General features: G+C 36.2%; 2 protein-coding genes across 2 annotated transcripts; both read right to left on the reverse strand.

The window, feature by feature from the left end:
* Positions 1 to 25882: 25882 nt before the first annotated feature.
* On the reverse strand, positions 25883 to 29579 carry LOC126773207 (putative uncharacterized protein DDB_G0282133). The gene is made up of 3 exons (XM_050493946.1): positions 29415 to 29579; positions 28853 to 28957; positions 25883 to 28660 (listed from the first exon to the last, which is right to left on the reverse strand). The coding sequence occupies exons 2-3, from the start codon at positions 28947 to 28949 to the stop codon at positions 26193 to 26195; spliced, it is 2565 nt and encodes an 854-aa protein (XP_050349903.1). The 5' UTR covers positions 28950 to 28957; positions 29415 to 29579; the 3' UTR covers positions 25883 to 26192.
* Positions 29580 to 36443: 6864 nt separating this feature from the next.
* On the reverse strand, positions 36444 to 56901 carry LOC126773258 (probable cytochrome P450 6a14). Its single transcript, XM_050494075.1, has 9 exons — positions 56833 to 56901; positions 56539 to 56737; positions 55704 to 56018; positions 54550 to 54668; positions 47955 to 48056; positions 43647 to 43862; positions 41947 to 42086; positions 40882 to 41008; positions 36444 to 36672 (listed from the first exon to the last, which is right to left on the reverse strand). The coding sequence occupies exons 2-9, from the start codon at positions 56658 to 56660 to the stop codon at positions 36476 to 36478; spliced, it is 1338 nt and encodes a 445-aa protein (XP_050350032.1). The 5' UTR covers positions 56661 to 56737; positions 56833 to 56901; the 3' UTR covers positions 36444 to 36475.
* Between the last annotated feature and the right edge of the window lie 4047 nt (positions 56902 to 60948).

The following is a 60948-nucleotide window of genomic DNA, read 5'->3' on the forward strand; positions in this document are numbered from 1 at the left end:
ATTCAAATGAATTGCTAGTTTAAGGGTTTTAATTGTAATTCGAAATTTAAAATTCATTCGAATTTCTATTTAAAGTCACTTACGCTTGTAACCGTAACCGTAACAGCCTATGAATGTCCCACTGCTGGACTAAAAGCCTCCTCTCCCTTTTATGAGGAGAAGGTTTGAGCTTATTCCACCACGCTGCTCCAGCGTGGGTTGGTGGAATACACATGTGGCAGAATTTCAGTGAAATGCAGGTTTCCTCGCGATGTTTTCCTTCACCGTAAAGCACGAGATGAATTATAATCACAAATTAAGCACATGAAAATTCAGTGGTGCTTGCCCGGGTTTGAACCCACGATCATCGGTTAAGATTGACGCGTTCTTACCACTGGGCTTTCTCGGCTTACGCTTACGCTTGTAATCATAACTTATAAATGCGTTTGAGTTTGTTCATTTATTTATCAACTACGCTTTTGTGTCTCAACTACTCGACCATAAAAGTTTGCTACACGATGTCTGGCATACAGAAAAGGACATAGGTCTATGTCCCCCCCCCCCTCGAATACACACAGGCGAAAACTACTTTATAATATTAATCATTATTATAGGGAAGATTCGTTTGAATATGAATGTTCATATGTAAACGGAAGGTAAACGAGCAAACAGGCCATGTGATTGTAGCCATTAAGTTAATCACCTTTTCCTAGACGCTTTATATGGTGGCCCTTCTTATACCGTCAATGGCCTCCTCTCCCTTTTTGAGGAGAAGGTTTGGAGCTTATTCCACCACGCTGCTCCAATGCGGGTTAGTGGAATACAGATGTGGCAGAATTTCGATGAAATTAGGCACATACAGGTTTCCTCACGATGTTTTCCTTCACCGAAAAGCACGAGATGAATTATAAACAGAAATTAAGCACATGAAAATTCAGAGGTGCTTGCCCGAGTTTGAACCCACGTTCATCGGTTAGGATTCACGCGTTCTTACCACTGGGCCATCTCGACTCAGATAATGATAAATTTGCCAACAAAAACAGGATATAAAATGTATCTTGACTATAATTACTATGGCACACTCACCATTCAAATTTGCACAGCGATTGATTTAACCATTATTACCATTATTCTACTACTGGGCCTCAAAAAGAGCTCTGGGCTGGCCTTTAGCCCAGCAGTGGGACATTCACAGGCTGTTACGGTTACGGTTTACGGTTACGGTTACTACTGGGCAAATGTATCCTGTCTTATTTGTAATGATAATTCGGTATCCAATTTTTATCGCAATAACCTATCGCATTACGAGTATAAATCAGTATATATAAATAAGTAAATATAAGAGGATATTTCGTGATATTTTGCTATCGATAACATTTAATGTATTTATGTTTTTGAATCTTGAACTATATTTACTCGTACAAAATCAAATAAAAGATTAGAAATTTTGCTTTATACCAGCCCCCCCCCCCCTTCTTAAGAGATAAGCATTTAAAAGGAATGCTATGTACGCTATTGACACTTCTTTTGTATCTGTTTTATTTCTGATGCATCAAATAATGTGTCAAATAAGTAAATAAATTAATAAGATCTCTATTTTTTTTTTAAATACAACTACACATTTTTACGCTAGCAATGAAATATCACATCATTTTTTTAATATTAAATATACAGACACTGTACAATTAAAAGTAACAGCCTGTGAATCCACCACGCTGCTCCAATGCGGGTCGATGGAATAGACATGTGTCAGAATTTCATTAAAATGACACACATGCAGGTTTCTTCACGATGTTTTTCTTCACCGTCAAGCACGAGATGAATTATAAACACAAATCAACTGTACAAAGTATGTACGTAGTTTGAATATATATTAATAATAAGTTGAAATGTGTTAGTGTTTCCCTACTCATAATACTGAGAACTAAATTAAATGACATCGACAGAAACTTGTAAAATCCAATGAAATACATGGATCGTATTTTCAAAGGAACTAAAACCGCTCTCATCCAGTCCGAACTAGTTTCAACCGGGTAAGTACCGTATCACATTTCCCTCGTATTTCTGTAGTGGATTAAACTTGTTATATTCAGTGGAATTTGAAATAACAACGGAAGGAATGATTTTTATTTTTAATGCTCTTCAGTATTGTAATAATTACTCATCCTGTGAAATACGATATATTTTGTTTCAAGTTTAAATAAATATAATTAAAAAGTAGCCGTCATGGGGCAGATGTTAAATATTAAATAAAAAAATTGATATTTAACATCTGCTCATGACGTTGCTTGACGACTGTTTAGTTAAATGTCACTCTTTCTGTCATTATTGATTTGACATTCAAAAGAAGAGGACACAGTATTATTTAAGTAACTAATTACTTTCTAAACAACAATTATAAGTGAATCCGGTAGTAGTTACTTAGTAAATATAGTTTATTATTGTTTTAATAATGTATCGTATTCGCAGTGTATGTACTTATAGGCACCACGTACAAACAAAACAGCAGCAGCGAAGAGAGAGCACGACGGTATAAGTGAGTCATTCCGTTGCCCGTCACGGCATACGTTTTACCCTAAAGGCGCTCAATACATGTTTTATGTCGAAAATATCTTTTGGTTAGCACATAAAAATAATGTAAACTCAACCTAGATCCAAAAGATATTTGTTCAAGTATCAATTTTCGCTTACTTGTGCAAACCAGTTTGCGCAGTTAAGTGCTATCGAGTTGACTTTAAAATGATGGCTCGTTTACTCGAGAGTTTACTTTATGCAATCATTGCTAACGAAAAAGTTCATCTAACAAACCAACTCACTTTCACATTTAGAGTATTAGTTAGGCTTACACTAAAGTTACACTTTACTGGTGGTAGGGCTTTGTGCAAGCTCGTCTGGGTAGGTACCACCCACTCATCAGATATTCTACCGCAAAACAGCAGTACTTGATATTGTTGTGTTCCGGTTTGAAGGGTGAGTGAGCCAGTGTAATTACAGGCACAAGGGACATAAAATCTTAGTTCCCAAGGTTGGTGGCGCATTGGCTATAAGTGATGGTTGACATTTCTTACAATGCCAATGTCTAAGGGCGTTTGGTGACCACTTACCATCAGGTGGCCCATATGCTCGTCCACCTTCCTATTCTATAAAAAAAAAAAAAAAAATAAAGGTCAAAATTACTGAGTCTAGAAGCTGAAATTTGAAACAAATATTTATTTTATAACGTAAATCTCTGGTAAGAGAAGATTCGTAAAAATAACAAAAATATTTAAAAAAAACAGAAATACCGTCGAAATACATCAAAAAACACAGAAACAGCGTGTGCGCCGCCAGGAATTTGAATAATCATATAATTATAGTAAATGCTTGGAATATACAGATTGATACTTTTTCAAACAGCAGTAAGAAAAGAAATATCATTTCGCTTCGATTACTTATCTATGAATTAAAAAAAAAGATAAACGTTACAATATCATAAATAAATGTACAAATCTATATATGGAAGAGCTAATTTAAATAAATTATGGGTGAAAACGTCATTGTTTAAACATGTGTACAAATGTTATTGACATCAGAATATAAACATTATAAATCTAGTTGAACGAACTCCCAAACGGTACATAAAAACTGAATTTTGATTACTTATCAGAATAAAGTATTGAAATAAAGTCTATGCAGAGGTCACGTCTTTACGTTCATTAACATAAGAAGCATTTTTCATTACAATAATGTACCTAATTTTATTTTTAAATCGTAGTCATTTCTATCAAGTCATTACGAATGTGGCGATTAATAAATAGAAAGAAAAACTGTTAAGCTAGACCCTAGATGCCTTAATTAATTCACCACACGATATATATACTTCGAACTAGCTTTAACAAATGAACCTATTTTCCCTTCCAATTTAGTGTAAAATATGAGCCAAGAGTAGCTACGAAAATAGTCAGGGGACAGACTCGAACTTTCTTATCGCATGTCAGTTCTTAAGAATCAATAATTTAGATTCGAAATTCAAAATACAGTAATGTACTTTAAGACGTTATTAATCTACTTTTAGCTAAATATCTACAATATTCTTATACTAACAATTAGTCATGTGTTAAAGAGTTTTAGTCAATTTTTTTTATGTAACCTGCATTCTGACTGGCATTGATATATATTAATTAAGACATATATTTATATATGCATCGAATCATTTATAACAAAAAAAAAATATGGTCTTAATTACGTAATAACACACGCTTAGTTTTGACTTTGTTCCATATATTATAGTCCAGGAGGCGAAGCAAAAAATATTAGAAATCTCGGTTTAGAGAATTTAAGAATTTTTCTCCCAAGTCTAGGATACTCACTGAACAAATAGTGTAATAGTGTAATTTACGTGAACTCAATTCAAATATACATAATACACGTAGATTCGGTGAAGCGTATTAATCGTACATCACTAAGTAGCGGCATAGTACCGGCTTTAATTAGCTGATTACGACTAATGATCATCAAGTGTGGAGCCATTCGATGTGTCAGGCCATGCGTTAAGGAGCATGCAGTTGACAACCGCTCAAATGAAACTGTATAACTCAATGTTTGACAAATTCATTATTATACATAATACTTAATCTTGTACTATGATGTTGTTTTTTTTGTATATTTTTAGTATACATTCTGATCCGAGACGGATCATTGTTAGAACCCGTGAAATTTACCAGATGATCGCGGATTCAACCCAGGTAAGGTAATTTAATCCCCAGTGATCGCGGCGAACCTGGGCAAGCATCGCTGATATTTAATGTGAAAATATCGCAAGGAAACCCGTGGGCATCGGAGGATATTTTGCCGCACCCACCAAACCAATTTCTAGAAGAGTGGTGACATAAGGCCAAAGCCAGTCAAGTGGAGAGAGGAACTTTGCTCAGAACATTTAAAATCAGTTGTTTTATATCATAAGAGATATAACGGATGAAAATCAAAATTCATAACTACAATAACTCGACACTGATCAACTTTTTTTGCAATTGGAATTTTAAAAACAATTTATAATTTGAATAATATTCGCAATCTACTCCAACAAAAACTGTTTTATTCAAATGTATTCAGTAACTACACTCTTTCTGGACATGTTGAATGTATATACTGTAAATAGAATTGTATTCAATGTTCTTTCTGTCCATGTAACTCAACTTAAGTAACGCAGTAGTGTATTTCTGTAGAGCTATTCCGTATGAACAAATTCGAAATATATCGGTGAATTCGAAATCGAAATGTCAGAATTCGACTTACGTTCGTACGCTTTATCGATGTTTGCAATCGTTGCTTTCATTTTGCGTTCGAAACGACCTTCAAATTTAAAAAAAAAGTTAAGACATTTTTATATGGTCTATAATAAATAAGTTTAAAAAAGGTATTAATGCGTACATCCCAGACGAATAGGTAAAATAAATAATACGACCTATTTCTTAGATGCATAACAAGTTATATAAGTTTTGGCAGCATCGATATATTTATGTATCAGTGCTTGGCAACCATTAAATCAAAGAGAGAGATTCATCGGCCATTTCGAACTTTTAGCGGGAAATTCGTATCTTCAAAGCCTCCGGCGAATTGGAGATTGTCCAAATAGTTTTTAAAAGTTTACTAAGTAATACGGATGATTTTTTATTACATAATATATAATAGTAAGTAATTGTTTTACTAAATGCTATATACAAAACACAACACAGCAACAAATACTTTATGCCAGCCCTAAATTACTTTTACTGGTGGTAGAACTTTGCGTAAGCTCGCCTGGGAGGTACTACCCACTCATCAGATATTCTACCGCAAAACAGCAGTACTTGGTATTTTGGTGTTCCGGTTTGAAGGGTGAGTGAGCCAGTGTAATTGCAGGCACAAGGGACATAACATCTTAGTTCCAAAGGTTGGTGGGGCATTGGTGTTGTAAGCGATGGTTAACATTTCTTACAATGCCAATGTCTATGGCCGTTGGTAATCGAATCACATAAAACATAAAATATATTTATTATATCTTCAGTATATGATATATAATCATGCAGTTTGACAGACTATAATGAACTTCTAATATGTTGTAATTTTGTAATCATTTAATTTTAATTCTATCGTAATTTTTTTATTTTTTTATTTTTATTTTTGTGCACCTCAAATATTTTACAAACTAGAGATTCGTCGCTTTGTTGGCGGGCGTTGATAACTGCATCACAGTTTTACACTATAGCAGTTATTATCGTTCACATTTTGTTTTTGATTTAATATGATAGTATAAATAAATAAAACATTTCCAAACTATTTCCATTTCAATAATTCATAAGCTGTTCATGTAGTATAATAGTCTGTGGCGAAAAAATTAACATTTTAATTCGAGTCGGAGCAAAAGTGCCACCAATCTTGGGAACTAAATATGTAAATAAATGAATAAACTAAGTTGAACACTCTTCAAACCGGAACAAAACAATTTTATTGCTGTTTAGCGTTAGAATATCTTATGAGTGGTTGGTACCTACCCAGACGGGCTGGCATAAAGCCCTACTACCAAATTATTTAGTCTAATATCTTTTGAGCCATGCACTTTTAAATTATTTAAAAAAAATATTCTTTCTTTTTTATATTCGCCGGGAGGGCAAATGATTCTACTCCACCTGATGGTAAGTGGAAGTAGTAGAAGTAGTAGAGTCCAAACGCAACGACGGCCAGTACAGACGGGAAAAACTTTCTGCACTAGCCGCCTTCGCCTTGCCGGCCCGCAAGATGCCTGTTTACGCCTCGTTTGAAGGAACCCGGATTGTAAGAGGAGGGGAACACGTGAGCTGGTAAGGAATTCCATTCATTGGAAGTGCGACAAAGAAAGGAGTTGCCAAATTTCTTTTTTCGCGATGGAATTGATGTCACAGTTAGGCGGTGACATCGAGAACCAGCTCGCGTGGACTTAAGAAGCAAGGGGGAAGCAGGAATTAGAGAGAATAATTCCTCAGAGCACTCGCCGTGATACAGTCGGTAGAAAGCGCTCAGTGCTGCTATCTCATCTTATGTGGGATTCTAAGGTTCATTTGATCACAGTAATGATCTTTTTTGATTCTGTTTTATAGTTTTTACGGAACCCAAAATTAAAGAATAAAGTTATACATTAATCAAGCAAGACAATAAGACAAACGAATAGTTATACAACGAAATTTAACTACGTTTCTTGTCGTTTTCTTGGATACAATTTTTTTTACATTCCGCTAAATTAGTTCGATGTAAGAACAGAATGGCACAGTGGCTGCAATATGTAAATCTTAACTTAAGATTGTTGGTTCGAACCCAAACGAGCACCTCTGAATTTTCATGCGCTTAATTCTGAAAACATTGTTAAAAACCTGAACGTGTAAGATGAAAAGCTGAAAAAAGCGTAGTGGGTAAAAGCTTACTCAAAAGGATAGGAGGCCATTGCCCAATTTGACAGCGCTTTGTATAAATTATCATAGTATAGTTAAAAACACTAGATGGCTCAGATAGATAAAACTTAAATACATCTACACTGTATTTACACTGACTGACAATATCGTACCTTGACCAGCAATATTACCATAATCTGTAATTTGAAAAATATGTGCAACATGAAAAAAAAATTAATAGATTACAAAAACATATAAATAAGATCGCGTATCGAGAGGTAGGTGTAAAGGACGCGCGGGAGAAGTTTGAAATTTCGCTGGCTTTAGGCGCGTTTTTAAAGAAATCAGGCAGGATATCATTAAGTATCAGTTTTGACAGACCTTATATTAAATCTTCAAATATTGTCAAAATTAAAGCTTGAGTTATCGCTTATAAATTAACAGTAACTTAATAATATTTATTTATTTATTTTTATCGAAATTACAACTTGGCTTATTTCTAATACAAATTATACAAGATTAAGGGTATAATTAATTATGCTGTAAAAACGTAACTAATTGTAAGTTAATTGTAGTGTGTCAAAAATAATAATAATATTATTATTATTATGATATATTATGTCCTCCAGACCGATTTCGGCCACGGCGGCCAATCTCAAGAGAGATTAGCCGACTCTGCAGGATATATTATAGTGCACAAGTGTGTGCGCAAACACAGGTGCACTCTCTATTCCCTAACTCTCATAATCCGATGGGACGGCAATCCGACACGACCGGAAACAGTTCAGGCGCAGGACCAACGGTTCTTCGTGCTTTTCGAGGCACGGGAGTGTATACAATTCCAACTTTCAGACTCCGGGCTTCTACTGAGAATTTTCGGACAGAAAAACCCAATAACCTTTACTGGCCTGACCTGGGAAGTGAACCCAGGACCTCCGGGTCTGCGGCCTTACATCAAGCCACTTTTTTTTCTTTTTCTTTTTTTTTCTCGCAGTGGAAACTTTCAGAAAGGTACCCGGGTCCCATGGGGGTGGAACCGTGTTATGTGGGATTCTTATCCACTAAAGCCACTGCGACGGCCGTCCTCAGCACGGATCGGAGAGGCTGCGGGATCGTGTTAATGTAACGCATCCGCGGCCTCTCCCGTGCTTTATTTCACTCGTGTCTCGGCGGAGCTCTCCTCAGGGAGTGAAGGTAATATGCCCCCCCCCCGCACTCCTCGCTAGAGCGTACGGCAGCGAGGCCATCCCGGCTACCGTCCTCCTCAGGGCTACATCAAGCCACTAAACCAACGAGACAGTGTTCCGCACTAAATTATAATATGTAATAATGTAAAGCTGAGATGGCCTAGTGATTAGATCGCGTGAATCTTAACCGATGATCGTAAGTTCAAGCCCTGGCAAGTACCACTGAATTACCATGTGCTTAATTTGTGTTTATAATTCATCTCGTGTTTGACGGTGAAGGAAAACATCGTGAGGAAACCTGCATGTCTAATTTCACTGAAATTCTACAACATATGTATTCCTCCAAATAGCGCGATGAAACAAGCTCCAAACCTTCATATTACCCTCCAAAATATCCAAACAAATTGTCAACTGTTTAGTGCTACCAAACGTTTTTCATCAGAACGTAATTGAAGTTAGACTTATCGATCGTAAACTCGATATTTAATTAAATTAATCGTCGCGGTTATTGGCGAGTCTGATCGATTTTGGAAGTTTGTTTAGTTTCAAACTTCGACCTACTTCGATTATTTGATGGCGAGAGCGAACTTGAATTCGATTATCACTGTTTCATTAGTTGATGGCCCCTTGAGCGTCAACAACGAAGTATATTAAAGACAAGCTATCCTCGCGACCTCGGTTGCTTTGAATTTATTTATTACATATATAGACAATATTTTTAAATAAATACTACAATATAATATAGAACAGATTCGATCTTTATCTGACAAATGTCACACATACATTATTAAGGGAAAATAATTATATCATTTATTTTATTATGTTTATAACATATATATAAAAGGACTTGCGAATAGGCCACGCGTCTGTAGTTGTACCTTTTGCCTGTAGTTACACTGGCTCACTCGACCTTCAAACCGGAACACAACAAGATGAAGTATTGCTGTTTGGCGGTAGAATACGAGATGAGTAGGTTGTGTCTACCTAGACGGCTTTACTCAAAGCCTTATTACCCAGTGTATAATAAAATAAATATCGTACATAAGATTTTAAGTACGCAAAAATAGTGAACAGGATTACACACTATTACAAAATTACAAGAAGAGAACGTTGCTTAATTTTTTTTAAATGACTTATGAAATCATTTAAAGAAAATTAAGCAACGTTTTCTTCTTGTAATTTTGTATTTAATTTAAAATTAATTAATTTTTTTAAATTAAATCTATTGATTTAATTTAAAAGATTATAATTAGATTCTTTATATAAAAATATGATAATCAATAGCCAGCCTTAAGTTTCATAAACACATAAATAAACCGCTAACTTTCTGTTGCCGGTTCTTTACAGCTCTTATGTAATTATTTCTGAGGTTATAGATTAACTAAGTTACCTTTATATATATCGATCTATTTAAGGGCACGCCAAGGACGATAAATAAATATGTACTTAGTATTTATATAAGTCATCTACACTGTGCTGTTTCAATGAAATATTCCTTTTTTTTCAATGAATACGATCTGTTTTACGGTATAAAATTTTTATTCCGACACTTTTAAGCTTTTATAAAAATTTATGCACGATAAACAGTGTGTTTTACTAGCTAGCAAAATTCCATGTTTAAGTAGACATTTCCACGTCATCCATACAGCAGATAAGTGGGTACTTATTTTTTATGTTAATTGTTTCCATAAAAGTTACAATGTTTAATATAAAGTCACTAAAGTCGCTAAATAAACGGATCAAAATTAAAAACGGCTACTTCACAAATCACGTGTTTGGAATGGAATTGTAACAAGAATGCTAGCAGCTTTTCCACACTGAAGTGCAATTTACGTCACAAGTGAAAACAATGCAACCGAAAGCATATGGGCCACCTGATGGTAAGATGGCAACCATCCTAAACATCGCCAACGCACCTCTTACTCTGGACTAAGATGTTATGTCCCTGGTGCCTGTAGTAACACTAATGTGGAAGAATATATGATGAATGGGTGCTACCCAAACGGAATTGCACGAAGCCCTACCACCAAGCAAACGTGTTCAACTGCAAACAGTTATATGTACATCATCAAATAGATTGTTACTTTTTCTAAATAATATCTGAACATTTTGGTTCATATTAATTTTTTTGAACACGAAGTATTCAATCATAATTGGATCATTTTGTAATTTTCTCTTCAGAGTATCAATTCTTAATCAGATTAATAATTTCACGAGATTAGGTCGAAACTGAGACGGACAATCCTTAATAAGGCCGAAAATGAGAAAAATTATAAATGTGGCTTAATTTTATTACCGTTTTTGTAATCTGAATTCGAGTACCAGATAATATTTCATTTAATAATTAAGAAAAAATTAATTTAAATTAACAGTTCCAAGTGCTGAGGTGCCTTAGTGGATAGAATAGTTGAATCCTGTTGTGTTTTCAATTCAATTTTTTGGTTTACAATTCAGCTCGTACTTGTTCTTTAAAGAGACTATATTTATGAGTCTTACAAGTATAGGTTGACATATTACCATCAACCCTCATTGGAGCAATGTAATGTAGTAAACTCCTTGCCTCCTACTGAAAAGCAGAGGGACAGACTTTGCGATGAAAAAATTACGCAACTTTACTTTTTTCTAAATAATAAACTTTCACATTTTACGTATCATTAAAATATATTTGAAGTCCAACTTAATGTCAGTTCAGCTTTCAGTTTAGACCTCAGTATTTAGAGACGCTTGAATGCGGTGCTAACAAAGTCACATATAATAAACAACAGCCGAAAGGGTTTACTTAACACAATATCGCGAGCTGAAGAAAGTCATGTTTAAAAATTACGTTTAACATGTATTAAGTAACTACTTATAAGAAATGGTGTGAGTGCCAAGATATTCACGGGAACTGATGAGTAAATAACAAATCTTACACTGACGTCACCCGACGCTCGAAATCTTATGCCTACTCATCTGACACTCAAAGACTCAGTTAGCGCCATGTATCGATAAGATGTTTACACATCAAAAATAAAAATTATTTATTTATCTGCTACAAACGCATAAACATTTCTAAGGTGATGTGAAGAAGCTACCCATCTTCTTAAGAATAGCTTTATTCAATCATTTAATACCGTAACCGTACCGTAACAGCCTGTGAATGTCCCACTGCTGGGCTAAAGGCCTCCTCTCCTCTTTTTGAGGAGAAGGTTTGGAGCTTATTCCACCACGCTGCTCCAATGCGGGTTGGTAGAATTCACATATGGCAGAACTTCAGTGAAATTAGACACATGCAGGTTTCCTCACGATGTTTTCCTTCACCGTAAAGCACGAGATGAATTATAATCACAAATTAAGCACATGAAAATTCAGTGGTGCTTGCCCGGGTTTGAATCCACGATCATCGGTTAAGATTCACGCGTTCTCACCACAGGGCCATCTCGGCTTTTTATGATTTAATAGTTCTTATAAAATAAATTTGAGTGACGTAAAAGAAATTGGGTCTAACAGAAAATCATTAAAAATATTTAATCCGATCGAATACAATAAAAAAATATAATTTGCTACAGATGACTAAAATATTAAAACATTTTAAATCTCTCAATAATTATTCCTTTCATGTCTTGATGTCGTTAAACTCGTTATTTTGTGATTAATTATTCTTTTTAATTGATATTTCACTTCTGTCCTAAAATATATACCATGTAGATTGTATAATGGTTATAGTAAAAATGTAGTGGAAATTCTTATTATGAATTAAAATAATTATATATGTATAAGTATATACAAAAACTAAAATCAAAAGGCATTGATGCAAAAGTATACGGGTATATAAATAAATATAAATTAAAAATACTTTTTGTAAACATTTAATTATTTAAAAGATAGCAGCCCTAAATTTCGGGTATTCGAAGTGAGTCGTTAAAAGAAAATACTTCAATAAATTGACCTACATTGGGGGGAATTGAAGGTATAGTTGTTCGAACATATTAATATTATAGTTCGTATCGAAAGCGCTTTAGGAATGGCTATTGATAAAAGTATTTGAGCGATGTGAATTAAATTGTATATTTTTTTTTAAATATTCTTTTTTTTAATTTGTTTTATTTATTTTTTACGAAAGCTTATTGAGAACGAATTCTATTATAGATAAAGAAAACTTTTTCCATTAGGAAAAGATACTTTTACCCACTTGGGACATTTAGTGACACTAAACGAGATGGCCCAGCGGTTAGAACGAGCGAGTCTTAGTCGATGATCGCGCGTTCAAATCGAGACAAATACCACTAAATATTCTTGTGCTTAATTTGTGTTTATAATTTATCTTGTGTTCGACAGTGACGGAAAACATCGTGAGAAAACATGCATGTGCCTAGTTTCACAGAAATTCTGCCACCATGGACCAGCGTGGTGGAATAAACTCCTAAATGGCCTTTGCCAAGCTGTGGGTTATCCACAGGCTGTTACTTACGACTTCTTACATGGCCAATTCGCCACCAACTTTGGGAATTTGTCCCTTCTCCCTTGAGCCATTAGAAACACTGGCTCACTCACATTGGCAGTAGAACATAGTGGGTGGAAGCAAAACTTTCACAAAACTCTACCACTAACTGGTTGATCAGCCCACCAGGATCCCAGACATTGATGGGCAAGCACCTTCTCTACTGGACCTTCTGCTGACTTCTCACCCGGTGGAATATCAGGTTGTGGTTCAGGCTCCTCTTGGCTCTTCGGATCACAGCCTTATTTCTACCAGAGTGCCACAGGCCAAGCTGCCGCCAGTAGCGGTATGCAAACGTCGCGTTTGGCACTATAAGTCGGCGGATTGGGACGGTATGCGCGATTACTATGCGTCGGTCCCTTGGAAGGAACGTTGCTTCAGTGGGAATGACCCGACAGCTAGTGCCGCTGCTGTTGCTGGCGAGATCATGCTGGGAATGGAATACTACATTCCTAGCTCAGATCTCGTCAGTAGGAGTTCGCGTAACCGTTGGTTCACTCGTGAATGTGCCGATGCTGTATCAGCTAAGCAGGCGGCATATCGCAAGTGGATCAACGGCTGCATTAGCGGGGCATCTAACATTGACTCACTGAAAGCAAACTATAATAAAAATTCCAAGTCCTGTAGAAAGGCATACACGAGAGCGGATGCACAGCGCATTGTACAGATTGGTCATGACCTTGTTTCGCATCCTAGGGGCTCCCGTAGCTTCTGGCGTCTGACCAAGTCTGTGCAAAACAATTTCTGCCAACCTTCGCTGCCACCGCTCAGAAATCCGGACGGATCGCTAGCTCACAGTCTGCAAGAGCAAGCTGATCTCCTGGCTAAACTCTTTGCCGACAATTCCGTCATCGATGATTGTAGTGCACTGCCACCTACAATACCTGCATGTGGCCATACGATGCCTGACATTAAAATCAGGCAACGTGATGTGCGTGCGGAGCTGCAATCACTTGATGTACGGAAAGCTAGCGGTCCCGATGGAATACCAGCCATAGTGCTGAAGAAGTGCGCAACGGAGCTGTCTCCTGTGTTAACGCGCCTGTTCCAACTTTCTCTCTCTTCGGGAAGTGTGCCGGAGGCTTGGAGAAGAGCTAATGTGCAAGCGGTTCCCAAAAAAGGGGATCGGTCTGACCCGGCAAATTATCGGCCAATAGCTATCACCTCAGTACTTTGTAAGGTGATGGAACGGATTTTAAACAACCAACTGATCCATTACCTAGAAGATCACTGTCTAATTAATGATCGTCAGTACGGGTTTCGACCAAAACGGTCCACAGGTGATCTTCTAGCGTACGTAACACACCTCTGGGGTGAAGCTATCGACAAGCATGGAGAATCGTAGGCTGTCAGCCTCGATATCTCCAAGGCTTTCGACAGGGTCTGGCACAGAAGTCTTCTCTCCAAGCTACCGGCATATGGTCTGCCTGCTCAGCTATGCACCTGGATTGCCAGCTTCCTACACAAGCGTAGCCTTCGTGTTTTAATAGATGGTTGCGCTTCACAATTATATGTAGTGAATGCTGGGGTCCCCCAGGGATCTGTGCTATCTCCCACACTCTTTCTTTTGCATATCAATGATATGCTCTCCCTTGGGAACATACATTGCTATGCAGATGATAGTACAGTGCATGGTGGATACCACGGACGCGCAGTGGCTGGGCGGGCGGAAACTGAGGAGAGGCGGGAGAATCTTGTCATTGAACTCGATAGGACGTTAGATCTCATCGCCAAATGGGGCTCTGATAATCTTGTTGAGTTTAATGCCAAGAAAACACAGGTATGCGCTCTCACGGCGAAAAAGTCAACATTTTCCCCTCTTCCCTCCCTCTGTGGTACTCCGCTGGTGATGCAAAGCAAAATCGCCATGCTGGGGATTGACGTTCGCTGCGACCTTAGTCCAAGGGATTACATCGAGGCTGTTATAAAAACAGCTTCACGGAAACTCGGAGTTCTGAACAAGGTGCGGCGCTTTTTCACGCCACAACAACTGTGCCTGCTGTACAAAACACAGGTACGGTCTTGCGTGGAATATTGCTCACACCTTTGGGATGGCTCCGCTAAGTACCTACTTGAGGCCTTGGACCGGTTGCAGCGACGTGCCGTACGCATTATTGGCGACGTAAACGTCACAAACCCCCTGGAACCTTTACAATTGTGTCATGAGATAGCAGCACTGAGCGCTTTCTATCGACTGTATCACGGCGAGTGCTCTGAGGAATTATTCTCTCTAATTCCTGCTTCCCCCTTCCTTCTTAAGTCCACGCGAGCTGGTTCTCGATGTCACCGCCTAACTGTGACATCAATTCCATCGCGAACAAAGAAATTTGGCAACTCCTTTCTTTGTCGCACTTCCAAAAAATGGAATTCCTTACCAGCTCACGTATTCCCCTCCTCTTACAACCCGGGTTCCTTCAAACGAGGCGTGAAGAGGCATCTTGCGGGCCGGCAAGGCGAAGGCGGCTAGTGCAGAACGTTTTTCCCGTCTGTACTGGCCGTCGTCGCGTTTGGACTCTACTACCACTTACCATCAGGTGGATCATTTGCCCTCCCGGCTATATAAAAAAAAAAAAAACCAAATTTCTACCACACATGATGCTGTGAGAGCGGATTAGATAATATAATATATAAATATAATATAATCTATGAAAATTAAAATATAAAAACCATTTTAATAAATTACTTAATCTTTATTTAAGCGTCTTAAAATTTTCAAGTAAAATCAATATGTAGCACGACCCACATCACCGCTTGCGAAATAAAGCAGGCTGAAAACTAAGCTAGAATTTAATATAAAATTTATGAGGAGACGAATTGCCAGGAATTCATATTCGTGATATTACTTCAGGCTTCTATGCGACATGCCTACAACGTCGCATAATGTTTCGAGGTTATTTTTAGTAATATTCGGACCAAACTAGATCAAACTGGATCAGAGACCTTTTGAAATGCTTCTACGTCCTCTACAAGAGGAATGTTATAGCACCAGGTGATAAGCTCTATGGAAGCGAACAATATATTTTCGTTGAAAATTAAAACGGCGTTGATTGAGCATTTTATGGCCTTGTTAATCTTAACTTAAGAGTGCGGGGTTCAAACTCGGCTTTACCGCTGATTTCATGTGTTTATAAATCACTAGTTTTTGGTAGTGTGTTGGAAATGTTATGTTTATGATATGTGATAGATCATCGCCGGTTCAGATGAATACAATTTAAGCGCATGAAAATTAATTGGTGCTTTCCTGAGTTTGAACTTTTTTTTTACAAATAGGCCAGCGTTTGACCGTTGACTTGCCTGATGTTAAGCATCGACACGGTCTAGGATGTAGCACGCTTACCTTTAAGAAACCTGTTTACTCTGGATTTGAAGACACCAACATTGTACCTATCAGGAAATACGGACTCAGGCAAAGCATTCCATAGTTTCGCAGTGCGAATGATGAATGTGAATTCAAAGCGCTTCGTACGTAGGCGGGGAATTTCCACTGTGTACCTATGGTGCTTTGGTCGCGTTTGCCTGGCCGTCCGATAGTAAAAGGGGGCGGGAGGAATCAGTTCGTGTAATTCCTGAGCACATTCTCCGAAATGTATCCGATAGAAGACTGAGAGTGATGCAACCACTCATCGATGTTCAAGACTTTGGATCCGAGACTCGACCAATGTGTCGTCTCCTATTAGCCTTCTGGCACGCCTCTCAAACAACTCTATTGAACGAAGGTGGTTTTTGGCAGAGCCATCCCAAAGGTGAGAGCAGTACTCCATACCTCACTTGTGCTTTATATAAGCTGAGCAGTTGTTCTGGAATAAAGTAACGTCTCACTTTGGAGAGGATACCAAGTTTTCGAGCGGCTATTTGGGCTTTGGACTTAATAAAAGAGCCTATTCGGAATAATCGGTAGGATTATCGTCTTGTAAGCACGGTAACGATTGTAACTTGGCCATCATACAAAATAGCAGTTAGTATATTTACATAAGCTATAATTAATGTTATATGTAAATGTACTAACTAACTGCCATTTCTTATATACATTGTCAGCGTTTCAAAAATAAAAAATATAATGCCTGTCTTAATATACTGCTGTGACTGCCTCGGTGCCTAGTGGCTAAATATAAGTCCGCAGATCCGGAGTTCAAGCTTCAGAGTGGGCTTATATAAAGTTATAGGATTTTTCTGTCGAAAATTCTCAGTAGCAGCCCAGTCTGGAAGTTGGAAGTGAACACTCCCGTGCCTCGGAAAGTACATAAAGCTTGATCCTGCGCCTGAACTCTTTCCGGTCGTGTCGGATTTGCTGTCTCATCAGATTATGAGAGTGAATAACTAGAGAGTGTATTGTGACTATATTGTGTAGTGAGTATATTGTGACTGCACAGACTTGAAGACTACAATGTGTCCTGCATAGTTGGCTTCCTCGAGATTGCTAAAATCGTCAGAAAGACATCATCGTTTAATGATCTTTTTAATAATTATATTATTATTACAGTACCAATGTCTGTAAACAGTAGTGATCACTTACCATCAGGTGGTCCATGACACCATAGATAGAAGGGCCATATAACTACGCACCATATAAATTAATTAGCCTGTAATCACGCAACTAAGTGAAGATCTTCTTAAGAAGACATCTTGGAGCTTATCCCACCACGTAACTCCAGTGCAAAATAGCGGACATACATACAAATATGTGTTTAATCATGAATTTACATCATGATATATAGATAAAAATATAATCATAAATAAAGCACATTTCACACAAGCGAAAACTCCTTACACTAGGCAATAACATAACAGTCTCGACGCAACCAATTATAAATTGTGTGATAGCTCACTAACAGAAACTGCTAGAGCGCACTGCGACAATCTCGGAACTGCTGTTGCAATGGAATACATTATCTCGAACACACGTGAGTTTGCATATCTCTTTGGTGTATAATCTCAAGAGACTAGACAAGTTACAGAGAATATCTTTGCTTAATATATTATAAATTGATGATATCGAGATATCCAGCCTTAAGATCCTTAACTAACAAAGCAGTTAAAACATTATACATACATTTTGTGAGGTATTTGAATATGAAATCTGAAGCTTCCAGATGGGATACAGCCCGCCGCAACTGTCCATATTTATGAAACAAATCATCACAGAAATTATATGAAAATTTTCATAATTTTTTCAAATTAATATATGTCCAAACAATTCAGATGTCGGGTCGTAGATAAGAGTATTTATGTAAACTTTAATTCTAACATGTCAATATCCTATCAGTCGATGTTAACGAAGAAAATGAACTATTTTCTACACTTCTTTGATGTGAAATTGCTATTGGCGCGTCTTGAGGGCAAGACAAACTCGTATCCCTTGACGGCAAACGGCATAACGCTCTCTTATGCCGTCACACCTCCACTACGCCACCGCTTTCCTCCCTCGTGTGTGCGTGGCGCGGCGCATATACTTATTAATACGTTGTTACTAATGTTATTATAATAAAAATAAGAATATTATATTTGTGTTGTTATTTATTTTCCTCTATATATATTTATTGATTTTCCTTCATTTTCAATTCATGGTTATATCCATGAATTTCAATGTTTTACTTCAATAAAACTCATATAGTGCTATCCTCCTGTAACCTGGTGCATCATTCACACACGGCCATCTGATCCCAAACTAAGCTTATACTATGGAAAGCAGACAACTGATATACTGCTTTTCTTTTGTAAATACATACTTTTATAGATAATTACACCCAGACTCAGGACAGACAGACATGTTCATGCGCACAAATGTCTGTCCTGGATGGGTATCGAACCCACAACCTTTGGCGTGAAAGGCAAATATCTACCAACCACGCCAACCGACCCGTCAAATCCTCCTATCTACCTAGGACTGGGTGATTAAAAAATATATTTGTCTAGCACTAGAAATACTATGGGTTTTAATCTCGTGTCAAGCATTCAATATTAATACAATTTCGATTGTAACAGATTGCAGAAACACATTAAATGTACTAGAAATACTTGGACGTTTTACCCCAAATTTCTATTTATTTGGGTCCGATTTTATACGAACAAAAATAGTTAAGCTGCATACAGACACCCGATTTGTCTTTTTTTTTACTAAGCAATTTCTTAGAGGAGGGCTAAAATTTTAAATCTTATTTGAAATATTGTTTTTTTAATTATAAGAAAACTTATACTTCGCTACCTTTTGTTATATTATTGGAAGTTAGGATGTTTATAAACAAAGCTGTATATGTATTTTACGAGTTCATTGTAATTTCAATTCTGAGTACATCTAGTGCTATGTAACAACACATATTTCTACATCGCGATGGTAAGATTAGTTTAATATAGCTCAAGAAATTTTGCAATAAAGTATGGATAACAGTGGCGTCTAATTGTTATATTTTTCAATAGTTTAATTAAAGTACAGCACCTTTACGATCTAGTGAGTTATTTGTAAAGAACTAGTCTACAAATAACGTTAGGTGGTAATTAAAATCTCTACAATAGCATATAGTCTAACATTTGTCTATTCCTTTACAGTTTTGGCATTAATTAATTCTTCAGCTAATGTCATTGAAGCATTCACATTTTAATAATTGTGACCTTTTTGTGACTCCTATATTTCCAATATGACTAAATTCAGGTTGGTCAAATTCAAATTATCAAATTTAAAAACAAATAACAGCAATGAATGAATTTGTAAGAAAAAAAATATAAATAAGAGGGCATGACATTTCTAACGTTACTTATGTGAGAGTACATGGCATGTGGTAGTTGTACCTTGTACCAGTGACCAATAAAATCGGAGCATATAATTAAAATGTAACACATCAGACCTCAATTAACCATGTGGTAGGGGAGCCCACGAAGCTAAATAGTGACTTACTCGAGCGTCTATAGGCTCATAAAAATGTAAAAATAAGCTGTTACATGGAAATACTACATCAAATATATATAGTGTATACGCGCCACGTCACCGTTTTCAGCCACGGCGACCAATCACAAGAGAGATTAGCCATCTGCGCAAGTCATATTATAGTGTACAAGTGTGTACGTAAACACAGGTGACAATCCGACACGACCGGAAAGAGTCAGAGAGAGCTGCTACTGAGATTTTTTGACAGAAAAACCTCATAACTTTATACTGGCCCGACCTCGGATTTGAACCCAGTACCTCGGGATCTATGGCCTTTTATTTAGCCACTAAGCCAACGAGACAGAATATTACTGAGTGGGTGACACCTACCCAGACGGCCTTGCACTCCGGTGTTATATATCCTCCATAACCTACCTATTGTTAACCTATTTCGTGTACATCTTGAGATAAGCGCATTCAAGCAAATACCTCTTATTTTTCACCATATAACAGCATATATCTTTTTTCCTTTTAGCTTTATATGTCTTTTTTTACACACAATTAGATCTGACAATCGTACATATAACCCAGGCATTATATTTATGGCGAAGATACATGTTTATGCGTGGAAGCCATCTGCGATGTGGCCGGCATAAATCTTAACGTCTCCTGACGTCTGAGATAAATCTTCGGGATTATCAGGGCCGATTTTCGTTTAAGAAATGACTCGTCTTTATCAATTTTCTGAATAAAAAATTTTAAAAAGAATTCCTTGTAATATCGCTTTAATAATTCAGCTTTATAAACTATTCAAATGGTTAATAGATTTTTGTTTTTATGTTTGATAATTTTCGTAAATTCGTTATTATTTCCACCCACCCGAATTGGAGCACCGTGGTGGAAAAAGCTTCAAAACCTCCTCAAAAATGGAAGAGGAGGCCTTAGCCCAGGAGTGAGATATTCACAGGCTGTTAATGTACTGTACTGATATTATTTTAAAAAAAATCATATATAACACCTGTATTCATAAATTGGACCAAACTTTAAAGAAACTTGTGTTAAAAATAATAGCCTATAAAACCAAAGCTTTTTGAGGAGATTTCTTTTTAAATGACATTTTTAATTATTTTTTTCAGGAATTACTAATATTAATAATAGCCCTTCCAATTAAGCGTTAATGCTGTTTTAGGAGTGGGGTCTACAATAGCCCAAAGGGTTTGTAAGAACGGTCAATGAAAGAAGTATAAGTCGATACTTGTGTACAATAGTAAACGCTCCACATAGAATACAATTTTAAAATTATATAAGTGCGTATTATCAATTATTGTTGTGTTAAAAATACATATATATGTGTAATTAATTTGTGATAATGTTATCCAAACGGATTACCCAGAGATGACGACAAAAAGGGACGTTCAAATATACATATGACGTGACGAAGACTTAACAAAATCAAAAATTGATAATTAAATCGCTAAACCTTTGACCTTCCTAATGACATGAAAACGAACAGTTGAACCACATGTGAAGACGAGGGGAGGTGAAGGAATTAAATTAATAATTACAATTGGTGTTGTTATAAAGGAGTGATAATAAATGTGTGGGTGGCCTGAACAGAACTTTATAAACTACCCAACGAATCATCAAGAGCTTGAAGATTCAATTGCTAAATTTCACAAAGCCACCTAGTGAGCTGTTGGTCTAGGGGTCTCAAGTACTGCGTTTATTCAACCGGAAAGAGTTCGATCCCGAGCGGAACACAAACAGTTTAAAATTTCAAAACTTTGTTTGACATTTTAATAATTTCATTATATATATATTATTATTTTTTAATTTAATATTTTAAAATGTAATTTTCACATTCAAAATCAATGATATCATTATTATATTGTAAAACATGAGTTCCCCTTTTCTAAGGTTAACATGTCCTCATTGCCCCAGTTCGGTGCGAACGTTTAACTCGCATGGGCTTAAAATACATATTGGGCATAAACATAAGGATGTGGCTCGTTTCCCTGTCGGGACCGCTAGCGCGCAGCAGTCCCTTCAACCCGACGACGACGGTATAAGTGCACCATCTCTGGGTTCACAGCCTCCTATCAATGTCCTTGATGGTCTAGCGTCACTCAGGAGATCTGTAAGGGTGCTAAGGCATGTTCCTAAGGGAGTGAGGAACCTAGCGGCCGGTAGATTGTGCGACATTATAAGAAGGTGTATTGAGACCAATGGAACAACAGATTGGTGTACACTGCTCACATTTTCTTATACTGCGCTTAAATTACCACTTCTGCAGGGCTCGGGTAACCTTACGTCCAAAGTGAAGGCCAACATAATATCCTGTGGCGCACCCGATGATGTCGATAAAGATGTGTCCTATAGAGCGTCTTCAGTCCAAAAGGCGATCGAGTCAAAGGTGTTTGAGGGTGACTTGAGGGGGGCAGTGCGCTTGTTAATGTCTGATGATGCAATAGCACCGCCTGGTCCCGAAACTCTAGCTTCCTTGAGGTCCAAACATCCATCCCCATCGCGTCCATTAGCTTTTCCTCTGGCGCCGGATCGATCCATTCAAATCTTAAAAGTCAAAAAGGAAGACGTAGTCCAGGCTCTAGGCAGTTTTCATAATGGTTCAGCGGGCGGTTTGGATGGTATTCGTCCAGTTCATTTAAAAGAGCTGATCACGAATTCTGCAGGGGACAACGGGCAACGTTTGCTTGAATCTTTGGTTGATTTGTGTAACTTCCTTCTTAGTGGGCAATTAAATCCGGAAGTTTGTCCATACATGTACGGGGCGAGTCTGTGCGCGCTGTCAAAAAAAGATGGGGGCATTAGACCAATTGCAGTGGGGAGCATCTTTCGTCGTTTAGTTGCTAAGCTAGGGTGTCGTGCTATTAGAGAGGATATGGCCAAATACCTCCAGCCGCACCAGTTGGGGTTCGGAACCCAAATGGGGTGTGAGGGAGCAATACACGCAACACGTACATTTGTAACGGAGCCAGGGAACGCAGATTGTGTAGTGATAAAATTAGATCTTAAGAACGCGTTCAACTCAGTGGAAAGGGACGTACTCCTTGTTGAGGTCAGTAGAAACATTCCTTCTCTTTATCCATTTCTTCAACAGGTCTATCAGTTCCCTTCTAAGCTCTTCTTCGAAAATTCCCTAATACTTTCCCAAGTTGGTGCACAGCAGGGGGATCCGCTTGGACCACTTACTTTCAGCCTTGCAATCCATAAGGCAATCTTGTCCTTAAAATCTCCTCTTAATATATGGTACCTAGATGATGGCACTATTGGGGGAAAGCCAGAAGACGTGAGGCAAGATATCCTTACTTTGATTCCCCTCTTTAAAGACTTAGGGTTAGAGATTAACTCGGATAAGTGCGAGTTTTTTCAATGTGGAGCCGGCCCCTTTAATAAATTCTCCCTTTTCTCTTCCATTCTACCTGGCCTCAAGGAGCTGTCTCGTGAAACCTTTAATCTTCTGGGTTCACCTATTTTTCCGGAGGCTGTTCCCGAAGCTATTGAAGTCGGGAGACGTCTTCTTTTACTTGCTCAGAACCGTCTCACTGGGATCTCTGCGCATGTAGCCTTGGTTCTGTTGAGAATGTGTTTTGCGGTACCAAAGATTACCTATCTTTTAAGGACGTCTCCTGTCTGGTTGTTCCCTCAAGATATATCTTCCTTTGATAGCTCCTTAAAGTGTACGGTGGAAAGTATTTTGAATGTGTCATTGAATGAAACTCAGTGGAGCCAAGCCTCTTTGCCTGTACGGTCTGGGGGTCTAGGTGTGCGACGAGTGAGGGATGTGTGTCTGCCTGCCTTTCTCGCATCGGCGCATGGGGTTGTTAGTCTGGTCTCTAAAATTTTATCGTCCGTTGGAGGCAGGACTATCATACCTTTTGCTGCTGAGGGAGTAGCGAAGTGGGAGACGCTCTTCCCGAATGCACCCCTTCCTGGATTTCCAGAAAGGCAGCGTTCTTGGGACGATGTGGGGTACAAGTCTGAGCTCGACCGACTTGTCAGTGCGGCTGGGGGAGCGGATTTGGCCAGACTCAGAGCGGTGTCGAGGACGGAGTCTGGAGCTTGGTTGCAGGCTTTGCCTTCCCCCTACTTTGGGACTCTTCTCGACAGTGACTCTTTGCGTGTGGCTGTGGCTCTCCGCCTTGGTTGCGATGTTTGTCAACCACACCGATGCATCTGCGGATCCATGGTGGGTGCCAACGGTCATCACGCATTGAGTTGCGGACGATGCTCGGGGAGATTTCCCCGACACCACGCTCTAAACGACATTGTCCGGAGAGCCTTGGTTTCGGCGAATGTCCCATGCGTCCTGGAACCACCAGGTCTCAGTCGCTCCGATGGCAAGAGACCGGCTTGACACTGGTCCCATGGCAAAGGGGAAGAAGTTTGATATGGGATGCTACCTGTGTCAATACCTTCGCGGCCTCTCACCTGGCCCACACAACACGGACGGCTGGGGCGGCTGCTGAGAGTGCAGCAGCGAGAAAACGGGAGAAGTATGCCCCCTTTTTAAAAAATTATTTATTTGTGCCACTAGCGGTTGAGACGTCGGGATGTTGGGGGTCGGATGCCCTCAGTTTAATAAGGGAAATTGGCTGTCGCCTTAGAGAGAGGGGATTTGACAGTCGCTCCGGGTCACACTTGGCACAAAGGTTGTCCATTGCCATACAACGCGGAAATGCGGCCTGCATTACGGGCAGCTTTGCGTCGGGTGGGAATCGGGAGGAACTATTTTAAAATTTGACTAAAATAATAAAAATTAATAATCTAAATTTAAATAAAATCCTATGTAATGATCATATTCTTGTGTATTACAAATAAATTTATTTGGACCAAAACAGGCTTCGTGCCAGACAGTCTCAGTTGATACCATTTTTATTTATATAGTATAGGTTGGCGGACGAGCAAATGGGCCACCTGATGGTAAGTGGTCACCAACGCCCATAGATATCGGCATTGTAAGAAATGTTAACCATCGCTTACACCGTCAATGCGCCACCAACCTTGGGAACTAAAATGTTTTATCCCTTGTGCCTGTAATTACAGTGGCTCACTCACCCTTCAAACCGGAACACAACAATACCAAATACTGCTGTTTTGCGGTAGATTATGTGATGAGTGGGTGGTACCTACCCAGACGAGCTTGCACAAAGCCCTACCACCAGTATCTATTTTATAATCTAATATATATCTTCTAATTATAAAACAAAAACGGCAATAATGTATCCAAGTCTAAGAGAACGACCAGTGTCATAACTGCTTAACAGCGGAGTTTCTAACGGTATCCTGAATACATTGATGCTGAAAATGGATAATCCATTTGTTAAACATTGGGAGGAACTTCATGTATCAACTCGTTGTTTTAGACCCCTTATGTATGCTAAATAATAGTTAATATATCTACTAACATAGTTTTTAAAGCTTGTAACTAACACTATGGATCTATCGGTAAATAAACATTTATTATTATTATATTATTATTATAACATCTATCTATCATGATTGGCGGCACATAATTAACGTCTATCAGCAATGGTGATAAATGGTCAGACGGTCCATCTGTCCATTCGCCTTCTCACCTTTTATAATAAAAGGCAAAATAATTGATTTAAACTTTTTAATTATGATAATTCAGCAATCAACAAAAGAGTGTACAATGTACGAAGCAATATCAAATATTACAGCAATTTGAAATAAAATCAACCAGTGAAAAAATCTTACAACAAAACCTTATGTAATAATAGTTTTCAAATAATTACACTATCAATTTTAAATAACATTAAATATCCTACAGTTTTCAGTGTAATGTATATTTATAATACATACACCTTACAATTATACAAATATCTATCTACTACGACGAAAAAGTCGTAAATAATCATAAGTGCATTTGCTTATAAATTACAATAAAAAAACAACTAAATAAACCAATATAAATTCAAATCAAACAGTCAGTCCCTATTTATGCATCGATAAATGTTATCGGTCTTAAATCTCCAAGAACTAATACAAAACTGAACAAAAACAATTTTCAACTTAGTAACCTAATTCTCTTACTTATTATTTAAATCAGATTAAGTAAGTTTAGGTCAAAATTATTTAAGCCGTGTACACTTAAAATATTTTCTAACATGCGTAAAATTATTTCCATTTTTAAATTGAATCAATATGGAATTGTTTATATTACGATGTATTTTTTTTCCTTTTTATGTAAAGTTTATCTACGCTATTAGAACGTTTTGTACTCTGCTGTCATGTGTCAAATATTAATACAACACGATAATCTGTTACTTTCGTATACTATCCCCAGTTATGCGTTTTTTATACTCATCTAGTGTAATGTTTCCTGATACATTTTCTACATCGTTTATTTTTCTTTTGCACGCAGTTTTTTCTAAAACATAAAAATTTCGAGACGATGGGATACAATTATCAGATAAATCAGGTTGACTGAAACCTCTGTCAAAATCGTAAAGATTAATTTTAGCCAATATTTCAAAGGTTTTCTGATAAGTTGGTATCGGCAAAATTGGTGGGGAGTAACCCTTATTTAATGTTTTATCTAAATTTGAACTTTCTGTATTATTTACACATTTTCGCTTCTCCCTATTTATGTTGGTAGGTTTATTTTTTAGCAAAGACGGACGTTCTAAGCACTGTTTTAAATATGGATGTTTATTAACCACTTCACTCGCAACCGAATGCTTAGTATTTTCAACAGCATTACTAATGTTTTGATTCACATCAGGAATTACACTAGCTATTGCTGTATTTCTGTTGACGTTTGAATTACTTTTTCTATTCTTTGAGTTTATGTGACTGTCAACATTTTCGGTATAATTAATGTAATGATGTTGGAATTGTGTTCTTGAGATTCTACTGTGATCGTTGCGATACTCAGGTAATAGATTAATAGGAGTTAATTGTAACGGAATCGAATAAAATGAAGGTGATAAATTGTCTTCATAACCAGTCACAGTTTTCGTACCATTTGACATATTACTTAAGGAATGTTCCAAACTATACGTATTATTAAGATAAATATTGCTTTGATAGATATTTCGAGAGGGCTGATCATTTGCAAGCAATACATTACTCGCTTGAAAAGTTAAATCGTTAGAGTGAGAATTGCATTGATTGGATTCAACTCTTTGAATTGGATATGTTGGCGTAATATAATTATTATAGTGCACTTTATTTGGTTGGCGATCTAATGAAATAGGAATACTGTTACCTACAGGTATTGGATTACTATTTCCTTTTGTTGCATCTAGAGACGATATTGAATTATTTTTCGTATTCACTCCTAAATTTCTCGACTTTTCCCTTATGTGGTTACATGCAGTTTGTTTTTGACTTAAGTTCGCTTGAGAACAACATTGATTTTTACATAAATGCGTCACATGATTGAGTGAATGATTAGCTTTACATATAGAATGATTATTATGTGTTATATTGTTAATTTGTGTTACATTAGGCTCAACTAAGTTGGTACGTTTATTTTTATTACACTGTTTTGATAAACCTTTGTTCTTATCATTTACTTCACAAGATACGCGTTCAATATTTGTTTGGACACATCCAGTTTTCAGGGTTGCATTTTTGGAAGCATTTTGATTTAAATTAAAGGACGTACTTTTTTGTGTTGCATACACTGATTCGTAATGAAAATGAGGAATCACTCTGTTAGCGCTAAATAACTGATCCTCACAAACATTTTTGTTTATTTTATGTTTGGCATAAGATGGAAGTACCGTATTTTGTGTTATATGTATCCCATTAATTTGGTCGCTTCTTTTTATCTTTGATGGACAAGGTAATAAAGGTGAACTTGAGCCATTGTTATTTCCAATCGTACTTTCTAATGTTTGCATTTCTTTATTAAAAACATTATTACCTTTATTTTCTTCTGATATCGAGTGTATTACGTTTGAAACTCTTTTTAGCAATTCTTCTTTATTATTGCAATTTTTTCCATTAAATTTATTTTTGGCAAAATCATCCATATCAATGCAGTTTATTTTTGTATTATCAACTAAGAAATCCGGTTTACCGCTCTTATTAGATGTATTTCTCGTTTTAATTTCTTTAAATGGTTTTTCAATGTCTCTGGAAGTCAATTTTTTATACGCTTTATTGATAATTCTTGCGTAAGTGTTCATTCGTTCATCACGGATGCCTGTATAGCTATGTTGATTATCGATAATCAATTTTGTTTTGTTATCAGATTTTGCATTGGTTATAATATTTTTCTGAGACTCTTTAAAATCTATTATTCCTTGATCTATAACTTTATTATTTTGATAACTATTTATTGTATCGTATACAATTTTTCTTTTTGAAATCGTATCATTTTTACTTACAAACCCTAGTTTAGAAAACTTTTTATTACCAACAGTGGTAGGCATAATATCTTCTAAAGTTGTCTGTTTCAAAATTAAATCATTTTCATTTTCGTCTGAAGATAAAATTTCTATACAATCTGCTTCCTGTAAATCACTTTTGTTCAAATTCAAATTAGAATAATCTCTGACATTCATTTTCAATTTATGATACGAAGGAAATCTATTACAGTCAACGAGTTTGACGAAAAGTGGACGACATTTGTTTAAAAGTTCCACGTTGCTTTCTATATCAAAAAATGTAACGGGTAATATAGAAGAATTACTTTTATTTGAATTCACTGTTTCTTCGTAATCTGAAAGATTTTTATTAAGCCGTATATTATCTTCATGGCTAGCATCCTCTATAATACCTAATTGAAAAAAAAATCCCGAGTAAAATAATTTTTAATATTGTACATTATAAGACAATGCATAATTATAACAAAATCAATAAGATCAATCAATAACATACGTCCGCGTTTTAAAAATTTTATAAATTAATTATTTAGTCCACATCCTTTTTTTGACAATTAAGAATTTCTATAAACAAAAATATAGCTTACCTTTTGATTTTGAACAACAAAACACTCGATCTTGTTCAAAATCAAACAATCTTATCGGATCGTCAATACATTCTTCATCGGTTTCATCTTCAATCATTTTGACATCTAAAAAAAATAATTAATCCAGTACCAACGAAAATATCTATTGACTAACATAAATATTATTATTTCGACTTATTTAGTATTAATCTAAATCAATATTTCATATAACATTAATGTAAGTAACCTCAATATATGCATTTCTTGCTTATGCTAAATTTACGTCTCAAGCAAGTCACAGAATGAGCATAAGGTTTCTGTATGAGGTGAAAATAGAAATAGAATAGTTCGTGGTCTTATATAAGATATTAATGCAGTATATCGTTGACATAATATATATATAACGTCATTGACATGTTATTTAATATAGTACTAAAAAAATCATTAACATTTAACGTATTCTACATATTTAAGGTAAAATAAAAAATGAAATTTTTCGTATAAAAAAAGACAAAAAAACCTTAAAATCAAACATTTTACTAAACAATAAATACTCAAAATATTAAACTTCGTTTATACGTACCCGATATGTTAAAATCACTTCAACTTAATATTTTACGGAGATTATTATTTGAATTTCAACATTTAATATAAAAAGATGTGCACCATTTACATTTCAGACAGTTATTGACGTAAAATGATTATTTTATACAATTTGTTGAGACTGCTGACATTTCGAAATTCAAAACACACTTTTTAAATACGCTGAACATGCGTAAATATTATTACAATTTCATTTCATGTCATTTAATTATTCTTTTGACGTCTGTTGATATGTTTTCAATAGTTTTCATTCATCGAAATTACCGAGTACTAGATGTCGACTTATATCTTAATGAAAGACTCGTAAATCAAACTAGAATTCGTTCTTTAGGTGTAGGTAGTAGTATTTTTATTTTTAATTTACCCTCCCAATATATTAATAAAAACTTATTGACTATCGTCTATGGTGTCAAATCGATTATTTTATGCACGTCACACGGCATAATATAGAAATATATAGTTTTAGTAAATATGTGCTTATATATACTTTGTATTTATTGTAATGTAAAACAAAATATTATCAAACAATGTAAATAAATAACAAATGTTATTATATATTACTAGCTTTCGCCAGCGGCTTCGTTCGCTTGTTAAGTGGGCAGGTAGGTATTAGGTATAGAAAGTAGTCTGTATTCCTTAAAGTACAAGCTTGTTTCATATCAAGTTTCATCAAATTCTGTTCAGCAGTTTAGCCGTGAAAACAAACCAGAAAGATAGACATAGTTACTTTGGCATTTATAATATTAGTATCGATATAGGTAAAGTTTGTATTTAATAGTAATTTATTTTAGACGTGTCGTACTTTAGTAATTAAAATAGAATAATCGCTGATTATTTTGTAGATAAACACTCGGAACACAATATAAATCATTAAAATATTACGAACCGAATAACGATTTGATATAAATTAAGATTTGCCATATTTATGTAATATACTAAAGTTTCTAAACTCATTTTGTATCTAAAATTATGTTACAGAATTTAAAGATATATATATTTCATTATAATAGAACGAGTTATTTAATAAGTTTCGTTCGCTTTACGAAATTAAATATCACGATGCAAACGACTTGCTCGTTTGAAAGACAGAACGTAAACAACTTTCTTTGTCTTTTGTATGAAATGTTTCCAAAAATAAAAATAAACTAAAGTAACATTTATTGAAATTCAATTTAATGAAGTCATTTGCAAAAAACACTAGAAACTTTTTGTTAAAAAAGTGTGTTATGTAGTAGTATGTAAAAGTAATATTGAAACTCAAATGATTGCATTGTTTTCTATATAAGTTATATACTATCGTTGATCTAGTAGCTAACTAAACGGTCGCTGATCCCGATATCTTCGGTTCAAGCCGCAGTTTGGACCGAAAAAGTTGTTGGGTTTTTTGTCGAAAAATTCTCGATAACGCAGGTTTTTTTTTTTTTATAGAATAGGAAGGCGGACGAGCATATGGGCCACCTGATGGTAAGTGGTCACCAACGCTCTTAGACATTAGCATTGTAAGAAATGTCAACCATTGCTTACATATCCAATGCGCCACCAACCTTGGGAACTAAGATTTTATGTCCCTTGTGCCTGTAATTACACTGGCTCACTCACCCTTCAAACCGGAACACAACAATATCAAGTATTGCTGTTTTGCGGTAGAATATCTGATGAGTGGGTGGTACCTACCCAGACGAGCTTGCACAAAGCCCTACCACCAGTAAATTTGTTGGTTGGTTTTCAGAATCAATTAAAATCGAAAATTGCTATGTGACCATATCTGCCACATTTGCAATGTATCACGCAACTCGACGTAAATGCAATGTAATACAACTTACTCGGTTGCACCAAGGCTTTCAATAAACAATTTTCACTGAATAACAATTAAATTTGACCGCAATTTTACTCCTTAATTTGCTACCACTTTTATATCAGCTCCCAATGCTCGCGTTGATCCTCAAATAATGCAGCGTCGAAGGTGCAGTAAATGCAGGTGTGAGGTGAGTGTTTACATATTGACTAACTTGCTCACTTCAAGGTCAGCAGCGTAGACGGAAGGCCCAATGCAGCGTTGCATTAATTGCTACAGTCGTCGACAAAATGTTAATTGCCTTTTCCTTCTTTTAATATAAAATATAATATAAAGTTATGCCACAGAGAAGTGTGTGTTAACATGATATAAGAATATAAATCGTTATAGTTATAGGCTTAAGCATGATAGGCTTTGCTATTTACTACCATTACCATATATATTAGTAGTATTACATAGTTTTTTATTATTTAACACATATTTCCGATACATAATAACGTCGTATTATTAAAGTTTCATAATTAAAGTAGAATACAAGCGATCAATTTGTTTATCGTCCGACAAAAACAGACACAGAAAGATTTATGATGGCTATTATTCGAATATATGGTTGTAATATGATAATGAGGTAAAACTTTAATAAATATAAAACGTTAGCTATTCAAGACAATCTTAATTCAAGCCAATCTTGTTAGCTATTAAAGCCAAAAAATTTAGTCTCAGTAGGGTCTATCACGACGACATCCCGCTGTAACATTTTTAATAAAATATGTTTCATAAGACGGGCCGATTGGTGTGGTTGGTAAATACTTGCCTTTCACGTCAAAGATTGTGGGTTCGTTTCCCACCCAGGACAGACATTTGTGTGCATGAACATATCTGTTTGTCCTGAGCCTGGGTGTAATTATCTTTATAAGTATGTATTTACAAAAGAAAAATAGTATATGTAGTTTATCAGTTGTCTGGTTTTCATAGTACAAGCTCTGTTTAGTTTGGGATTTGATGGCCGTGTGTGAATAATGTCCCAGGTTATTATTATTATTATAATATGTTGAAATCTTTAAAAGCTTGCTAACAAATAAATACTAATATACATATAAGCTAAAATAGCCCAGTGGCTAGAACACCTGAATCTTAACCGATGAAAGCGGGTTCAAACCCAGGCCACCTCAATGAGGTGTAAATACTGTGCTTAATCCGGCATACGTGTCTCAATTAATTTCTGCCACCAACCAAACCTTTTCTTCAAAGGGAATGAAGACCTTAGTCCAGAAGTGGGACATTCATAAACTATAACTTCTTTTACTTTTGTAATAGCTGCTCCGCGCGGTTTCATTCGCGTTAAACGTTACTCCTTCCTAGGTTAGATCATGCACTAAGATATCATCAAAATAAATCCACCCGTCTAGGAGATATTCAGTAACAGACACACGTATAAGGAATAATATTAAGGTTAAAAAGCATTAAATATCTGGTTTTTATTTCATCTGACAAATCGCTTACTTCGACCACTAGAAAAACAACACTATGCATATCTTATATACATTTAATAGTACTTTTATATAGTAGCTTACAATACACCATATAACAAGTAAATGTTTTACGCACCTACGCATTTTAGTGGTATTACTTTGTCGACAAACGACATCAACCTCGAACACTAAAATAGTGACGATTGTTTTAAATTTAAACAGAACAATGCCTTGAATTGTAATATTATGTTTATTAAACGTATAAACAATACGTCCAAAAGTTAAAGTTAACAACGTAGCTGAATGAGGAGGACACCGTCATTTACTGGAGTCCTGTCAGATATCTGCCACTGAGATTTAGTGCACAAGTGCATGCGCAAATAGCCAACACAAGTACACTCTCTATTCCCTCACCCTCATAATCCGATGGGACCGGAAATAGTTCAGGCGCAGAACCAATGGCTTTACGTGCCTTCCGAGGCACAGGTTTTTACACACTTTCAACATTCGGACTGCTACTGATTTTTCGACAGAAAAACCATTAGTTTTTTTATCGACCCGACCTGGGGTTTAAACCCACAACCTGGAAATCTGTAACATTATAGGCTACCCACTAGACGGAGGCAATTTCATAATTTGAATGAATGTGTAAACTATAATTTTGTCTGTGATGTTCATTGAATCCTTACTGAATACGCCTTTGCTATTGTAAATTTGATCAAAACTCAACGCTAACTAAACGCATAAAAATCTAGCGCACAACAGAAAAAAGGAAAAGGAACATCGTACGTTAGCTAAAGAGAGAAAACTTCCGGTTTCCTTCAGTATTGCCATTAAACTACACGAACTAAACTGTGCATGCGAAATCTTTAGAAATGTAACGACTTCACAAACCGCGCCTTTAATTTTATGCTTTACCAACCAAAGCACGCGCTTAACTGCACAAACTGACTGTACAAGTTTTCACGAAGTGACTCTCGACCGGGAAACCGAGCTTTAACATGCAGACAAACGCGATCAGGACGCTTCGTAGTGACGATTTAGAATAAATGTCATCATCATATATGGATAAGGCTGTACACAAACCTTACCAGATATTAAAGGATGGACCACAATACCTAAACGAGACACACTTTTATCTCGTCTTTCATGGCGTCAGATCGTAATTACGATAGGATACTGTTGGTGACTGACATGAAAGGAATGGGGAAACCTACTTTTGAAATGTCCCCATTTGGAATCACGACGGAGGCTTTTTTAAACGGACTCAAAGAAACCTGCCTCTGACGTTTGTTTTTGAGCAACGGAGCTATAGTACTCTCGCTTAGGTATTTGCATTGAACATATTTTCAACTTGAGTTCTGTTAACTTTTAAAAAGTAGGTTAAGTTAGTCGTAATCTTAAGTTGAAAATTACGAACGTTCAATCGTTATGGAAATTTTTGTAGCTTGTGTTTAGCGATAAGATGTTTCTAGATTGTTTATCTTGATTTGTTTTAATTAATTTTTATATGTACACAACCAAAATATGGTATTAAACTCTAAACATTTGCATTTTATAATGTAAAATCGATGCCTCACAGCGTGATATGGAAATAACCAAAGTGACATGCAAATGACAAAATCACTAATCCAAGATGTTAAGAGTCTAAGTCCTATGTACCTTGCTTGTACTCGGTGATGAATTTAATATAAAATCTTTATTTTTAAGTATCATAGAATATGTATAATAAAAAAAAGTAAAACAAAGGACCTTTCGGTTTTATTTCGGTTATCGGTGTCATCGCCTAGGTAATAAGTACCTTAGAACTTATACCTGGGTAATCTATGCTGCTAGCTTATGCTAGCTGATCTTTTTTTATATTGACTATGTAAGAAGTAGTACAAGGTGGCAGAATTTTTACATTATTTCATTGGAATGAATCATCTGGAAGTTCTATTAACTGTAACAAAAAAACGATCACCAGACATTCGACAAGATTAAAAATATTTGTGAAATGAATCAGAGCTTTAAATAATAATATTAAAAATCAGATATTGTTTATAGTGAAAAGAGATTCTTGCGAACATGTGGCATTGGTTTAATTGTAGTGACGATCGCTGGAACCGACAGAATGGGCTCTGCGGGACACGGAGGGTGTGAAATTGGGAGATTCCAGTAAAGCCGAAGTCGGTTTATATTATGCAAAGATGCGACGGATAATCTTCTCCGGTGGAACGTGAGCATGAAAATCTCTAGACGATACCGCGATTTGATTTAAAAAACTTCGTGCGCTTGCATTCATGATCTTAAAATATTACGCAAATTTTATGCTAAATAAGCTTAAGATATCATTATGTATTATAGTATTAATGTAAATACTGTGGTTATACCTTCAAGTGTTAAATTAGAAGTTTTATGATTAAACAATGTATTTTTAAAGTATTGCCAGTGAATAAAATAAATTAATAATATTATATTAATAAAAAAAGTGTTTGTTTTACCATTTGTAATACTTTATCTTAATAGCACTGGCTAGTGTGCTAAAATTAAAAAAAAAAAACAATTTACCTTAATGTAGTAGTAGTTAAAAATTGTTGTAAATATTTTTAAATTATCTGTATTGTATTAAGTCTTTCGTCATTTGTAACTGATGGTTTATTCTTAAAACCTTATTAGAACGTCTTATAGAGAACTAATGAGATTATTTTCTAGATGGTAGGGCTTTGTGCAAGCCCATCTCGGTAGGTACCAACCACTCATCAGATATTCTACCGCCAAACAGCAATTCATAGTATTGTTGCGTTCCGATTAGAAGGATGATGAGCCAGTGTAACTAGAGATACTGGCACATTGGCGATGTAAGGAATGATTAATACTTCTTACAACAGGTGGCCATTTGCCCGTCCACCGTATAAACATTAAAAAAAAAACTTGCTAACGTACAATGACGGCGTAAGAGAGCGTCATACCGTTCGCCGTCACGGCGTACGGTACGGCGAGTCATTTAGATGATTCACATTAAAAAATAAATAAACAAAAGTTATCAACTCCTTTATTTTCAATTTACATACATAATTTGTTTATAACAATCACAACCTTCCCCACGATACGTAAATATATTTTATGCCTATATTTGGCTTCGATTGTGAATAATACATAAATATAATATGTATATATATATATATATATTACATTAAAATTAATATAAGTATAAATGAGTGCTAATTCTGTTCTCATACAATTGCTACCCACGATTCAAGACTGAAGTGCTTTTCGTTATGAACAAACTCGAGCACCGCAGAACATGATTTCGAAATGCCAGGGAGTGATTTGCGAAAATGACTTTAATAATTATAAAGTTTAAAGGACACACGCATCAAAATAGCGTATCACCGTAAATTTCACGTGAAATACGAAGTGAGTGACGGAAAAGAGGTTGTGACGGTTTGTGAATTGACATATTTCGTTTAATTTCCTTATAGTATTATAAGCTAAATTATACGTACAATTTTTATTTTGTTATTCTTTATTATTATTTTATGTTTTCGGTTACATTTATCAGGATGACTTTTATACTTCTTACAAAAAAAACACATATATGACAAGGTTAGCGGCGACCTTACAAAAGTTCACGGGTCATCTAAATTCAAAATGGCGGTCAAATACTGCCAACGCGTTAGCGTTTTTGTTCATTATCTCGGCCATTTCCAAATATTAAACAAAAATGGTAAGTTGTTGTAACTTTGATCAAACATTTGTGAAGGTTTTTATATAATCTTGACATGTGTGACGTCATAATAAGCTAAGTGTAACTCTCGAATCAGCAGGATGTAACGTCATGGGCGCTCGAATGTCAACAACGAATGGTTTCGTTCGCGTTTCGACGAACGTTCGACCGCGCTCGTCGACTTTAGTAACGGGCGATATACGCACGTGTAACAGCAGCTTTACGAGACAGCATTTCATTTGGTTCAGTGCGAATCTTTTACCTGGAAAAAAATTGCAATGTTTATTAATTCATTAATTAATATATTAATATAATTAATGAATAAGCTCCAAAACCTTCTCCTCAAAAAGGTAGAGGAGGCCTTTAGCCCAGCAGTAGGACATTCACAGGCTGTTACACCTATGGAGCTCAGCAGTAGCCATAATGATTTCGAAGTCAGAGTGAGCCAGTCTAATTTTATGCTTAATATACTTATTTTAACTAATACATATCTTACATGATAAGTTATCTTAGGTATAAGAGAAAACCCTAAAATTGATTTTTTAAGGACATTCGAAAAATGTACTGGTGGTAGAGCTTTGTGCAAGCTCGTCTGGGGAGGTACCACCCACTCATCAGATATTCTACTGCAAAGCAGCAGTACTTGGTATTGTTGTTTTCCAGTTTGAAGGGTTTGTGAGCCAGTGTAGTTACAGACAAAAGGGACATAACATCTTAGTTCCCAAGGTTGGTATGTATGTAAGCGATGGTTAACATTTCTTACAATGCCGATGTCTATGGGCGTTGGTGACCACTTACCATCAGGTAGCCCATATACTCATCCGCCTTCCTATTCTATAAAAAAAAAATTAAGCTAAAAATTATAACATTAGGAATTGTATGCTAAGGAATTACTTATTATTAATAATAATTACATGCATGTGGAGTATTGCATTTTATATGCAATGGTTGTAGTCACAATTATTGTGTAAGACCATATGTGACCTCTCACCATTAAGAAGCACATTCACACGTCGATCGTAATTTAAAAAAAAGATAAAAAATAAATATTTTCTTTAATTTTGAACGAAATAAACACAATTTATTATTATTTCAATCCATCATACACATTTTAATATTCCAATAACTATAATAAGCAGTAGTAATGTTTCTTTCCTGGTATTATTGGTGACATTTTTCACTCACACAAACGAAAAGCGATCTTGTTCATACGTTATAGAGTTTATATTCGCATATACTGAATTATCCGTTCGTATTTCTGTAAAAGAACGCCTGAGACCGTATCAAAGCGCTTACAAAGAATTCCTTGTAAGGATAACTTTGCCACTAATAAGCAAAAATTGTACGAACAGGCGTTAAAGGGCGAAATTTAACTGCACCTATACTTCTATAGTCGAAAAATATTATGCAAGTAAGCCCTTATAAGCACTTTCGTATGGTTGTTTTAGAAGAATAATAATGGAATGTTGTATGCTGATTGGTCGCTTATTACGTCATCAGCTGCTACCTATCAATGATAATTAAGATTAATGAAAATTAATTAATTTGATTTTGAACTTTTTCAATTCAGATTGAACATATATTAGTTAATCTGAGTTTAGCCAATGTTTCAGAAAATCAAATTCAGTCAGTCAAGTCTTAAAGTAAATTGTTGTGTGTGTGTATTAAACATAAATTTGAGGATTAAATGCCTTATTGGTTTCGAAAGATCTCGGGTTCAATTCTCGGAAACAGTTTTATAAACTTATCAGGTATTTCTCTCAACAAATTCTACTCTCGAGAAGTCATTTAAGTTCGTCGTAGGTCGAAACTCCCTTGACTTGGAAAGGCAAGCTTGGTGGTATGGCTTTGTGCATAGGTATATTTTTTGGTCAAAGTCGAATTCATCTCATGTCGTACGTTTTTACATGTATTTTAGACTTACCGAGGAGACCAGAACCCCCTGTGCATAGGTATATACCACCCACGAATCACAAAGCGATACTTAATTGTTGAGTTTAAAGGGTGAGTGAGCCAGGCACATGGCATAACATAGGGAGGCATGACATCTAGATGGTTAATATGCATATTTATAATATATAAATATATGTACAATATGGTGTCAATGTCTATTGGCGTTGGTGACCGCGTACCATACTGGCCCATTTGATAGTTCGCCTATCTGAGTCAATAAGAAAGCCTTTACAAAGGTTAACTGTTCAGCTTGCACCTGGTCACTCCTCGGTCATTTTAGGTTTTTATATATTGGAACATGAAAATGGCCACCAGGCCCGAAATCATTTGAAAAACCACTTATAATAAATTTGAAACTAATAATATTATATATTTAATTTCAAGCTGAACAAATGGATACACTAAAATAATCTTAATAAAATATTAGTAAAAAGCAATAGGAATATTTTATAATGAACAAAGACGTGGACGTAATATTAGTCATTACGAAAGTTACTCGTATCGTGTCCACGGAGCGTATAATAGTTAAATTATATAGCTAAGTTCAAAGGCCAGCCATAACCTTGTTCTATTTTAGTGAAACTTTACCAATTTGAATCAAATTACCGAATACAACGTCTACGTTGAAGTGTACGTGTGTTTGATTTTAAATACTATAAATATATAATCACTACGTGTAGACTATGACGTCAATGTATGGATGTAGCTTGATGAATCTTAATGACGGTTGCGTGAATTTGTACGTATAAGTAAAACTTTTTTTTCTTTTGACGTAATTACTTAAAACTTATATGTATTTAAATAATATTACATTTGAATCGTGAATAGCGAACAATATAGAAAATAATAAAGAAAATAATAAAAAAATGTGAAAAATTGTGTGCGTTGACAGCGGACGGCGATGCAAAAGTGTCAATTTATGTTTTTTTCTTAAACGTAATGGCGTGAGCTCCGTGACATTACATACTCCTGTGTAGCTGTCATTCTCGTAGCTCGTTAATGGACTAACATTTTTAACACTACGTATTATAAAACAAAGACTCTCGCCGCGTCTGTCTATTTGTCTGCCTGAACGCGATAAACTCAAAAACTCCGTTCGGTAGAAACGGATTCTCATACGATTTTCACCAGTGGACGGAGTGATACTTGAGGAAGGTTTAGGCGTATCCCCTGAGGAGAGATCCGCCGAGCCACGAGCGGAGCGAAGCACGGGAGAGGCCGCGGACGCGTTATATCAACACGATCCCGCAGCCTCTCCGATCCGTGCAGAGGACGAACATCGCAGTGGTTTTAGTGGGTAAGAATCCCACATAACCCAGTTTCCCCCTCCCCATGGGAGCTGGGTACCTTTCTGAAGGTTTCACTTTGTGAAAAAAAAAAAGAAAGGTTTAGGCGTATAATTCATTATTTGTGTTAATTTTCTGAAATACGACGTTAATTGTTTAAGATGATATTCTACCGCAAAACAGCAGTACTTGGTATTGTTGTGTGCCAGTTTGAAGGGTTTGTGAGCCAGTGTAGTTACAGGCATAAGGGACATAAAATCTTAGTTACCAAGGTTTGTGGCGCATTGGCTATGTAAGCGATGGTTGACATTTCTTACAATGCCAATGTCTAAGGGCGTTGGTGACCACTTACCATCAGGTGGTCCATATGGTGCATATTTTAAGGACTGAGTTTAGAAGACATAGTGTGTGTAAAGACATATGTAGGTATGTAGGTATTCTGTTTATCTTACGATAAGATACCGAGATGCTGTGAGCCGGAATAGGTAACTAATATAGCTAGAATATGAACATACTATGTAAAGCTTCATAGAGTAATCCAGTAGCATATGTATGTGTTATACAAATGAGAAAATTCATTTCGAAATTTAAAAAAAAAAACAAGTAACCCATTGTAGTTGATTAAATTATTTTAAAATTCATCTAATGATTTGCAGTAACATAAAAAACATTGCGAGATAGTAAAAATTCTGACTCCAACATACACCGGAGAAACGCTTGAATTATCGAATGTTTCTTTTAAGAATGTGAGGATGTATCATCGCGGTTTCATCTATTCTGTGTGTTGAAGTGAAAACTTCCTTAGGCGCGTTGCGCTGGCTTATCGTAGAGGATAAATTAGTGGCTTCGCATTATCGACATGCTAATGTAAATTATTAACATAAATTTAATTACTCCGTGTAACGATTAGTCGGTAAAGGTCTGAAATACTACGATTATTCTACTAAACCGAGTTTGACGACTGCCTGATTTATTTTATAATAATTTATTATATAGTCATAAATACAAATATGCGATGAGAAAAGGTTATGGCGATAAGCACCCGTATACACACACACATGATGTCCTTTTGAACGATTTCAGTCACGGCATGTGTGACTTTACGATATAGTTTATTAAGTCATTATCTTTGAATATAGAATTCTAAAAAAAAAAAACAAAATAAAGATATTCAATCGATTGCATCACACGAACAAGACGCAACGAGCATATAACTCCGGATCCGAACTCACCGACGCAGTACCGCGGGCCGTCCCCGAACGGCGCGTACGCGCCCGCCGCCGCCGCCGCCGCCGCGCCCGCGCCCGCGCCCGCCGCGCGCCAGCGGGTCGGCCGGAACGACTCCGCGTCGGGAAAGTACTGGAACAATACATTGTTCGTCTCTTTTTACATGTTATTTGATGCGGGTTGGATAAAGACGAACAGATAGATAGTCCGATATTACATTAATCTTAAAACACAAAATTATAAGGCAAAGTAGTAATGGTATGACAATAAGAGATGGCGTTGCTTTGCATTCCTTCTTGAGGTGACTTCCTCCGGTGTGTGATTTTGCGGATTATTTAAGCACGGTCGAAGACCGCGGTCAGTCACGCACCGCACCAAGGCTTTCGCGACGTTGCGTGTCTGTCTTTTTTGTCATTCCTGAATGCGAAATGAAAGAGAACATGTCACTGCAGCTAATAATAATCAGTTTTGACATGCTCGCCTATGTTTATGCGGATGACTGCGGACCACAGCGCACGAGCTCGCACCGCACCTTTGAATTTACCGATTTCCAGTGGATTCGAAGCACTACAAGAGATTTTCACAGAAAATACTCTAACCACAATGCGTCGATGCGGTCCAGTAGATTCAGTCCGTAATATCACACACCGCGGGAACCCACTCATAGAGGAACTTTTAAACCAAAATGTAAAAATGAAACTATACACAAAACGTAATAAATACATCGCAATAATTATACAACTGTAAAGTAACTCAATTATCTAACTCAAACCACAAACTCTCACACAAAGTTAAAAAACTTGCTATTATTATGATATAATTTATAGTTAAGTCCAGTCCATACATCGATCAATCACCGTTCAAAAATAAACCTTATTTCAATGACACATAATACTTATATTTAAACAATAACGATCTTACTTATAAACGCTACTTAGCGGCTGTTTAGTTAAACACTGATTTATCTCTTTCTGACATTATTGATTTCACATTCGAAAGAAGAAGACACAGCATTAGCACATATGTAATTTATTAGGTTATTATATTTTATTTAAAAAAGCTATAAGCACCTGATCATCTCTATGTAGGCCCAGCGTGGGGAACACCACGATGGTACCCTTCTCCAGCACCACATCGGTGCCCGGAATGTGATAGTCCATCGTGCACATGCGCTGGATTGTGGGGAATGGAGGGTACAGTCGTAATATCTCTAGAAAATAAATTTTATAAACAAATTAATTCGAACATATATATAACCCGTATAAATACAAGTCAATCGTTTCAATTTAAAAAGAAAAAAAAATATTTTTACAATCTAAGATCATGATGGGAAAGTATCTCCGTCTGTGTGTTCGATTTCACGTTTAAATCACTGAACCGAATTTGATGTAATTTGTTATGATGAAAGATCGACTCTCATGGAAAGTATGTCCTACTACTATTTTTTTTATACATAACACATGCCCTCTCTATCTAACTCTAAATTAATGAATAATACACATAAATCTTCCTTAAAAATCACTTCGTCCAATACTTAACTATTGGATTGGACCGTATTAAAATCAGTTCAATAGGTTTTTTTTATTATATATTCGCCGGGATGGCAAATGACTCTACTCCACCTGATGGTAAGTGGTAGTAGAGTCCAAACGCGACGACGGCCAGTACAGACGGGAAAAACGTTCTGCACTAGCCGCCTTCGCCTTGCCGGCCCGCAAGATGCCTCTTCACGCCTCGTTTGAAGGAACCCGGGTTGTAAGAGGAGGGGAACACATGAGTGATTTGAGTTTAACGCGTTAACACAGACAGGTGCAACGGGACTTTATTTAATAATATGTAGTGAAGTGTCGAGATAACCCAGTAGTTAAAACGCGTGAATCTTAACCAACGATCGTGGGTTCAAACCCGGGCAAGCACCACTGAATTTTAATGTGCTTAATTTGTGTTTATAATTCATCTCGTGCCTGACGGTGAAGGATAACATCGTGAGGAAACCTGCATGTGTCTAATTTCATTGAAATTATGCCACATGTGTATTCTACCGACCCGCATTGGAGCAGCGTGGTGGAATAAGCTTCTAACCTACTCCTCAAAAAGGGAGAGGAGGCCTTCGCCCAGCAGTGGGACATTAACAGGCTGTTACTGTAGTGAAGTGATTTAAATATCTTATTTCCATATCGCTCGGCATTCTATGACACTTTAAGATGAGAATATACGAATATGTTATTATCCTTGTCCTATGTAATATTGTATTAGACTGTATGACGAACGACACTTCATAGGGCTTTGTGCAAACTCGTCTGGGTAAGTACCACCCATCAGATATTCTTCCGCACTGCCTCGTTGGTCTAGTGGCTTGATGTAAGGTCGCAGACCCCGAGGTCCTCGGTTCAATTCCCAGATCGGGCCAATAAAAAGTCATTGGGTTTTTCCGCCAGAAAATTCTCAGTAGCAGACCGGAGTCAAGAAGTTAGAAGTGTGTACACTCCCGTGCCTCGAAAAGCGCGTAAAGCCGTTGGTCCTGCGCCTGAACTCTTTGCGGTCGTGTCGGGTTGCCTTCCCATAGGATTATGAGAGCTAGAGAATAGAGAGTGCACCTGTGTTTGCGCACACACTTGTGCATTATAATATGTCCTGTGCAGTTGACTAATCTTTCTTGAGATTGGCCGCCGTGACCGAAATCGGTCTGGAAGACATTATTATTATTATACCAATCTGCCAATGTAAATAAATAAAAATGGAATGAAAACAACAATAAAGAACTACATACCCTGTATAACCATATCCATGTAAGTTAAGTCCTGCAACATTTCAGAGCTCATCTTGTTCCCGTGTTTCTTATATACTTCCTTTATTTCATCTCTCATTGTTTCTTGGATTTCTTGGTGAGCCGCCAGTTCAAGGAACAGGAAGGCCAGGGTTGAAGATGTCGTTTCGTAACCGCCAAGAAATATTATAAATGCATTCGCTGCTATCACCATGTCCGCTGTAATTATTATTAATTCATCGTTAAATACTTCGACTTAAAGTCACTTGGATTCTACTTGATGCTTTGTGCAAACCCGTCGGAACGCCTTCCCAGACGGGTTTGCGCGTCTGGGAAGGTACAATACGCTGAATAACTCTCCAGTTTCGTATAATTTGGATGAATATTTAAGAAAAGGTTTATAAGAGAAGAAGAAGATAGATGAAGAAAATACTATGTGTATGTATATGTGTTCAAATTTCCAAATTAGTCATCAAATAGTGCTCGCTCAAAGGCTTTACGTGCTGTCAGAATCATGGAACTGAATTGCCAACTTGCTAACTCCGAGATGTTGCTAAGAGTTTTCATTAATGAGATATAAATCAGTTTTTACAGACTTGATCTGGAATTCGTATCCAGGAATTTGCAGCCAAAAAGCTACTTATTAGACATAAATAACAATTAAAAGTAATTTGTATGCTTAATCACGTCTCTGAACGCATTGAACGCACTAAGGAATGCTTGTCATAAACTTAGGCACTGATTTAAATGTATTGTATCATTCCCCATGCTAGACTAGGCTAGAGTTATTTCAGAGCGTCACAGATGTAATCGTTTTAATTATAATCTGTTTCAATTATCTTCATTCGTGAGCGGAAAATCACACAGAAAATCCATAAGAACTCAATGAAAACTTCGAGATAAACACTTTCCTTTATCTAAATAGAAATGTCGGAATCGTTTCTGCGGTGGAAATTCTAGAGTGTGGAGCCATTAAACAAAGAATTGAATTGAACGAGAGTGTAGGATAGTGGAGCTGTTATTAGTACAACCTTTCTTAAAGAAGACTTATCTTGATTAGTTACGACTTAAATTTCCTTCGAATATATGAAATCCATTTTAATAAGAAATGATAAGACGAGAATCTTAACCTCAACCGGCACTGAATTTTATGTGCAAAAATCGTTTTTATAATTCATCTCGTGTTCGGCGGTGAGTGAAAACATCGTGATAATATATGGTATGAATAGTCAGTATAGTGATCATGAAATTGGAAGTAAAATTAAAGTGGATATAAATAGTTAAGTAGATTAGTATAGTAGGTTGTCGAGATGACCCAGTGGTAAGAACGCGTGAATCTTAACCGATGACCGTGGGCTCAGCCCGGGCAAGCAAAATAAAATTATATCAATCAATGACTTTCTGTATTGTATAATATTGCAGAGCTATTAAAATATCGCATGGTATATGTAACCGTTATACTAATTTCATTATTAGAACGTACATTTCGATCTTGATCGTTATCAAAGCAATTACGCAACATTTTGAATTACGTAAATAGTTGCCCTCAATGAACTATCTTGAAATCGATCCAATTTGAGTTATTATTCACTAATTATATATAATTATGACCTTTTGTTCTTTTGTTCTCTAAAATTTTTTCCCTAAAATTATATATAAGTTTATATATATTTATATATTTATAGAATAAGAAAGCGGACGAGCATATGGACCACCTGATGGTAAATGATCACCAACGCCCATAGACATAGGCATTGTAAGAAATGTTAACCATCGCTTACATCACTAATGCGCCACCAACCTTGGGAACTAAGATGTTATGTCCCTTGTGTCTGTAATTACATGGGCTCACTCATCCTTCAAACCGGAACACAACAATACCAAATACTGCTGTTTTGCGCTAAAATATCTGGTGAGTGGGTGGTACCTACCCAGAAGAGCTTGCACAAAGCTCTACCACCGGTAAAATATATAAATATTTAATCGTAAATTTAATAATAATTTCACAATAAAATGTATTTGTATTTTTACGGACTTGTAATTGTAAATGATTTACTTTATTTAATGATTATTTATAATGTGATGCTTTTACGAATGATGTGATAACCTTTGACTAGTAAAACATGTATAATTATAGGCACAAGGGACATAATATCTTAGTTCCCAAGGTTGGTGGCGCATTGGTGATGTAAGCGATGGTTAACATTTCTTACAATGCTAACGTCTATGGACGTTGGTGACCACTTATCATCAGGTGGCCCATATGCTCGTCCGCCTTCCTTTTCTTTTAAATGGAGATTGAAAAACCTTTTCAATTTCCATTTAACTGTCTATCTAATGTATCTATTGTTGGTTGTCCAGAATAAAATAAATAAATAAATCTGCTAAAGACCAAAGATCGACCAAATAAACTAATATAAATAACTAAATACATTTACACGTTCGTTATTCTGATAATAATCAACTATAATTTATATCAACAAATTAAATTAAATGTTTATGCCTCTATTCGATGAAACAACATGGCAGCAGTCAGATTAGATGCCTAGTGACGTAATTTTATAGAATAATAGCAAAGCCCGCGGATTTGCCAGCGTAGATTCCAGTTTGTGACGAAAATCCAACAACATCTCCATCTCCCATCTTAATCTATTTGAATTATACATATGTATGCATAATTTCCTCCAGACCGCTTTCGGCCACGGCGGCCAATCTCAAGAGGGATTAGCCAACTGCACAGCACATATTATAGTGCACGAGTGTGTCGCAAAAACAGGTGTACTCTCTATTCCCTAGCTCTCATAATCCGATTGGACCGGAAAGAGTTCAGGCGCAGGACCAACAGCTTTACGTGCTTTCCGAGGCATGGAAGTGTATACATTTCCAACATCAAGACTCCGGGCTGCTACTAAGAATTTCCTGATAGAAAAACCCAATAAATTTTTTCATTGGCCCGACCTGAGAATTGAACCCAGGACCTCCGGGTCAGCGGCCTTATACAAAGCTACTGGACAAACGAGTGTATAATGTAATAGATAAGCCTAAAATAGTGAACAACAAAGATACGTACGTGAACGTCGAGTTCTTATAACTTTTGATAGACCGACTAAATGGTACCTTGTAATTATTGATAAAATCACATACAGACACTCCAATTTTATTTATATGTATGTATATATTAATCGAATACTTGTAATTGAATTAATTAATTTTACTTATATTATCATTACGAATATTTGTGTGTGTTGAATGTTTGTAAATCAATAACATTCGAACAACTGAACCGATTTTAATGAAATATATACAAATCGATTATGAAATAAAACATAATAAAGGTTTTTTTGGTGTTCATCTAACTAATATTATAAATGCGTAATTGAGTTTGTTTTAACGCACTCACGTCTTAACTACTGAATTGATCATCATAAAATATTACGTACGACAATGGGTATGTAGTGGTCGAAAAAATCCATGGCCAAACTGTTAAAAAATAAAAAATAACCGAATAAAAAGGGGGCGTATTGTAACCACTGGTTATATTATGAACAAAAACGATCTTAATCAAAACTGTCCTTAGTTATGATGCTTTAATAATACTTAATTTGATTTTGCCGTTCCCCATTCGTTTAATATTATTAAATCTCTCTAAATGATCCTTTCTACGACGTATAAATCTAGCTTAACTCTTCGTCTTGAACGCCCCAATATCGTATCTCGTGTCTACACTATCAAAGAACATATATATATACCAAAGTACATGTACATATATACATATAATAGCGGAGTCACATTACGTGCATTCATATCTCAAGGTCGCGGGTTCGAATCTCTGAACGAATCAGTAAAGTTACTGGGTTTTCTGGCAAAAAGACTCAGTAGCATCCCGGATTAACGGCGTTGATATTGTTACATTGTGCCTCGGAAAGCAAGCAATATCTTTGATCATAGACGATCTCTCAAGCTTACCATCTCATTAGTCGTGTGAAAGTATCGAATGTTCTTTACACAAACTTATGCACTATCGCTCTTAAATATCCTATGTGCAAATCGGATACATTATAAAGATTATAAAAAAACGGTTGAAATTAGTAATAGCTAATTGTTGTCATATAAAATATATAAGTTTAATATGATTATTATGTATATGATTGATGATAGCTACTGATCGGTACTTCTCGGTCGAATCTAAGTCGTAAGAGCCTATTGTAGTCGACATGATTGTAGCTGTAGTCTGGACAAAGAACCAGATTATCTCACATCCATCCAAATACTTTTATCTATCTATAAACCATGTATGAGGCTTATACTCACTGATCTTAACTTCATTTTCCTTCTCTTCCGCTGTATCAGTTCTGTCTTCACTCCTCAAAGCCATCATCATGTCAATAAAATCGCCACGTTTTTCTTGTACTCCTGAAATATTACTCAAATTAAAATTTGCTATTAATTCATTAATTCATTAATCATATTAATTAGCCGTGGAGTACTGGCTTAGAATAGTACTCCCCCAATCTCATCCCGTGGGTGTCGTAAGAGGCGACTGAGGGACGGGAAAAAGGGGGGATGGGCAGCAGCGTCCCCCCTCCCATAAACATCTTACCCCCTACTGCGCTCGCCAACACGCCTGCCCAGCGCGGCGAGTATGGGCAAACCCCTCCCTTAATGGCAGATGCGCCCAAAAAAAGGCCCCCAGTTACCGGCAAGCCCGCTAAGCCCGACCAAGGTAGCGGTCGCGGTATCGGCAGGGCAGGGGGTGCTAAGAATCACCGGTTCACGGCAGGCTACCGTATAAAACGACTGAAAATGGCAACGTATAATGGACGCTCGATGAGGCTGGACCATCACCTCGCCGAATTAGAAGTAGAGTTAAGTCATATAAACTGGCATATACTGGGGTTATCTGAAGTCCGAAGACAGGGGGAGGACACGATAACTCTAGAGTCCGGTAACTTACTCTACTTCCGCGAAGGTGATAACCTCTCCCAGGGTGGTGTCGGTTTTCTAGTCAAAAAGGATCTCATTAGCAGCATTGTGGAAATCAGTAGTGTGTCGAACCGGGTAGCGTACCTTGTCCTAAAACTTTCCGACAGGTACTCCCTGAAGGTTGTACAGGTATATGCGCCAACTTCGACATACTCTGATGATGTGGTCGAAGCGATGTACGAGGACATCGCAAAGGCCTCAACGACACCTCGAGGGCCCACTACAATGTTGTTATGGGAGACTTTAAATGCAAATGCTGGTAAACTTTCTCGAAGCGCAGGGGCTTTTTTTGATGAATTCTTTCTTTCAAAAAAGCCTCAGAGGAGGTGGACCTGGCGAAGCCCCGATAACGTGACAAGGAACGAGATAGACTTTATCATTTCGAATAAAAGGCACATATTTAGAGATGTTTCAGTGATCAACAGGTTTAATACCGGAAGTGATCACCGCTTGGTTCGAGGCACTCTAAATATCAACTTAAAAGCCGAAAGATCGAGAATGATGAGGTCTACTCTCCGACCTACCATGCTCCAAACTGCTCAAGGCTCCGAAAAGTTCCAAATGGAACTTCAAAATCAATTCACCGCGTTGGAAACCATAAGCAGCATTGATGAGAAAACCGACACGCTGGTCAAAATACTGCAAAACACATCCCGCAAGTGTTTTCCGCCACAGAGAAGAGACAACGCACCAAAACTCTCTGCTGAGACACTCGAGCCCTTGAGAAAACGACGAGAACTACCATCGTTTTTGTCAGATAAGGCCTTAAACCGAACAATAAAAACGCTGACGCGACGCGATCTCCGACGCTCCAATACCCGTGCCATCAAGGCTGCGATTGAGCAAAATCGGGGATCGAAAGTGTTCGCTCGCAAGTTTGGGAGGCCGCGTCTGACAAAACTTAAAACTGAAAATGGTGGGGTCGTTACCTCTAGGCCTGAGATTATCGGAGAAGTAGAGAGGTTTTATGGGCAGTTGTTCTCTTCAAGATCGGATAAACCCGTGGGAATCAGTATTGAAGACCAGCGCGCCCCTCTTATGCACCATTACTCCGAGGAGCTCCCGGTCGTTGACCAAGGAGAGATTAGGGCGGCTCTAGAACAGCTTAAAAACAACAAAGCTCCGGGAGATGACGGAATCACAACAGAGTTGCTTAAGGCAGGCGGGACTCCGGTCCTGAAAGAGCTAGCAAGCCTCTTTAATTCCGTCATCCAACATGGCAAGACCCCGGAAACGTGGAGCGGGAGTGAGGTGGTACTGTTTTTCAAGAAAGGTGATAAAACCCTCTTGAAAAACTACAGACCAATCTCCCTCCTGAGTCACGTGTATAAGCTGTTCTCAAGAGTCGTCACGAACCGTCTCGCCAGACGACTTGACAAGTTCCAGCCCCCAGAGCAAGCCGGCTTTCGATCAGGCTACAGCACCGTGGACCACATCCATACTGTTCGGCAGATTGTGCAGAAGACCGAAGAGTACAATCAGCCGCTGTGTATGGCATTTGTGGACTACGAGAAAGCCTTCGACTCCATCGAAACCTGGGCAGTGCTCGACTCATTGCAGAGATGTCATATCGATTGGAGATATATCGAGGTACTGAGATGTCTGTACAACGCCGCTACAATGACTGTCCACATCCAGGACTGTAAGACGAAGGCGATCCAACTGCGCAGAGGGGTGAGACAGGAGGATGTAATATCCCCGAAACTGTTCACCAACGCGTTGGAAGACGTTTTCAAAACGCTGGATTGGACTAGGTATGGAGTCAATGTAAACGGCGAGTACATCTCACACCTTCGATTTGCCGACGATATCGTCATCATAGCAGAGTCGCTGGAACAACTCACCGAAATGCTGCGTAGCCTAGGCGAGTCTTCCCGGTGTGTCGGTCTCGGTATGAACTTGGACAAGACCAAGGTCATGTTCAATAGGCATGTCGTGCCGGGACCGATATACGTCGAGGGGAAACCTCTCGAAGTTGTTAGTGAATATACCTACCTAGGACAGATAATACAAGTCGGTAGGAACAACTTCGAGAAGGAAGCCGATCGAAGAATTCGCTTGGGATGGGCAGCATTTGGCAACCTTCGTCAAGTCCTCAAGTCGTCTATACTGCAATGTTTGAAGACGAAAGTCTTCAACCAATGCGTCTTACCTGCCATGACATACGGTGCCGAAACGTGGACACTAACTGCGGGACTAGTCCACAAATTCAAAGTCGCTCAGCGTGCTATGGAGCGAGCTATGCTCGGAGTATCTTTGAAGGATAAGATCAGAAATGAGATTATCCGGAAAAGAACCGGAGTCACCGACATAGCTTGCAAAATTAGCAGGCTGAAGTGGCAGTGGGCTGGTCACGTATGTCGTAGGACCGATGGCCGTTGGAGCAGACGAGTCCTAGAGTGGAGACCGCGAATCGGCAAGCGCAGCGTAGGGCGCCCTCCAGCCAGGTGGACCGACGACCTTAAGAAGGTGGCGGGCACCAACTGGATGCGGAAGGCGGAGGACAGGGAGCTTTGGCGCACCTTGGGAGAGGCCTATGTTCAGCAGTGGACAACGATTGGCTGTTGATTGATTGATTGATTAATTCACGCCAGTATATAGTCAAATGTATGGTGATAAGTATTAATTAAAGATTAAGAAAAGAATTAAACACATAGACATTGGCAGTTGAGGTTAGCAATCTTAATCCACGCGTATATTTCGTTTTGGATAATAACAGAATCTGTAAAGTGGACTATAAAGTGTAATAAAATAAGTCAATATATTTATTTTAAAAAAATAAAAATGATTATTATTTTAATAATTTTATTGATTTATTTTTATTTAGGCTCTATCACTGACTGAATTGTCTGTTTACTTTCAGAACGTATTTGATAAAGTAGCCGTATGTACTCGTACAAACGTAGAATTTCATTAACAAATATATAACGCTGATCAATCACCAAAAACTAGTATATCGAATCATCATGTTAAGGAAGTAAGAAAGAAACGAATATCATAACAGTTACCGACTTTAAAACTAAATGAATTCAAGAACGAGATGATTCAGTAAATTGTAAGTGGAACACTTGGATCTTAATTGAAGTTTAAGAGTTTTAGAGAACTTAATTTGTGTTCACAGTTCACTTTTGTTCGAAGTAAGACTTCGTTAAATGTACCAACAATCATTGTAGTAGTAACTCCTCCTTAATTTTCACATATTCTTAATTTTGTTTTAAAGCGCCTATTAATAATTTTTATTAATTCTTTTATTTTTCATGTACTTTGTTGCAGCATCAGTACAATGGAGCAGCATCGTGGGATACGTTCTATGCCTTTTCCGAAAGAGGAAAAAACGCCTTCACCTAACAGTGGGACATGACGTATAGAGTATTAATAATTATTTTTAAGCTTACATTTTTATTACTCTCATACTCGAAACTGTTACAAAACGGGAGCGTCTACTAAGTAAAACTAAGTATGTCAAAAAGTTTTAAAATAAGGCAAGCGTATAATAAGTATTGTCGTGGATAAATGTGAAAGCGTACCCGTATCCTCGCCACCTGCGGAGCAAAGAAATACAGTGGCGTTTTTCGGTACGAATCAGACATAACCCTCCATCATCTCCGGGGTGTAGATTGCCCCACGAAAATAAGTATGGCAAAAATAATTGAAATTTGAAAATTTTTTATAAACAAATTTTATTCAAGATAGTTTATACAGATACTTCGCAACCAAAACACAACAAAGTACATAAAAAGGTTAGTATCGACCATTACAAACGTCAAACACAGGACCGACCTCAATCAGCATCCCCAACACAAGGTCTATTTGTAGACGTAATCTATATATCTATAATATATCTTTTTTTGTAGTTGGAATCGCGTGTAAAATTATTAACAGGGATTTATTTGGACATCATAATTATAATACACGGGTCATATGGGCTGTATGACCTAATGTTCCCAGTTATGTTTAAAATTCTCTTTCTTAGAAATGAGTTCTAACTCAATACTTTCTTTTGGGAATAGATTTTCAGAACTTCCGGTAATGTAATATTATAAATGGTAAATGGTAATGATTTTACATGTACTTAATTTGAGTTTATAATTTAAGGAAAACGACGTGAGGAAAGCATATTGAATGAGAAACTGCCACATGTGTCCAAGTCCAAGTCACATAAGAACAGCGCGGTGGAGCCTAGCACATTACTCAATGGGACATTTACACATTACCCATTTATTTATTAGAGCATTTACTCCTTTTGGATATATTATACGAGTGGATGTGTAGTGCGATTAGATCGGCGACCGCCACACATCTGTTACTCTACTGTAATAGGTACTGTACATTGTGATTGCAGTGTCATAACCTCAAAGAAGCTGCTTAATTATAGTGTATGAATTGGTTTATATTTTTACAGTGTGAGCTTATATAGCCAATGGTAATATGTTGATCGTCTGTTGTACAAGTAACTAATCTAATTTTGTCTCAGCTTTTCTTAGAGCTGTAAAATACAGTTGACACGGAATAAAAGGTAAATTGATTCACTTGCAACTAATAACCTCATGGCATAACTCGATATACTCCGTAATCAAGAGACCGCCTCTGTTTCAATTATCAATTGTCCGTTTAAAAATATTTATTTACGTAATAATTATTTATATTGAGGACCTAAATAGTATATAATCGTAAATCATGACTAAGTGGCAAGAATGCTATCAGCATTTCCTCGTTGAACTTTCGGACGAGAAACGAACTGTCCTGTCGGTAGTAGAGGTAATAGGATTGGGTCTTATATGTTGAAGTTTTTACAGTAATAGAACGGGAACCAATGGATAGGAGATCCATTGGTTCGCTAAAGAACTATAGAATAATTTACATTGTCGCCAAAAAGTATTTTTATTTTAAACTTTTTTAATTATTTATAATACTTAGGCAGCCTAGTAAATTGGCCACTTAATGGTAAGTGATCACCACTCACAACCACCACACCACTATAGATTGGTGCCAATATGCCACCAACCTTGGGAAATTAAAAAATCACAATTTTTCAGTAACTTTTACGTCCAATTTATTTAGCAATATTTCGAACATTAAATTTTTTGAGGATAACTCGAAGATAATTGATAAAGTTTTAACGATGACGGAAAAATTCTACGTCATTTAGTATAAAATAAACTAAAAATGAGAAGAAATAGCTTGATCGTTATAAAACAGTAATGATAATACTTTGAAAAATTTTGAATTGAAATCTCAGATGCCCTACAAGTTTTAAACCTGCACTTGGTGGAGTGTTAACTCTGCCGAAACTTCGAGCTTCTCCTGAGATTTTTTTTGGCACAAGACGTTTCTTTTGGCTTTGGTTCGTATTTAAGACTATGGCTGTATTTTACTCGTAATATAATAAAATTAAAGTACATTATTATTATAACGATTTTATTTAGCTAATTACTTAAGTTCGTTTTTTCATCAGCATCATATGCTGCTCATGAAATTGCATTGTAATTTGAAGAACAAAATTCCAAGTTAAGGTATTTAAACTTACAACATTTATTTATCTTTATGTAGTCCGGTTTAAAGATTAAGTGAATCAGTGTTATTATGTACAGTACAGTAACAGACTGTTAATGTCCCACTGCTGGGCTAAGGCCTCCTCTCCTGTTATTATGCGAATAATGAAATTATTAAAATGATATTTCTTTCACTGTCAAAATCTATGCATCTGTGCGCATTGTTATCGTTTATAATCAGATATATTTTCGGCAAAGCTAACCAGTAAAAATTGTTGTTTTCAAATGTAACTTAATCTTGAATATAGGATTGATGTCCTTTATTTTTTGATAGAATATTTCGAACAACAACTTCATAACCATACAAAATATAGATCAGAATCGAAACGTAGAACATAACCAAAACGTAATAAAACTTTTCAAATTCTTACCATTTTTCCTATCTTTGATAACGTTGACTACGATATTGTAGAAGAAATCATGTGTTTTCTTTGGTATGATTCTCATTTTAAAAAACAACACGAAAGCCGGCCACAGGTGTCTCATCATTCTGTAATGTATAAATATTTGTGTTACAATAAATTTTTATCAATCGCACTTATAACGACACAAATATTCAAATAAAACAAATCACATATGACCTTACTTATAAGCGAGTGTTTAGTTAAACATCGGTTTCTCTTCTACTAGCATCATTTGTTTAACATGCGAAGGATTCATAATTGTTCAACTAATCACCCTTTAAATAACACTTATACGTAAAGTCATTAATATTTAGCAAACTAAATATATAAGGAACAGAAACACGCTGTTAATGTCCTACTGCTGAGCTAAGGCCTTGAGGAGAAGGTTTGGAACTTATTCCACCACGCTGCTCCAATGAAATTAGACACATGCAGGTTTCCTCGCGATGTTTTCCTTCACCGTCAAGCACGAGATAAAGTATAAACACAAATTAAGCACATGAAAATTCAGTGGTGCTTGCCCGGGTTCAACCCACCATCATCGGATAAGATTCACGCGTTCTAACTACTAGGCCATCTCGGCGTTTTAGAGTTCGAATATTTACAAGGTGCAGGCGGTAGTGTAGTGAGTTGAATCGTGTAAAAAAATAAATAAATTAGTATATAGAAAGGTCATTTAATGAAATAATTGTTCTCGTACATTCTATGGTTGTTCTAGATAATAAATAATAATTATTATTGTATGAGTGCACGAAAAATCACTGTTTTATTGAGTTCAAATAAAACGGTACAAATTTTCATGCTATAGCATCAGCATATATGTCGAAATATATAATAATACATAACAACCAGTCTTAGGCGCTAGAATTTTGATGTAGCAAAACAGTTTCCTTTACGCATATCGTAATATTTTTTAATTAGAAGTGTAAACAACTTTTTATTCATTCTTATTTCATGTGTTTTCTTGTATTATAACTATGACATCTGTTAGATGTTCTGAATAAATATATAAATAAGCGTTTGTTCATTGACCAATTGGATAATTATCCAATGTGGATCGACCAAATGTTCCAGTTTTCTGATGAATACTCAATTAAATAGTCATATCAAAATGCATATACTTCTCAAAGATGTTGAAGAATGATAATTCATAAAAGGCTCCAAGTGCCACCGCAAATGGATCGTTAGCGTTGTCCATCACGTGACTTTTAACACCAAAAGCACACGGTACTATCGCGTCAGCTGTGTAACCTCCCACTAATTCATCTGAATTTACCACCGACGACTTATAATCGTTATTATTGAACTCTTTTCCAATTGCATTTGGTTCGTTTGATTTTTCATCATTTGCTTCGGTTAGAAGTTTTTGTATTCGTTGAACAAACTCGTTCGCTGTGTTCTCTATTATTGGTAGCATTCCCTTTAATTTTATTGGTCTGAAAAATATATGAGTATAAAATTAATGAAAATAATAAAACTGACTCGATTACAAAATATCGTTATACTAAATGGCTTTATATAGTTTAATTTGATGTCATTCATTCCAATAGGAAATATAAAGAGGAAATAGTAATATTATAGTTAGATTATCTTTCAATCGTTATATGATTGCAGAAGTAGTTATTTTATTACCTCGAAACTTCGTCTCATTTGTGGCGTAAAAGTTTAAGAGAAAGTACATAATTACTTGAAATATTTTAGAATATTCACCATCAACCAAAGAACTATGAAATTCATTAACAGTTAAAAGAAGAGATTTACGTACGTTAATATGCAAAAAAAAATCGTAAGCGACATTTTTCTTCTTCTTTGTTGTTATAATATGTATTTTATTTATTTGCTTAAAATATTTAAATTCATATAAAGCTGCTGATATACAAATACTAACGTAGTTACATTAAGGGAACGACTATATACAAAAAGCTGGATATTAAATTTTGAAAATTATATACTCACGAGAATATTGGAGATATCTTGGCTCGTAATCTCTTCCACTCATTTCCTCGCAGGTACAAAACGGACCCAGCCAGAGGATCCAGCTCCTTGTCAAAGAAGAATCCCCTGTCCGTAAAGTACATGAAGTCGTTGACGCAGACCCGCTTGATGAGCTCAGGGTCACAGATCACGAGAGTTCGCCGAAAGAATTGGTGAATTCCTGAAATAATTGGAATAAATTCTGTAGTGGCATTCTGTCTGATTGAATTCGATTGCCTTAAAACTGACGACCGTTTGAGGTTGTGAAAACAAAACCTTCAATGCCAATGGTCGTCGCTCCTTTTTCGGTAGGAAAAATATTTCATACGTAATGTTTTCGTTCGAACGATGTTCTTGTGGGTTTCCCTTTCTTGCTTCAATGAACACGTTAATCTGTCTACAATATTCGTATAAACAAATTGATTCGATGATTCGATTTCAACAAGTGGTGTTTTAAGGAGTATTAGTATATCAATTTAAATTTAAATCAAGTTAACAACAACAAATTATGGTCAAGTTATAAAATTATAGCCGTATTTTGAACTCTTAAATCAATTATATGATTAAAAAAGAAAAAGTATAACTAACTCTGAATAACACGAAACTAACGCAAAAAAACAATACTGTAGCGAACGATCTGAAAATTATCAACGATTATGAGTATATATTTACCAGTACTTAAAAGTATAACAATATAAAAAAAATTCAAACCTACCCGCCATACCATTACTATTTTTTATAACAAAATCAATAATTTCCTTTTGCAATATTATACAATTTAAAATAAAAATTAAATTACTAAGAAATAAATAATGTATTACTTTACATTTTTACCGTATTTTAATAAGGTTCAGACTGACCATGGAGGTTCTATGTATTTAGTTTGGCCTGACCTTAATAGAAGTTGTAATCTCGACCGTATCGATCCCTTCCCTTGTCTCTTATCCCACAAAATATTGGCTAAATAACTAACTTTCTTGATACAAATAAGGCTCATTTAACACACATGCCCTGCAACTTATTGACCTCATCAACTCAAATGTGAAATAAACTAAACAATTATATTGTCGTTATTAGTTACGAATGAAATTAACATAATTGTTAATAGATTTCGCGGCATCGTGTACAGAGAACTTAAAAATGGACATTACAGTACAGCCGTTTCACGTACTATTTTCAAATGTATTTATTAAATTTTAATGAATTATTTATAGTCTTATTTATAATCAAAGTTCTTTTAAATATAATATACGTAAGAATTATTTACATCAAGGCTTTTTAAAACATGTATAAAAATAAAAATTTAAAAAGCACAAATGCCACAAAAATAACCGCATCGAATGGTGACAAGAAAGCTAGCAGCATTTACACTTTGAATTGCATATCCGATCATCTGTACGCAAAACGAACCAAACAGTCACTAGCAGGGGCAATAAGACGAAGTGATTTTTTTTTCAGCCTTTTGCCGTCCACAGCTGGACGAATGCCTAGACATAGAACGCCGGCCATCCCGATCTTGGGCAGTCCACATCCATCCCCTACTTGCCAACTTTTTAAGTGATATTAATCTAAAGTACAAAAAAAACTCCTAATATACATGATCGAACAGAGTTATGGGCTACTAAGATTTTTGTAACAGAAAAACCAACATTTTTCTACTGGCCGAGATTTGAACTCAGGACCATATATCCTTATAAGTTAGCTACTATACCACCGAGGCAGATATTCATAATAACACTATTACGATAACACGACGTATACAACATAACGGCAATCAGTTTCAGAGCGTGACGACAATGAAGCTATCAAGTTCGATCGAAATAGTAAAACGTCATTCGACAGCCACGGATGACGAGTTTAAATCATCTAATATATAATAGTATATTTAACTAATTATTTAATTTTAATAGTAAATATATGTTTATTTATTTATTAATACACAATGTTAAAATTTAGTGCCGCCAAGACGAGACAACGGAAGCGCGGGCACTACCTACCTTTTTTCGATGCGTTTCGTCGTATTTTTATGCTGTTACAGATACTGTCTGGACAATGCTAGAAAGTCAAGATTCTAAGGATAGGATGTCAATATAATACTTATTAAACATATCGAGTTTCAAATATATATCTATTATTATATTAAGAACTTAAAGCTTGTAATTAAAGTATAAATAGTTTAGTTACAAATTAAAGTAATAAATATAGAGATGAGAATGTAAAGAGCATGCGTGCGGTCATACGTGCGTTCATTCATATGTGTGTGTGTGTGTGTGTGTGTTACATTACTGGTGGTAGGGCTTTGTGCAAGCTCGTCTGGGTAGGTACCACCCACTCATCAGATATTCTACCGCAAAACAGCAATACTTGATATTGTTGTGTTCCGGTTTGAAGGGTGAGTGAGCCAGTGTAACAGGCACAAGGGACATAAAATCTTAGTTCCCAAGGTTGGTGGCGCATTGGCTATAAGCGATGGTTGACATTTCTTACAATGCCAATGTCTAAGGGCGTTTGGGGACCACTTACCATCAGGTGGCCCATATGCTCGTCCATCTTCCTATTCTATAAAAAAAAAACCTGGTATTATTCTATATATCTACTAGGTATTATGCTTCATTTTTATCTTTATTAAATATTGTGTTTTTATGTTGGTTTTGACATAATGAACAAATCAATTATTGAATAATGCGTTATATGTATTGACCATGCGACTTGAGTTGCGAACATAAAAAAAAAGTAAAAATAGTATATTTCATATTTTTATTAATTAAAATTTTCTAACAAAAACATCGTCTTAATATAGTTTTTAGTAAAATATCTACAGTTCGACGAATTCAGAATAAAATGTAAATAAATATTTCGCGTGTGTTTTAATATAGGATATTAAAACACACGTAACAATAATATTCATAGAAATTAAAAGGTTCCTAGAAAATATTACATTCATATTTCAATAATGTTCTTCTATTGAAGCTATGAAATAACATTATAAGGATTTTGAGTCGAAATCAAATTAAATATTCTTTATTCAAGTAGGCTCTTATTAGCTTTTCTTTTGAAACCGTCATTTAGGAAAAAATTTGCATAGTTTGTACTGATTTCCACAAATGAAATTTACATATAGTAACATATACCTAACTGTACATAAATTCTATTTTTACTAGCCTATGTTGACTAGGCCATCAGTACCATCTAGTACCATCAGATTATTTTTACTGGTGGCTTTGTGCAAGCTCGTCTGGGTAGGTACCACCACTCATCAGATATTCTACCGCAAAACAGCAGTACTTTGTATTGTTGTGTTCCGTATTGAAGAATGAATGAGCCAGTTTAATTACAGGCACAAGGGACAAAACTTCTTAGTTCCCAAGGTTGGCGGCGCATTGGCGATGGTTAACATTTCTTTCAATGCCAATGTCTACGGGCGGTGGTGACCACTTACTATCGGGTAGCCCATTTGCTCGTCAGCCTACCTATTCTATAAAAAAAAATTTATCATATATATACATATATTCTTGTGTATATAGTTATTACTATATATTAGTATTCTAGTTTCACCGATTTGACATGTGTTAATAACCCTTTGTCTTTCTCTGTACAACCCTGACATTTCGATTCGGTCGTTTAAGTAGATAATATATGAAAACGTAACAAAAAAATTAACAAACTCACATGTTTAATAGTAGGATATAATAATGCATTTAATAATCTTACCTAAAATCTTTTTGGCCTTATATTTGTCATAGATTTTTTTAAAACAAATTCCACCTTGCTCTTTTCCCGCGACAACTGACCCAATATGTCCCACCACGGGCAAAGCCGGGGGGGAATACACACCTCGGTTTACCCAATAATCGTAATCGTACATAAGCACACATAATACAAGATTTACATATATTAAATATGTACATATATGCCACAAAATATCACTTTCAAATGTATAATTTTGTAAAATCCACGCTAAAAAAATCACTGTTTGGAATAGAATATTTTTAAACCCGAACATTTTTACAATATGTTATCACATTATATTTTAAAATATAATATTTTATTGAATAGTTTAAAAAAAAAAACAATTTACGATGTAAAGTGAATAACCGGCACCAAAATTTTCATTGTTATTAATTAACAACTTAAAAACAATATATAAAATATTGGTTTTGAATTCAAAACTTTCGTAACAAACAAAATCGAAATCAAAACTGCAAAAATACTAAACTTCGAATTAAAATTTGGCGCGCAACTACACAACAGCTCGCGCATGCGCAGTAGCCGAATGTGTTAACAAAACATGCGCAACTCGATGCTGTAAGAGTGAAAGTTCGCTTAAAGATTGTCAGACGGCAGAGCGATGCGATTTTTGGTGAACTAGTTTTAAACTCGATTCACGTCACT

This window comes from Nymphalis io, chromosome 14 (assembly GCF_905147045.1).
Source record: "Nymphalis io chromosome 14, ilAglIoxx1.1, whole genome shotgun sequence".
In the NCBI taxonomy this organism is placed as follows: domain Eukaryota; kingdom Metazoa; phylum Arthropoda; class Insecta; order Lepidoptera; family Nymphalidae; genus Nymphalis; species Nymphalis io.

Excerpts from the sequence above, each read along its gene's own strand:
- LOC126773207 (XM_050493946.1), bottom strand. The coding sequence starts at position 28,949 with ATGATTGAAGATGAAACCGATGAAGAATGTATTGACGATCCGATAAGA. Across the intron at positions 28,661-28,852 it reads TTGTTGTTCAAAATCAAAAG|GTATTATAGAGGATGCTAGC; the intron begins GTAAGCTATATT and ends TTTTTCAATTAG.
- LOC126773258 (XM_050494075.1), bottom strand. The coding sequence starts at position 56,660 with ATGTACTTTACGGACAGGGGATTCTTCTTTGACAAGGAGCTGGATCCT. Across the intron at positions 48,057-54,549 it reads TATCAAAGATAGGAAAAATG|GAGTACAAGAAAAACGTGGC; the intron begins GTAAGAATTTGA and ends GTAATATTTCAG. Across the intron at positions 43,863-47,954 it reads GGAAAATGAAGTTAAGATCA|CGGACATGGTGATAGCAGCG; the intron begins GTGAGTATAAGC and ends TAATAATTACAG.